We start from the raw sequence: 57,762 nt of genomic DNA on the forward strand, positions 1-57,762 counted from the left end.
GTTAGCAATTAAAATATAGGTGCAATTTTCTTTTAATGTTATACTGTCATTTAGATAATAAAAGATATTAAGTAACTGGCTTTAGATTTTGTATTTTTCCCACCTAAGTTTCTGCTAGATTTTGTATTCTAGTAGTCAATATATTTTCAGTGAAATGTAAAAATATGCCCATTCTCTTTGACCAGTATTAATTTCTATAGGCTTTATTGCTTGTCACTTGAATCCTGTAGCTGTCATACATCTGGTATAAGCAACATTTGATTATTGAAGTGTGTAGACCATCTTTGCATGTATAATTGTGTTTACTTGTAACTTTCTGGTTACATACTGCTTATATCTGTGGATTCAAGTTTCTGAAGTGAATATCAATAAAAACCTAGGTCATGTTAAAGGGAAAACAACTATGAGGTTGGCTAAAATTTCAGAGAAAGTAATTATAGAAGTGACATACAGACTGAGCCCTGGGACAGTATAACATCTGTAGGTTGGGGAGTTTAGTAGTAACCAGCTGAGTAGATGGAGGAGAAATACTTGGATGTTTGAATTACTGGACCTGTCAATTATTATTTATATCAACTTTTCATTCTTGATCTGGATTGTGTTTGGAATTGGGGCCGTTAAGTGATTAATTAAATCTGTAAGGTATATCTCATTGGGAGTGGAAATGGAGGAGGAGAGGTATACCAGTACAGCCTATAGGACAGGGGGAAAATACACATTAGCACTAGAAACTGGGGCAGTTTTGCTAGTTACATAATATAAAAATATAGACACTTCTCTTTTGTTGTAACATAAAAAACCTTAGGGAGCTTTTTCTTTGTATTTTTTTATTGTGATAAAATATACTTCATATAAAATTTACCATTTTTAAATATGCAGCTCAGTAGTATTAATTACATTTACAATATTGTACAACCATCTCCACTTTGGGGAGCTTTTGATTCTTTACATTAGACATGTAAACTATAAATAATCACATTATTGCCGAAACCAGTTTGGCTCAGTGGATAGAGCGTCGGCCTGCGGACTCAAGGGTCCCAGGTTCGATTCCGGTCAAGGGCATGTACCTTGGTTGCGGGCACATCCCCAGTAGGGGGTATGCAAGAGGCAGCTGATGGATATTTCTCTCTCATAGATGTTTCTCTCTATCCCTCTCTCTTCCTCTCTGTAAAAAAATCAATAAAATATACTTTAAAAAAATAATCACATTATTATATGGGTCTGTATTTTCTGGTAGAAATTTAAAATTGGGAACATGGGTGGAAATAAGCTTGAAGACTGGACTCATCATTAGTGATGGAATGTGGCTAGAAACATCTTGCCGAGGCATATCCATAGAAAGAGAAAGAGGAGACAAGTGCCCAGTAATTAGGAAGGCTGGAGCAATAACTATTGAGGAAAGTAATAATAGGTAATTTATGAGACTATAAAAGGTCAGAACAACTTTGGTCACAAAGACTAGGAATGAATTTTTTTTTTTAAAGGCGGCCCTTGTTTTCTGAAAGTTGTAGTTTCTTTCTGTTTTAATATATTTTTATTGATTTCAGAGAGGAAGTGAGACCGGGAGAGAGAGAGAAACAGCAATGATGAGAGAGGATCATCCATCGGCTGCCTCCTGCACGCCCCCTACTGGGGGTCAGCCTGCAACTCCTGGCATGTGTCCTTGCCCGGAATCGAACCTGGACCCTTCAGTCCGCAGGCTGACCCTCCATCCACTGAGCCAAACCAGCCAGGGCTAGGAATGAATTTTGACCAGAGTGGAACCCATGGGATGCTCAAGGTAAGAGAATTGTGCCCAAAGGGGTGGTTAAAAAAAATACAGTGGGCCAGGGAGCAGAAGCTGGGACTTCCTGAGAGTTTAGGGCAGAGACTTGGGATGGGTGGGGAGCAGAGCTCCGTGGAGTTTGAGAGCTAAGAAGGCACGGATTCAGGAAGGCCTGACAAGGCCTAAGGATTGGTGTAATTTGTAGGGCTCCAAAGAAAGAATCATCTGCCTTAGCAATATTTCTTTGCAAGAGGTGGTGGGGGTGCAGTGAATGCTGAGTGGGGGTTAGACCGGGCAGAAGGTGAGGTTTCCTGAGCTCTGAGAAGGCGGAGCTGACTTGGCGGGAGATGGCGCGACGTCAGAGGTTCCTAGAAAGAGCCCGGAAGCAAAGGCTGGCGCTGGACAGGGTCCATCGTAGGGAAGTCAGAAGACAGCCCGCCGGGCGGGTAGAGGTCCATGGTCCACACAGGTCAAAGGACGGGGGAGAAACTCCTGGGTTGGGCAGAGTGGCCCGTCCCCGCCACGCTTCTCGCCTTGCGCGCCTGAACGGAGCGGGAAGCTACGAGTCCGGGCAACTCCGCTTCCGGCCGAGGCCCCGCCCCCACCGCGCCCCTGGACGTCATCAGCCCGCGCCCCCCGGCGCCGCGGGGTGTTGTTCTGCCCCGCCCTCGCGGCGGTCGGAGCCCTGTCAGTGCCGGCCATGGCCGTGGCTCTGGCCCTCGGATTGTAAATTGGCGACTAAAGCTTCCGACGCGGCCCCAGTCCCGATGGCGGCGGCGGCGGCGGCGGCGGCCCTGGCGGCGGCCGACCCGCCTCCCGCGATCCCGCAGGCGGCCGGAGCCGCAGGGCCCACCGCCCGCCGAGACTTCTACTGGTTGCGCTCCTTCCTGGCTGGAGGTGGGTGTCCGCGGGGGGACCCGGCCGCGCTCCGCTCGGGCGGCAGGGGCAGGCCGGGGGCTCGCGGCCGCGGTGACATTCTTGGACAATGGCTGCTTCAATGCCCTGCCGGAGGCTGTCACCTTTTTCTAATCATCACTTGACTGGTGACCACAGGATCCTGGGGAGGAAGGTGTCTGGAGCTGTCGTGGAGCGGCTGGGGACGTGGGAGGGCAGACCCAGGCACCCATTCTTCAGGGCTGGGTGGCAGGGAAAGGAGGGGAGTCTCTTACAAAGACCCCAGGATTCCTGTGAAACATGCAGGGCACTGCTTCCTTGTAGAAAGACCATAGGTGGCTGAGTGTAGAGGTGAATTTTGCTGTTTTGCTTAAAAGAAAACAAGAGCTTTTTAGACGTGATTTGGGAAATTATGCAAAACTGTCTACAACCAAAACCGGTTCCAGTGATTCCGGTAAACTCTGCCACTGGTACTTGGCAGGTAGCCGGTGCAGCCCTACTGTTGGTTTGACTGTAGGGCCAGGAGGTTCATATTGTCTCTGAGAAATGTCTTCTGCCTTCCCATAAAGAGGTGTTTCAGTCCTTGCCCTTTCTTAACTGATTGTGTGGGTTGTCATCACTTACTTGTTAAGGCTAAGAATTAAAAAAAAAATTCAAATTATGATGACTTATAGGAAGATAATATCTGTCTGCTGCAGTAATTTTAAGAATTTATTCTGCTGCTGGAAAGGGCATTCACTTATTTATAAAAGGAACATTTGAGTGCCTGCTACATGCTCATTGTACATCAGGGAGCAAAACAAAATCCTGGAGTTTACATTGATTGAGGAGAAAGACAATAAACAAAATGAAAAAAGAAGTTATATAGTATGTTAGAAGGTGATGAATGCAATGGGAAGAAGTAAAAAGGAGAATGGGGCAAGGAAGTGGAGAGGCTAAGTGGGTGCATCTGTATATATAAAACCCTAATATGCAAATAGACCCAACGGTGGAACAACAGAACAACCAAACAACTGGTCACTATGACTTGTGCTGACCACCAGGGGGCGCGTGCGCGGAACATGGCAGGTGTTGGCAGCATGTGGCAGAGTGCAGAACATGGCATCAGCCGCGGTGGGATGGTGGAGCAGGTGATTGGGGGTGCCAGACCAAGGTGGGGCGCTGGTTGCTGTCATCAGGGCGAGCCTCTGGTGGTTACTGAAAATTCTTTGCTTGCGCGCCGCAGTCCTGCCCGCTGCTTCCACCTGCTGTTGGCGCTGACGCTGCTCGCACCTGCTGCTGGCACCGGAGCCACTGCTTGCACCTGCTGCCAGCACCTGGCGCCAGCCCTGATCACTTGGCACTGTCAGCGGGTGCAAGCAGTGGCTGCCGGTCCCGATCACCCCTCAGGGCTTCTTCATCTTCCCCTGCTCCTAAGGGGCCATCAGGGCTGGCAGCCACTGCTCGCACCTGCAGCCGGCACCGGAGCTGCTGCTCGCACTGCTGCGGTGCTGGCCCCGCTCGCACCCACTGCTGGGCTGGCCCCAATCACTCTGCACTGTCAGCGGGTGCGAGTAGGGCCAGCACCATCAGTGTGTGGGAGCGGAGGCGGCAGAAGTGGGGCTGACGGCAGAGAGGGGACCAGGGGCCGTGTGGCAGAAGGGGCCGGGTGGGGGTGCGGAGGATGGGCCGAAACCTGCCCCTGTGCCCACTGCAGCCTCACGGCCCACAGTTCCTTTCAAGGGGCACGAATTTGTGCACTGGGCCCCTAGTATGAAATAAGATAGTCGAAATAAGTCTCCTTTGGAGGGTAACACTTGAGCAGACTTGAAGAAGTGAGAGAGTTTAGCTAGTTGATGGCTAAGGAGGAGCATGTCCAGGAGGAGAGAAAAGCTAACGCAAAGGCTTCAAAGTGGGAGAGGGCCTCCTCTGTTCAAAGAACAAGTGGTGTTGATAGGGAAGGAGGTTAGAGACATAAAAGGGAGACAAATGGAAGGGCCTTGCATTCCATTGTAAAGATTCTGACTTTTACTTGGAATGAAGTTGGGGGCATTGTAGGCTTTTTTGTTGTTGTTGTTGTTGTTGTTTTAATGCTCTAGGAAAGGTGAGTGGTGACTGCAGGTATTATGCTAACCTGAGCTGTCAGAGTCTCTCCAGGTTGCTCTCACATGCGGTTGGAGAACCCGTGGCTACAGCCAGACACAGCCCTTGGAAACATGCTGGCCATTGCAAATCTTGAGCAGGGAAGTGACATGATATGACATATTTCACAAGGATCACGTTGGCTTCTCTGTAGGAGGAGAATAACTGTAGGAGGGTAAATATGGAAGCAAGGAGACTAGTTTGTAGGTTATTGCAGTAATTCAGATGACGGATAGTGGCTTGGATCAGGTCAGTAACAGGAGAGGCGGTGAAAAATTGTGATAATCTGGATATAAATAGAACAAATAGGATTTTCTAACAGATTAGAAATGGGATGAGGAAGATAAGTCAAGAGTGACTCTTTTGGTTTGAGCAGCTGAAAGGTTGTGCTCATTGGCTGAAATGGAAGACTGTGGTTGGAGCAACTTTAATGATGGTTGTAGCAGGGAGATGAGGAGTTCAGTTTTAGACATGTTACGTTTTGTGATTTGATTAGACTTTGAAATAGAATCACGGTGTGTATAGGTGAGGATAGCAGCCAGGATATATATATATAAAATATATTTTTATTGATTTTTAGAAAGGAAGGGAGAGGGAGAGAGAACTAGAAACATCAAAAATGAGAGGGAATCATTGATTGGCTGCCTCCTGTATGCCCCCTACCACAACCCAGGCATGTGCCCTTAATCGGAATCAAACCCAGGACCCTTCAGTCTGCAGGCCAATGAGCCAAATCAGCTAGGGTGCAACCAGGACTCTTTTATGCTACTGGTACAACCAATTTGGAGAACTAGTTGGGCAGTTACCTATGAAGCTGAGCATTTGTATGATATGATCCAGCAGTTCCACTCCTAGGTATATTTCAACATATATATTTCTGTTCATGTCTATGACATTCATGGTAGCCCAAACCCAGAAGCAATCCAGATGTCCATCAATGTTATAACATACTAGAGGCTAGTTGATGGGTGTCCCTCAGCCCGGCCTGTGCCCTCTCGCAGTCCGGGACCCCTCAGGGGATGTCCGCCTGTCTGCTTAGGCCCGATCCCTTCTGGGATCGGGCCTAAGCAGGCAGTCAGACATCCCTCTCGCAGTCTGGGGCTCTCGCAGTCCAGGACCCCCCTCGCTCCTTACCGCCTGCCTGCAGCAGAGGCTCCCGCCATTGCCGCTGTGCTCACCAGCTGTGAGCCCAGCTTTGGCTGAGCAGTGCTCCCACGCACTGACTACCAGGGGGCAGCTCCTGTGTTGAGCGTCTGCCCCCTGGTGGTCAGTGCACGTCATAGCGACAGGTCGTTCTGCCGTTCGGTCAATTTGCATATTAGGATTTTATTATATAGGATTACCAAAATATGGTATAATCATACGATGAAATATTATGTAGCACTGAAAATGAATAAATTCCTCTCACATGCAACAATCTGGATGAATCTCACAATCATAATATTGAACAGAAGAAGCCAGACACAAAGCAAGCCATACTATGTGGTTTTATTTGTATAAAGTTTGAAAACAATAAAAACTAAGTCCATGTTGTTAGAAGCCAGAAAGCTGATTGGTTATTTCTGAGAAGGAGGGACAAATAGTGATTATGGGAGTGCAGAAAGGACTTCTGGGAGTCTGGTAAAGTTTCATGACTTGAAACTTGGTTTGGGTGGTCCTTACATGATTGAATTCACCATTTGTGAAGTGGCATAATTAAGATTTGTGCACTTTTTTGTATGTATCTTACAGTTAGTTACCAATTAAAATCTACTAAAAAGAGGAAAAGAATTGGAGGCAGTAAGTATCTGAAACTGCAAAAGAACCTGTGGTCTTTTTTAATCCTCACCCGAGGATATTTTTTCCATTGATTTTTAGAGAGAGTGGGAGGGTGGGGGAGAGACAGAGAAACATCAATGTGAGAGAGACACATGGATTGGTACCTCCTGCATACCCTGACCAGGGCTGGGGATGGAACTTGCAACCAAGCTACATGCCCTTGACCAGAATCAAACCCAAGATCCTTCAGTTCATGGGCTGACATCCTAACCAATGAGCAAAAAATGATATGACATATTTCAAAAGGATCACTTTGGCTTCTCTGTTGAGAATCACTGTAGGAGGGTAAATATGGAAGCAAGGAGACTAGTTTGTTTTAAAATAAGGTTTATTAAGGTATAATTTATACACAGTAAAATTTACCCTTAATTTAGATGCATTTTCTACTCTTGATATTTTCAATTTACAATAGATTTATCAGGATGTAGCCCATTGTAAATCAAGAATCATGTGTACATGTAAGGTGTCTTAGTTCATTTGGGCTGCTCTAATAGAAATACCATAATCTGGGTGGCTTATAAACAACAACATTTATTTTTCATAGTTCTAGAGGCTGGGAAGTCCAAGATCATGGAGCCAGCAGATTGGCATTCTGGTGAAGACTAGACAGCACCTTCTTTGCTGTGTTTTCACAAGGTGGAAGGGGCTAGGGGTGCCTGGGGCCTCGTTTATAAGGGCACTAATCCCATGGTTAGTGCCCTAATAATGGTTGAAACGTATTATGTTTTATAAACATAAACATGCAGAACCCTTAGATTTTAGGACCCATTCACCTCCTAAAACCCCGCCTCTGAATGCCATCACATTGGGAATTAGTTTTCAACATATGAATTGGGGTGGGGGAGGCAGCACAAACAACAGAGCAAAAACGTCTTTATCCACTATCGCCTTAGAAGCATTCCAAGCTAGTAGGGCTGTCCTGTATGTATGTTACTATCATCCAAATGACTGCACAGTGGCATATTGTAGGGGCTAAACACATAATTGCTGAATGTATGAACGAATGATTGAATTTTATGGTAAAAGTTGTTTGTTCCAATGCAAAAGTTATACAAAAGAAGAGGAGGTTGCTTCAAATAGAGCCTTACAGTTGAGTAAATACCTTCAAGTGTCTCTATAACCACATGTAGCAAGATTCCCAGTGTTCATCAGTTATTAGGAGACAGATTTACACCCTTCAAACTTAATTTTATTTATTTATTTAAATATATTTTTATTGGTTTCAGAGAGGAAGGAAGAGGGAGATAGAAACATCAATGATGAGAGAGAATCACTGATCAGCTGCCTCCTGCACACCCCTTACTGGGGATTGAGTCCGTAACCCGGGCATGTGCTCTTGACTGGAATTGAACCTTGGACCCTTCAGTCCACAGGCCAGCGCTCTATCCACTGAGCCATACTGGCTAGGGCCAAATTTAATTTTAAGTATGACATGTTCATTTAGTAAGTTACAGAGAACGAGGGCTAATCATCTGCTCATCACTTCTACTGGGCAGTGGAAGAACAAGTGAAAGATCAGAGGGTGTATGTCGGCTGAACAAATAATGATTTCCATCTGGAAAGAAATGGTATGCAATTTCTCCCTAACCTCTTAAATTTTTTTAGGTATTGCAGGATGCTGTGCTAAAACAACAGTTGCTCCTTTGGATCGAGTAAAAGTTTTATTACAAGCTCACAATCATCATTACAAACATTTAGGTGAGTTAATAGATGCTAAAGAAAAAGATGAATGAAAACATTATCCATCTACAGGCTTGGTTTCCATTTGTGAATTATAGTAGAGGATCCAAAGGGGAATTAAAGTTTGGGGGCACATTTTACAAGGGATATCTCTTTTCCAATTTAGTCTTTTCATTTGCAGTAGTGGTTATAATCATTTTAGGGTGCTGATATCCTCTAAATCAAAATCTTTGCATCATTGAATCATTGTTTATTGGGATTAACGTGTCACATCCTTGACAGACAGGTTAACAGCATAGTCTGATAAAAAAAAACAAAATCAGTGATGGAGATATGGTTTATTCCTTTAAACACTTAGTTAAATATGCCTTCTAGAAATCTTAGTGCAAGCAGAATCCAGTGCAGTTAGTATATATGGGTAAATGTACATTACTAAAAAAATATGAAGCCCTTAGTTGTTCTTTACAAACATAAAAATCCACTTAATTAACATGGACACTAATATATCATTGCCCTGGCCAGTTTAGCTCAGTGGATAGAGCGTCGGCCTGCAGACTGAAGGGTCCTGGGTTCGATTCCTGGTCAGGGCACATACCCGGGTTGCGGGCTCCATCCCCAGTAGGGGGTGTGCAGAAGGCAGTCGGTCAATGATTCTTTCTCATCATGGATGTTTCTCTCTCCTCCTTTCCTCTCTCTGAAGTCAATAAAAATATATTTTAAAAAATAATATATCATTGATGGTAGTAATCATTTTTTGGAGCCTTGTTGGAGGACATTTTTGGTAAATGCAGCAAAAAGATACATCCTTGCCCAGCCAGTGTGGCTCAGTGGTTGAGCATTGACCCTTGAATCAAGAGGTCCCTGTTCAATTCCCAGTCAGGGCACATGCCTGGGTTGCGGGCTTGATCCCCAGTAGAGGACATGCAGAAGGCAGCCCATGGATTTTTCTCTCTCATTGATGTTTCTATCTCTCTATCCCTCTCCCTTCCTCTTTCTTTAAAAAATCCATAAAAACATATTTTTTAAAAAAACACACAGCCCTAACCAGTTTGGCTCAGTGGATAGAGCGTCGGCCTGAGGACTAAAGGGTCCCAGGATCGATTCCAGTCAAGGGCATGTACCTTGGTTGCGGGCACATCCCCAGTGGGAGGTGTGCAGGAGGCAGCTGATCAATGTTTCTCTCCCATTGATGTTTCTGACTCTCTAGCCTTTTCCCTTCCTCTCTGTAAAAAAAAAAAAAAAAAAAAAAAAAAAAAAAAAAAAAAAATCAATAAAATATATTTAAAAACAAAAACAAAAAAACAAACACATACACACACAAAAAAACAAGCCTTTATTTTTTTTAAAAAAGATTCTTCCTCTCCAGCCGTGCAGTTTTAGTTCTAGGAGGTTATTTTAAGGAAGTACTAATCAGAAATGTGCTGAAAAATGTATATATGAGAATCAAAGCATTATTTATGTTAGTAAAAAAAACAAACCGAGACAAAGCTTTAATAATAGGGAATTGGTTAAATAAGTATTATTCAGATAAATAAATAAGTCCATATTATAGACTATTTTGCAATTATAAAAATTATAAAAGTATTAATTGACTATGAACAATGTTCATAATGTATTAGTTAAATGTGGAAATATTACAACATGGTAGAATCATTGCATTTTATATAAATATAAATAAACGTGCTTAGACAAAAGGCTAGAAGGACAAACATTAACATTAGTGGTTAATATTCAGTGGTGAGATTAGAGTAAATTTTTTTCCTCTAAGCCTGCGATTTTCAAACTTTTCATCTCATGGCACACATAAGCTAATTACTAAAATTCTGCAGCACACCAAAAAAAAATATTTTGCTGATCTGATGAAAATAGTATAATTTTGATTCATTCACACTGGACAGCTATTGTTGTGTTGGTTGTTGTAATTTTAAAAAATGTTTTTATTGACTTAAGAGAGAAAGGAAGGGAGAAGAGAGAAACAGATTGGCTCCCTCCTACACGCCCCCCTACTGGGGATTGAGCCTGCAACCCCAGCGTGTTCCTTGACCAGGAATTGAACTGGCAATCTCCTGATGCATGGGGCAACATTCTAAACCACACTGACTTGATATTTTTTTATTTGACAATCTAAGGGAAAAGAGGACAGTGCCCTAACTAAATAGTCAGGTAGCTCATGTTTTAAAATTTTGGGACACACAGGTTGAACATCACTGTTCTAAGTTAATTTGTAATACATGTTGAACATACATATATTACCTTTTCAGTTAGAGGAAAAAAGATTAAAAAAAAATTAATGTGAACAGAGACCAAGAAAGAAATTAGGTTGAGGCAACTAACTCAGATCACTTCATGGCTTTACAGTTTCATGCTTCAACCGATAGGAACAATGTATGCTCTGCTGTGCAGCATCCTATATAATAAAAGCCCAATATGCAAATTGACCGAATGTCAGAACAACTGGTGGAACTACTGGTGGCTATGATGCGCACTGACCACCAGGGGGCAGATGCTCAACGCAGGAGCTGCCCCCAGCCGCAGGCCCCAGGCCAGCCAAGGGGGGTGCCAGCGGGGGCCCCCCCGATCGCCCCACTGGATGCCCCACAGATCGGCCCTGATCGCTGGCCAGGCCTAGGGACCCTATCTGTGCACAAATTTCGTGCACTGGGCCTCTAGTCAGTGTATAACAGAGTGGATAAGAATCAATTATTATTATTTTTTGAAGATGCCACATACTTTTTTTTATTATTGATTTTAGAGAGAGAGAAAGAGAAACATTTATTTGTTGCTCCACTTATTTATTCATTCATTATTTGATTCTTGGATGTGCCCCAACTAGGGATTGAACCCACAACCTTGGCTTATCGAAACGAGTGTCTCTAACCAGTTGTGCTACCCAGCAAGGGCCAATTATTTTTCCAATGGGTTTTTTTAAATGTGATTTTTCTAAAAAAGTTTTTTTGAATGGATATTTATATCTTATATTAATTGTAGCTCATTTTCTTGTCAATATTTTTAATACTAATTTTTTACTTAAAATTGAAAGAAAAAAATTGCTACCATATCTGTCCAGCAAAGCATTCTATATCTTCACAGTGTGCTGCTCATGTATAGAAAGAATGAGACCTTTGAATTTATTGAGAGATTAAATAACTGAAAAGGAAGGAAATTATTTTCTTTTGTTAACTAAATTGAAGGTGAAAAGGAGATGAATTATTTTACTCAGTATCTTGGAGTGCTTTACAATGACTCAACATAGGAATGTCTGAGCAGGGTTGTTTTATTCCTTTAATCTTCTCCCCATGCTGATCTTTATTAGTTTGTTTAATGATTTGTAATCATTAGATTATACACTGAGTGGCCAGATTATTATGATCCCTGAATGCATAATAATCTGGCCACTCAGTGTATATCCTATATAATAAAAGGCTAATGCAAATTGTCCCCTCGACCAGGAGTTCGACCAGCAGGCAGGCCGGGCAACCGCCCATGTCGTTCCACCCCCCCACCCCCGCCAGCCCCCTGCCAGGCTTGCCGGACCCCACCCATGCACGAATTCATGCACCGGGCCTCTAATATATATATATACATACACACACACACACACACACACACACACACACACACACACATACTGAGTGGCCAGATTATTATGCGTTCAGAGATCATAATAATCTGGCCACTCAGTGTATATTCACATTAGATTTCATGCTCTCTAGGACTGAATGCCATTGGTTACAGTATACTCTACAAAGTATGCAAATTTTGAAATAGAATTCTTGGGGAGATTGAGGTATCTTTAAAATATACAAGCCATTAAAAAAAGGTGTTGTTGGCTTTTTAAAATTATTATTTTTAAATATATTTTATTGATTCCAGAGAGGAAAGGAGAGGGAGGGAGAGAAAGAAACATCATTAATGAGAGAGAATCATTAACCAGCTGCCTCCTGAATGCCCCCACTGGTGATCAATCCCGAAACTCAGGCATGACCTGAATCGAACCCTGGACCCTTCAGTCCGCAGGCCAATGCTCTATCCACTGGGCTAAACCAACTACAGCAAGATGTGCTATTTAAAAAATATGTATATATATATTTATTGATTTCAGAGAGGAAGGGAGAGGGCAATAGAGATAAAAACATCAATGATGAGAAAGAATCATTGATCAGCTGCCTCCTGCACGCCCCACACTGGGGATCAAGCCTGCAACCTGGGCATGTGCCCCGATCGGGAATCGAACCTCGTTCATAGATCGATGCTCAACCACTGAGGAACACCAGCTAGGCAGAAGATGTGCTATTGAATAAAACTTCTTCTTTAGCTTCTTTTAAAAAATGTGTTAACCATTCATTTCTTGGGGTTTTGCTACTGCTCAGTGAGTGTGTAGTGAGGGCAGTACTGCCAGTGCCTAAACCAAGGGTGGGGAACGTCCGGCCATATAAGGCCTGAGAAATCACTTGGTCTGGCTCTGCCAAGGCATGAGGGGTGAGTTAATTAAATGTTTGACCAAATATAGCAGGCTAAGTTTTAAGTGGATAATCTTGTAATGGCCTGTGAATTATGTTATAAATATTCAAATGGCCCTTGGCACAAAAAGGTTCCCCACCGCTGGCCCAAACAGTACATTCATATCAACGAGAATTCTGCTTTACCATGGTGCAATTTTTGGGAAAAATAAATAAATAGCCCGCCCGGCATGGCTCAGTGGTTGATCTATGAACCAGGAGGTTACGGTTCGATTCCTGATCGGGGCACATCCCCAGTGTGATGGGCTCGATCCCCAGTGTGATACGTGCAGGAGGCGGCCAATCAATGATTCTCTCTCATCATTGATGTTTCTATCTCTCTCTGCCTCTCCCTCTCTGAAATCAATAAAAATATATTTTAAATAAATAAATAAATAAAATTCAAAACGAGCCTAGTGATTTACTTTCATATTGATCAAATTTTTGTTTCAAAAATTTGGGAAGGATCTTGAATTTAAATACTTTAATAATGTAGCCCGGGTGGTGTGGTTTGGTGGTTGAGCGTGGACACATGAACCATGAGGTCACTGATTCCTTTCCCAGTAAGGGCACATGCCCAGGTTTCAGGCTCAATCCTCAGTAGAGGTCATGCAGTAGGCAACTGATCAGTGATGTTTCTCTCTTATTGATGTTTCTCTCTCTTCTTCTCCCTTCCTCTCTCTCTAAAAATCAATAAAAGATATTTAAATACTTTAATAATGGAAGTATTCAGTAATATGTTTATTGGAAGTCTGTACTACAAATGGGATTAGTGATTAATCTTTTTCTCTTTTATTTGTTTATTAGTTTTTACCTTTTTTGCATGTATAATTATTATTATTTTTTCCTTATTGATTAAGGTATTACATATGTGTCCTTATCCCCTCTAATCTTAATAGAATAAACATATCAATATTTAGGATCAGAACTTAGGCCTTTATCAGTATTCTTAATTAAAGTGTCCTAATGAAAATTTGCCCCCAAATTTAATTGCTTTAATAGTTTTTTATTTGTTTCTCTTATTTAGCAGTATTCTTTTTTAAAAAATATTTTTTTATTGATTTCAGAGAGGGAGGAAGAGGGATAGATGGATAGAAACATCAGTGATGAGAGAGAATCATTGATTGGCTGTCTCCCGTATGCCCCCTACTGGGGATCGAGCCCACAACCTGGGCATGTGGCCTTGACCGGAATCAAACCTGCGACCCTTCAATCCACAGGCTTATGCTCTATCCACTAAGCCAAACCAGCTAGGGGTATTTAGCAGTAATCTCATGTAAACAAACCACACATGTATCTGGGCAGTCTGGGAAACCTTTTCATCCTTCCAGATAGAGTTGATCATCTGCACTGCAGTGTATAGACCTTGAATATATTTCTGTTATTAATATTCTCTAGATTGCTATAGTTGAATATAATTTGTGATAATTATAATTTGTAGCTGTTTTTGCTATTATATGTTTTATATTTCTACATGCAGTATATGTATGTAATTTGAGCAAGTGAGGTATTTTAAGTAGTATTAACTTATATAAAAATTACTATTCATATAATTCATCAAACAAAATTATATTATAAATGATGGCATTAGTGATTGTCATGAAAATTTGAATTTAGATAGTTTTCTGTTTTAATATTTTTTTTCTAAAAATAGGAGTATTTTCTACATTGCGTGCTGTTCCCCAAAAGGAGGGATACCTTGGATTGTATAAAGGGAATGGTGCAATGATGATTCGAATCTTTCCCTATGGTGCAATCCAGTTTATGGCATTTGAGCACTACAAAACGGTGAAGTTTTGTTTTCTTTTGTTTCCTTAAATATCATGCTTAGTTGAGAAGGCATTTGCTTTGGCCTATAAAGTTACTTTGGAAGAATGGCTAAATTAATGCCTTTTTGAAGGAATAAGACTTGTGATAGTTTAAAATTTTAAATATAACTTGGTTTTGAAGTTATCTATTCCAGAATTGTTAGTCATTTTTGAGAAAATTGTTTATATTCACACTTATGAAGAAGAGCTAAAGTATCCTTCAAGTAGATAATAATAAATGTTAAAAATATTAATAGCACTTTAATGTGCTTTTTGTGTCTCAACTGTAGGAGAGGAACATTGTGGCTTTTGATTTTCTTATTAAAATGGCAAAATCATATTGTAAAAGTTTGTTTATAAATAATGATTTAATAAATTAACAGCTTTTTCTGTCTACTCATTGATCAAGTTTCTTTTTTCTAGCTGACTGAAAGTTTATCTTCTCAAATATTCAAACATCTTAACACAGAAGGGGATTAAGTATGTTAAATTTCACAGTGTATCTTTTTTTTAATGACTCCATTTAAAATTTTTATTTATTTATTTATTTTTTATATAGAGAGGGAGAGAGAGAAACATCGATGGGTTGCTTGCCATAAGCATCCTTCCAAGAATGGAATGCACAACCTGGGTATGTGCCCTGAACTGGAATCAAACCTGCCACCTTCCGGTGTACAGGATAATGCTTCAACAACTGAGTCACACCTGCCAGGGCTCACAGTGTATTTTAAAATGAAAAGTAACCATTAGGGATGGGACAGCATTCTAAGCTAGTCTGTCAGATAGAATGGATGCCCTCAGTATATTAAGACTGCATTGTCTGAAGAAGCATTTTATTCCTACTGCTCCCATTCACACTTTATTTGTGGTCCTCAATGTGTAGTACATTCAGTAATTCTAAGGTAGATGCTCTGTAAAAGTACAAAATTAGAGCAGAGGCTATAGAAGAAATATCTGACCTCTTTATAATGTGATAGAACTCTGTCCCGCTTCCTGTAAGTGTGCTCATTTCACTACCATTTAATACTGATTTTCTTTTTACTAGTTCTGTAACTCTTTTGAAGTAAGTCCTCATTATTAAACAATGAAATGGGGAGCATTTTAAAAATGTCTTATTTAATTTGATGTGTTTGGTTTCTAGTTCATTACTACAAAGCTGGGAATTTCTGGTCATGTGCACAGATTAATGGCTGGATCCATGGCAGGTAAGAGGAGTGGGTATACTTTATTTCTAACAAATTTAATTTGGTTTAGCTGATATGTGTGACATTGATTAAGTAGCATACATTTGTTAGCTTTCTATATTCAATTATATAAGAAATCATTGATATTTCTACTCAAAACGAGTATTTTACATTAGGAGATGGTAAGGAATGGTCTAAACTTATAACAAAGGAAAAAACACACCATACAGTCTCTTTGACAATCTCCTTCTGAAAATGTTTTTATTTTGTTTTTCTTTTTAAAATATATTTTATTGATTTTTTACAGAGAGGAAGGGAGAGGGATAGAGAGTTAGAAACATCGATGAGAGAGAAACATCGATCAGCTGCCTCCTGCACACCTCCTACTGGGGATGTGCCCGCAACCAAGGTACATGCCCTTGACCGGAATCGAACCTGGGACCCTTCAGTCCGCAGGCCAGTGCTCTATCCACGGAGTCAAACCGGTTAGGACTTGTTTTGTTTTTCTAAAACTATTTTAAAATTATAACGACTGTAGCAATACCTACTCCTATACAATGAAAATAGTTTCACTCCCTAGAAGCAATCAGTATTAATAATTTCTTATGTATGCTTTTTTTCTAACCCTACCCTATGGGATAAGAACTTTTAGTTATCTCAAGACTCTTTCAATATCAGTACATAGATCTTATTTTTTTAAAGAATCCTACCTAATAAAATGGTAATATGTAAATTACCATCACTCCGCTATGCCCACGATTGGGCCAGCGGGAGGCGCAGGGGGCGGGACTCGGGGTGGCCGGGGTAGCCGATTGGGCCAGCGGGACGCTGAGCTCGCGTCGCCAGTGGAGGCGTGAGCTCAGTGTCTGCGCCATGGCTGTGCTGCGGCACAGAAGGGGCCTCTGGGGCAGCGAGCTCACGTCCCGCCGCGGACCATCAAAAGGGGGGGAGCTGGGTGCCTGTCTGCTCCGGCACCAGCAGACAGGCACCCAGCTCCCCCGCGATCGAAAGCGAAAGCATGTAGGGGACCCTACACGTGCATGATTCAATCATGCACTGGGCCTCTAGTTGTGTTATATCCTTTTTTTGAGAGGTCAAATTTCTTTCCTTTTATTTTTAGAACTGTGTTATATTCTAAGGTAATGTACCGTGATTTATTTAATCAGTCCCCTATTGATTGACATTTGGGATATTTTCAGTTTCTGTTTTACAAACAATACATTGTACTTGTGTGACTATCTGTAGAATAAATTTTCAGGAGGGAAATTGCTTTATCAGAGGATATGTATATTGCCGGGAGCCAATTCCAGCATGTCATAATTATAAGAGTTTTATCAAAAGGTTGATGAAACTTGGGGGCTCAACAAGGGCTGAGTCACATATGTATTTACCTGTTGGAATAGCTAAAAGGGCACTTCCCCCAAACCTGAATAGGATGATTGCTTGCTGCCAGACAGCTCAGGGCATCTTAATCCACATGTATTGCCTCCTGTTGGCCAAACACCTGAACAGCTGTAGGCTATTCCCCAATCTGACAATGCTTCTGTAAACCCTACCCTTCCTCCAGATTGCTGAACCCTTCTTAAAGCTGGGACAAGAACCCTGGCAGTATATTTAAATTTTGATAGACATTGGCAAACTGATTTCCATAATGCTGTTAATGGCCTTTTCCCCTACATACCAACACTGGGTTTTATAAAAATTTTAATACATGGAAATTAATCATGAATAAGGTTGATCAGCATTTCAAACTTTAGTGACCACTTGTATTTCTCTTAGTGACCATTTGTATTTCATTAAATATTCATTTTTATGAGTTTTGGAATTAGGACATTTGTTTTCTTTTCTGTGAAATATTGCTATTTTATTTCCCAGTTTTAGATTTGTCTTTTGACCTTACTTGTGTTTTAGAAAAGTTAATCTAGCCGAAACCGGTTTGGCTCAGTGGATAGAGCGTCAGCCTGCGGACTCAAGGGTCCCAGGTTCGATTCCGGTCAGGGGCATGTACCTTGGTTGCGGGCACATCCCCAGTAGGGGGTGTGCAGGAGGCAGCTGATCGATGTTTCTAACTGTCTATCCCTCTCTCTTCCTTTCTGTAAAAAATCAATAAAATATATTTAAAAAAAAAAGAAAAAGAAAAAAAAAGAAAAGTTAATCTAAAAGTTGTTTTTAACCCCCTCATATAGAAGTTTTACATAGCCAAATGCATTAGTCTTTTTCTCTGTGGCTTTAAAATTTTGTGTTGTGCTTATAAATGCTTTTCCCTGTCCTTTTTAAAAAATATTTTTATTGATTTCAGAGAGGAAGGGAGAGGGAGAGAGACATAGAAACATCAATGATGAGAGAGAATCACTGATCGGCTACTTCCTGTACACCCCCTACTGGGGCTCTAGCCCGCTACTCGGGCATGTGCCCTTGACCGGAATTGAACTCAAGACCCTTCAGTCTGCAGGCTGACACTCTATCCACTGAGCTAAACCAGCCAGGGCAATGCCTTTCCCTTTCTAAGAGCAACAGTTATTTGCCAGGTGGCCAGATGGTGTAGAAATATTTGAGTATTTTACATTGGCATGGTGGTGCTGGTGAGTAATATTAGCTAACATGTATTGCTCAGTTGCTATGTGCTGTTCACAGACCTGAGCCTGTGACATGTCATCTTGCCTATTGCTATGGAGATAGTCAGTTTTTCCTTCTGATATCTTACGTTGAAATAGACAAGTTATAGAATTTACAAAATACTCGTGACCCATTTACACTGTACTGGGGATCAGTATAGTGCTAACAGTATATATCTTCACAATGGGAAGAGCTTGAAAAGATTTTACAAACTGACCCTTTACTTACAAGGTTGTTTTCAGCTGATGATATTATGATAAAATTGTATCAATATCACCTTTGATTTCATTAGGTTTTCATTGCTATAATTTGAGAACACAACAAATGATAGGAAAAATGTATATATCTTTCATAAATATGACATATATGATGTGATGTAATGATAGGAGAGAGATATGTGTCAAAATTTTATTGTACATTTAAGTTTCTACTTTTTTTCAGGTATGACAGCAGTTATCTGTACTTACCCTCTTGACATGGTTAGAGTTCGCCTAGCATTCCAGGTGAAAGGGGAACACACTTACACAGGAATTATTCATGCATTCAAAACAATTTATGCAAAGGTATATATTTACTTTTCTCATCTATACCATGTCTTTTTATATTTAGGAAAATATTTTGAATATTATCTAAATAATTATTCTATTATTTATAAGTAATTGATAATAATAATATTTATGAAAACACATCTGTGTTTCAAGGTGGGTCCCAGAATAATATTTTTGTTATGATGTATGCTTTTTTCCCCCTACTAATCCTCACCTGAGGTTTTTTTTTTCTTTTTAATATATTTTTATTGGTTTCAGAGAGGAAGAGAGAGGGAGAGAGAGAGAGAAACATCCATGATGAGAGAGAATCACTGATCGGCCGCCTCCCGAAAAACTCCCACTGGGGATCGAGCCCACAACCCAGGCATGTGCCCTTGACCGGAATTGAACCCGGGACCCTTCAATCCGTGGGCTGGTGCTCTATCCACTGAGCCAAACTGGCTAGGGTTTTCCATTGATTTTTAAAGAGAGTGGAAGGGAGCGGGAGAGAGAGAGAGACATATCGACTAGTTGCTTTCCACACGCACCCGACCAGGTCCAGGGGTGGAGTCTGTAACTAGAATCAAACCCGGGACCCTTCAGTCTGAGGGCCTATACTCTATCCACTGAGCAAAACTGGCTAGGGTGATGTATGCTTTGTAAAACATTTTTACTTATTGATTTTTTTTTTTTTTTTAGAGAGAGGGAAAGAGGGAGAGGGGTGAAAGAGAAAGCAAAACATTGATTTATTGTTTCTCATTTATGTATTCATTGATCGCTTCTTGTATGTGCCCTGACTGGTGATCAAAGCCACAACCTTGGAGTATCAGGACGATGCTTTTACCAGCTGAGCTACTAGGCCAGGACTATAATGTATGCTTTTGTTCTTTGATGTGTATCATAATGAAAGAAATGTAATCTTCCGTTGTTTCTTCATTCAAAAGGAAGGCGGTTTCCTTGGATTTTACAGAGGCCTGATGCCTACTATATTAGGAATGGCTCCATATGCAGGTATGTTTCAAATTTAGCAGAATCTTGGTTTTTTATTTTCTTCTAAGAATGATTTTTTAAGCATTTTATATTTAAGCCATTAATCTGTCAGGATTATTTTTTTCCTCCTTAGGGTAACCATTTGACCAGCACCACTTATTAAGTAGTCCCTCCTTTCCCCAGTGATCTTCAGTGCTACTTCTTAAAACAATAATAGCGTGCAGTTTCATAAGTCTTTATATTTGGTAGGACAAGTCCCAGGACTTTATCCTCTCCCCCCCCCCCCCCCAGGAATGTAAGAACTGTAGATATTTTGTTATTCCATACACTTTGGAATCAGTTTTTGATGTTGCAAAGCACTCTTGTTGGGATTTTGAATGAAATTTCATACAGTTTTTGGACATTTTTGCTAGATACAGTCATAGATACCTTATAAGCTTTGTCTTTTAGAAAATTACGTTTTAAGTTTATTGCTTGATTTAATTTTTACATGATCTTATAACTTGCCATTATCCTACTTGTTGATATTATAGCCACCCACCATGTTACTTGTAGATGTTTTGGATTTTTTGTGTGGACAGTCTTATATCCTGTGCAAATAGTGTTATTTTTCTTCATCTAATTCTTATTTTTTAAAAATTTACTCCTGTTTGTCTTATCCTACTATACTAGCTAAGGACCTACAATGCAGCAGTGAATAAAAATCCTGATCCTGGGCATTTTGGCTCATTACTGATTTTAAAGGGAATATTTCTAATACTTCTTCATTTAGCATAATGTTTACTGTAGTATACCACTTACCAGGTTCAGGAAGTTTTGATAAGAACTTTTAGATGAATTGGTGTTGAACATTGGCAGATACCCTTTTCTGCATTTACTGAGGTGATAATATAGTTTTCTCCTTTAATGTGTTAATATGGTTCATGATATTAATGTCAACCCAAATTGGTTGTGATGCAATGATCTTTTTATATCCTGTTGGATTCAATTTGCTGTGTTTTTTTTTTTAAGTTTTACACTTATATTTATAAGTGAGATTACTTTGTAATATCCTCAAGATCTCATACAATAAATTAAAGAGTATTTCTTCATTTTCCATCCTCATGAAGAATCTGTATAAAATGATTAGAATTACCTTGTTTCTTGAAAGCTTTAATTGTGGGATAATTTTTAAATACTGGCTTAGTTTTTTGAATGATTATAGGGTTGTACAAGTTTTCATGTCATTTTTGGTAATTCATACCTTACCTTTACTGTTTTGTGCTAGTTTTCAAATTTTTCTTATTTTTTAAAATATATTTTTATTGATTTCAGAGAGGAAGTGAGATAGAAACATCAATGATGAGAATCATTGATAGGCTGCCGCCTGCACGCTCTCTACTGGGGACAGAGCCTGCAACTAGGCATGTGCCCTTGATTGGAATCGAACCCGGGACCTTTCAGTCCACTCTATCCAATGAGCCAAACTGCCTAGGGCTAGTTTTCAATTTTTTATTAAAAGATTTTCCTTTTTTGCCCTGCCGGTGTGGCTCAGTGGTTGAGCATTGACCTCTGAACCAGGAGGTCATGGTTGGATTCCTGGTCAGGGCAAGGGCACGTGCCTGGGTTGAGTGCTTGATCCCCAGTATGGGGCATGCAGGAGGTAGCTGAACAATGATTCTTTGTTTCTATCTTGCTCTCCCCCTTTCTTCTGCTCTGAAATCAATAAAAATAGATTAAATTTTTTTTTCATTTTCATTTTCATTTTATTTATTTATTTATTTATTTATTTATTTATTTATTTGTAGAGAGAAAGAGAGATGAAGGGAGAAAGAGACAGAGAGAAAGAGAAACATCAATTTGTTGTTACACTGGTTTAGGCATTCATTGGTTGATTCTTGTATGTGTCCTGATTAGGGATCTAACTCAAAACCTTGGTGTATCTGGACATTGCTCTAACCAACTGAGCTACCTAGCCAGGGTTTTCCATATTTTTTCATAATTTTTTCACATCTGGTCTATCTATAGTTATGTCCCACTTTTCATTTTTGTTTATATTTTTCTCTAGTCAATTTTATTAATTTTTGTTCATGTCTTAATTATCACCTTCTTTCTCTGGGTTTATTCTTCAGAGAACAAACCTTTATGTTTGTTTTCTTTCTTAATATAAGCATTTTTCTTCTAAATACTGCTTTAGCTGCATCCAATGAGTTTCCTTTAGTTATTTTTACTTAAAATTTGGACATTTTTAAACATATTCAAAAGTAGACAATAGTGTAATGAACCACCATGTACCTATCACCTAGCTTCAATAGTGATCAACTCACGGCCAGTCTTGCTTTAACTCCTAATTACTCCTTCCACCTTCATCTCAAATTGTTTTAAAGCAAATCCACTTTATTGCATCCTCAATATATCTGTATTGAGCTCTTTATGCTTTTTTAAAAAGCATGACCTCATACCATTTGAAACTTTAAAAAAAATTCTGAGTAGCATCTAGTCATTGTTCAAATTCCTACCCACCTTATAATTATTTTTTTGCCACATCCAAGTTAATGTTTGCCTGGTATATATTTTTTCATCTTTTTTATTTTCTACTTTTTCATGTCTTTATGTTTTAGGTATTTCTTTTGTAATCATTTGTAGCTGGATATTTTTATTTAATCCAGTCTGTAAAATATTTTGTCAGTTAGTCTACTTAATTGTTATTGTGATTGTTGATATATTTGGACTTGTTTCTATACCTTGCTATTTGATTTCTATGTGTCGCTTTTCTTTTTCTTTTTTAAATTCCTTTCTTACCTTGTTTGCTTATTTTTCTAAACCCTTACTCTTTTTTTTAACCTTCCTGAATGTATTTATTTAAAGGTTTTTTAAACATTGATTTTTAGAAAGAGAGAAAGGGAAAGGGAGAGAGAAAAACATCTATGTAGGAGCGAGATATAGATCAGCTGCCTCCTGCACTGCCCCCTGCTGGGGATTGAGCCCTAAACCCAGCATGTGCCCTGACCAGGACACAGGACACTGCCCAACCAACTGAGCCACACCAGCCAAAGTCTCCCTACTCTTTATAAATATACAAATTTATTTGCCTTCTCCTATATTTCATGGTCTTTAATAATGAGCTTATTACTTGATCTTAACCTCTGAGTTTCAGAATCAGTGATTCCTTCTTCCATAGGACCAATGGCAGGATCCATCTCAGTGGCCCTGCGCTATTGGCTTCAATGTGGACTTGTTATACTACCCTCATGGGCCCAGCTTATATTTTTGGAAGGTGGCGGTTCTGGGGCTTCTTGGAGACCTCATTCTTTTTGCAATCCCGGCAATGGATATAGTTGTTCTGCAATGACAAAGTCCCTCCGAATACATATATTGCCATTATGCTGGAAGCAGAGCTCTTTAATTTTTTGCTGTATTTTCTTGTCTTTATATTTTTTGTTTTTGTTTTAGTTTTCAGTTTTTAAAATATATACGTACATAGTTAATGTCTATATATATAATTTCCTTTCTTAATTCTTCCCCATTTTGCAAATATTTTTTATATTTTTGAATACTCTTTTTTTTTTTTTTAAATTTCTTTATTGATTAAGGTGTCACATATTTGTCCTCATCCCCCCATTCCCATCCCACACCCCTCCCCTTGGATGCCCCAACCCTCTGTTGAACTTAAGCATTGGTTAGGCTCATATGCATGCACACAAGACCTTTGGTTGAACTCTCCCCCCTCCCCTCACCCTCCCCTATCCTCCCTCTGAGGCCCGATAGTCCGATCGATGCCTCCTTGTTTCTGGTTCTGTTCTTGTTCATCAGTCTATGTTGTTCATCATTTCCCCTAGATGAGCGAAATCATGTGTCCCTAGAGATATACTTATAAGAATTGAATGTGCGACGAGCAATAATAGTTATGCTGACAGGCAAATGAATCAGTCTGTAGTGAGTTTCTTTCTGGACCAACAGTTCTTTTGAGACCCAATATCAATGTCCACCAGTTCCCTATGAGTACATGTCGGCACTGATTGAATACTCTTCACAAACATAGTTTTAATTTAATTTTATTTATTTAAAATATTTTTATTGATTTCAGAGAGGAAGGGAGAGGGAGAGAGAGATAGAAATATCAATGATGAGAGAGAATCATTGATTGGCTGCCTCCTGCATGCTCCCTACTGGAGATCAAGCCGCAACCCAGGCATGTGTCCTTAACCGGAATTGAATTTGGGACCCTTGAGTCCACAGGCCGATGCTCTGTCCACTGAGCCAAACCAGCTAGGGCAAACACAGTTTTTATTAATTGTGTTGTATTTCACTAAATATGATTCTACATAATTTAAGTAGTTCTAATTTTTTTACTTATGTTTATTTTGCTGGGAACTTTCTTGTTGTGAGTTTTTTCTGTATTTAGATTAAGTTCTTAGAATAGATTTCCCAAATATAAGTGTATGAATATTCCAAAATTATATATCATCATTTCAAAATACTATAAGATTATAAGAATTTTGTATAAAGAATAAATGTATATATTGAGGTATTATCCTGGACAGAATTTTTGTAAATGCTTATTTGTTCTTAAGCATCAAGTATCTCTTTAAATATGTTTTTAAAATTTAGTAGATATCAGAATGTCTTGATTAATACTTAGGAGATAGGAATGCTTGAATTCTATTCTTGATTTTATTAATGTACAACTTTAATAGGTCTATTATAAAATCATGTAAATTTTCAGCAATATCAACTTCATATTACCAATAACTTAATTCAAAATTTATCAGATTTCATGTGCCTTGGGAGTCAATATGAACATTTGTCTCATGGTCACAACTCTTCCTTGAAGACAAAACTAGATGCCAAGTTAAAATAAAAATGCTTTGTCACTTTTGAATTTTTTGCCTCTATTTTACGTTATCATCATTATTGTTATTATAAATAGAAGTTGACATATTTACTTGTAATTATTAATCATGGATTTAATATTTATTCATATAAAACCTTGGAAAATAGTTCAATTACATTTCTATATAAGGTGGCATTATACTCACCTTTGCCCTTATTCAGTGAACTGAAGTATATATTAGTGTGTGAAAATCAATGCTGTAATTTTTTATAGGTGGTAATTTTGTTGTCTTTAGATTACTTATAGATATTATTTTTTTTAATCTTAGAGAAAGCCAAATATCAGGAAACAGGAAATGCATAGTTTCCTGAGTTAATTGGTTATTTTGTAAGAATGGTGTCTTTTCACAGCTCGTGTTCTGTTAAGCATCGTGGTGAATTTATATTTTGTTTTTCAGGTGTTTCATTTTTTACTTTTGGTACCTTAAAGAGTGTTGGGCTTTCCCATGCTCCTACCCTTCTTGGCAGACCTTCATCAGACAATCCTAATGTCTTAGTTTTGAAAACTCACATAAACTTACTTTGTGGTGGTGTTGCTGGAGCAATAGCACAGACAATATCGTAAGTTTCTTCATCAACTTAATTCAGTCAAATTACAGTTACCCAATCCTGATTTTCAGCATTGGTTAATCATTTTTTTTCTAATAGATTATTAAAACACATGATTCCTTGCAAAATATGTCTTAATTTAATACGTTTCTTTTCAGACGTGCCTGCACTTTTAGCATATTATAAATAATTTAGTGCCAAATTGACCAAATTAGTTTTAACCCACCCAATTTCCTGTCGATTAATTTACAAGAAAGAAAGGTAGAAAAAAAACCACTGAGTATAGTCTTCATCCATATTTTCTCATGAATTCACCTAAATGAAGTTTCTGAATTTTGAGCCATTTATGTGTTTGTGTGTGTAAGGCACAACTTCTCTTGCACTAAAATCTCGAAGGCCTGCTTTGTCAGACAGTGTATGAGGCACTGGGAGGCTCCCTGAAGGAAAAACACAGTTATTGCCTCAGGAAACCTATACTGTTATTGAGACAGTAGCAATACAATGGAGTTATATGTTAATTTAAGTGCTGGTGGAAACATAAAGGTATTATTATAAAGTACTTGGAAAGGTGTCTTCAAAGAATTTCTCTAGACCAAGAGTGATTGTGTAGATGAGATAAAAGAGGCTGGAATACTGAGAATTAGAAACTTTTCAGGAATAGGAAGAAGAAAAGCTGTCTGTGACTAAGGAGTATCCTGTAAAACAGGAAGTAGTAGTATCAGACTCAAAACAGAGGATCCAATGGAAAAAGAAAAGTCAAAGTAAGACAAGTACTGAAAAGTAAGGTGTTTATTAGATTTTGCAGTTGTTACTTTTGTGAAAGCAAATTTGGTGTACTTGTGTGTGAGAACAGATCACACTAGATTGAAGGTAAAGAAGAAGATATGTGTGTGTGGTTTACTTTTGGAACCCTTGCTGTGGGATCTTGTTCATATGCAGAGATATGATCACCTCTGGCTGTTATGATTCTCTTCTTGGTTTTACTGCCTTTTTTCTGTATTACTCACTTCCAACTTAGATCCTTAAAATCTGTCTTCTCTTTCCCACTTCTCTTCTTAAACTATATTCTATACCAGTGGTCGGCAAACTCATTAGTCAACAGAGCCAAATATCAACAGTACAACGATTGAAATTTCTTTTGAGAGCCAAATTTTTTAAACTTAAACTATATTGGTAGGTACATTGTTATTAACTTAATTAGGGTATGTGGCATTTTATGGAAGAGCCACACTCAAGGGGCCAAAGAGCAGCATGTGGCTCGAGAGCCACAGTTTGCCGACCACTGTTCTATACCATTAATTCTTCACAGATTCAGTGGCTCCTTCTCAGGTCTTTTACTCTCCTTTCAACTATTCCAGTTCCTTGGTTTTTTAACAGTGCCCTCTCTTGTCAATCATGCTCCTTAACCTTCCCTTTTTCGGTACTTTGCTGCTCATGTCCTCCTCTTCCTACCTATTGGTGTAGACCTTTGCTCTCCCCTTAAATATCTAGAATTAGCTTATCTGTCCTTATGGTTTCAGTGGTCACTTCTCTACAGATAACCAGTTCTGTTTAAGTCTCCATTATTGACTCACTATTACTTCTCTGGCAAGCTCTTGGATATTTCTATTTGGACTTCTGCAGTCAGTGCCAACTCTGTAATTCAGGTATTCCTTTCTTTCCTCTTTGTATTGATAAACATTGACCTTCTAGTCCTAGTAATTCCTTGAAATCATTTCTCATATTTTACATATCTGTGTAGTCGTTAAGTCATAATTTTCACTTCAGAACATTGCCTACAGTGCTATTTTCTTTCTTCCCCAATGTTATTTCCCTAGTTCTGATCCTTGTACCTTGTCTTCTTACATTCTCTCCTTTATACTAATCAATTTCTTCTGCCCACATCTTTTCCTGCTTGGAAACTGAATCATTCAGGTTGAGGTTTTGGTCCCTTTACCCTCATGAAGTTTTTTCCTCTCCCCAAACCCCATTAAAAAATAATTCCTGGAAATGCTATTGAAGTACATAGGGAATTTCACCTATTAGTACTGTTATTTATTGAACTGCTTTGTTGGTGCATGTTTTTTTTTAAAAAAGTTTCATAATAAATTTAAATGTATATAAAAGTATATGATTATTTTTTGTCATATATCACTTATGTATATATTAGGTACCATGAAGAAGTTTGAGTAGGAAAGTAGAAAGCAGCTTTGTAACACTGGAAAGACTCAGTTTGTTAAAATTTTCTTACCTTAATGCTAGGATAACAGTACGTATTTCATGCAGTTGTTGTGAAGATGGAATTGTTTAGCACAGGACCTAATATAAGTAGTCAATATTAGCAAAATAAAAGTAATTTTAAAAAATCTCCTGGAATCCTACTCTGAAAAGAGATTACTTTTGTATATTTTGTTTCAAGCAATCTTTACATAGAATTTTCTCTGTCCTCTAAATGTAATTCACTATAGTGTAAATTATATTTTTGGTTGGTCTATTGTACACAGGGGATGTGGTGACTATTCTTAGAGTAAGGTTCTCAACTGGGGTGATTGTGACTCCAGTGAACATTTATTAATGTCTGGAGACATTTTTGGTTGTCACAACTGGGGGAGTGCTACTGGCATCTAGTGTGTAGAAGCCCGGGATGCACCTGAACATCCTACAATGCACAGGACAGCCCTTCACTGCGAGGCATCCAACCCCAAATGTCAGTAGTGCCAAAGATGAGAAACCCCGTCTTAGGTTACAAACGTGAAAAGCATCCTGTTTGTTTCTTCAGGAAGTGGCATTTAGTTTGGCCTTGAGGAACGAATAGAACTTGATACTGTGATGGGATAGAAGAACCATCTAACCTGAGGGAACCGCATAAGCAAAGGCCAGGAGACCTCTGTATTGTTGATTTATTTTATTTATGTGCCTGTATCCCGACTCCCAGATTAGACAAAACAATAAGAGAATAGGAGCACATTATTTCTTAGCATATATAGGGCTTTGTATTCAATAATTGTTGAGCAGAAAACTAAAAATCATTTTTAAGTCTTGCTTTTTTATTCTTTCAGCTACCCATTTGATGTAACTCGTAGGCGAATGCAATTAGGAACTGTTCTTCCAGAATTTGAAAAGTGCCTGTAAGTTTTCCATTTGTCACTGTTTCTTTTCTTTAGGAAATGTAATGTTTAAAGTAGTGAGATAGTACTGTGTCTCACCAGTAGACTAGAACTCCCATTTTGTCTCCCATAGTTTAACTTGATTACCTTGTAAAATTAAAAAAATATATATATTTTTTATTGATTTCAGAGAGGAAGGGAGAGGGAGAGAGATACAGAAATATTAATGACCAGAGAGAATCATTGATGTTATGTAATTTAAATTTTTCTGGTAGCCACATTAAAACTTGTATAAAAATAAACATGAAATTAAAAAATATTTCTATTTAATCTAAAATATAACTTCAATATTGCACTATTTTATATCCCTTTTAAAAATATGCTTTTATTGATTTTAGAGAGAGAGAGAAAGGGGGCAGGAGAGAGAGAAAAAAACATCTATATAGGAGTGAGATATAGATCAGCTTCCTCTAGTGGGGATTGAGCCCACAACTCAGGCATGCGCCCTGACTGGGAATCAAACCAGTAACCTCATGGTGCATGGGTCGACACTCAACCACTGAGCCACACTGGCTGGGCAATATATCCTTTTTTTATTCTAAGTCAGAGTGTATTTTATATTCATAGCACATCTCAATTTGGATTTGCCACATTTAAAGTCAGGTGTTGCACAGCTCAGCTCTTCATACCATTGTTGCACAGCTCAGCTCTATAATACTATCTAATAAAAGAGTAATATGCAAATTGACTGTACCTCTGCTACACCCACAAGCCATGCCTACCAGCCAATCAGGAGTGAGTATGCAAATTAACCCGACCAAAATGGCTGCGGCCACGGAGCGTGCAGGAGGCTTGGGTTTCCCCGGCAATGGAGGAAGCCAAGCTTTCCACCTGCCCTGGCCGGCCCAGGCCTCCACTCAAGGCTACAAAGTTTCAATTATAGAAGATAAATAAATCCCAACAAAAATGGCGGCAGCCACGGAGCTGGAGAGAGCAGGAGGCTTGAGTTGCCCCCGGCGATGGAGGAAGCCAAGCTTCTGCAGCCCTGGCCTGCCTTGGCCTCCGCTCAAGGCTACAAAGTTTCAATTATAGAGGATAAATAAATCCCAGATACCAGGGTCTCCGCTTGGGTTGCCGGGGGGCGTGGCCGGCCTGCAAACCACCACAGGCCCCTCACCCAGGCTGCCCCATGCCCCAAGGGAACCCCCCACCCTGATCTGGGACACCCTTCAGGGCAAACCAGCCAGCCCCCACTCATGCACCAGGCCTCTATCCTATCCTATCTAATAAAAGAATAATATGCAAATTGACCATCATTCCAACACACAAGATGGCTGCCCCCATGTGGTCAAAGATGACTGCCCCCATGTGGACACAAGATGGCCTCCACAAGATGGCCAGCAGGGGAGGGCAGTTGGGAGGGACCAGGCCTGCAAGCGAGGGCAGTTGGGGGTGATCAAGCCTGCAGGGGAGAGCAGTTAGGGGTGACCAGGTTGGCAGAGGAGGGAAGTTGGGGGCAACTGGCCTGCAGGGAAGGGCAGTTTGGGGGACCCAGGCCTGCAGGGGAGAGCAGTTGGGGGGACCAGGCCTGCAGGGGAGGGCAGTTAGGGGTGACCAGGCCTGTAGGGGAGGGCAGTTAGGGCCAATCAGGCTGGCAGGGGAGCAGTTAGGCATCAATCAGGCTGGCAGGGGAGTGGTTAGGGGGTGATCAGTCTGGCAGGCAGAGCGGTTAGGGGCAATCAGGAAGGCAGGCAGGCGAGCAGTTGATAGCCAGCAGTCCTGGATTGTGAGAGGAATGTCCGACTGCCCGTTTAGGCCCGATCCAGGTAGGATCGGGCCTAAACGGGCAGTCGGACATCCCTCGAGGGGTCCCAGATTGGAGAGGGTGCAGGCTGGGCTGAGGGACACACATCCCCTTGCACGAATTTCATGCACCGGGCCTCTAGTTTTCTATAAATATTTAGAAGCAGCCCTGACCGGTTTGGCTCAATGGATAGAGCATCGGCCTTCCAACTGAAGGGTCCCAGATTCTATTCCAGTCAAGGGCATGTACCTTGGTTGCAGGCACATCCCCAGTAGGGGGTGTGCAGGAGGCAGCTGATTGATGTTTCTAACTCTCTATTCCTCTCCCTTCCTCTCTGACATCAATAAAAATATATTTTAAAATATATATTTAAGAAATTTAAAAAGGCCCTAACCAGTTTTGCTCAGTGGATAGAGCGTTGGCCTGTGGACTCAAGGGTCCCAGGTTCGATTCTGGTCAAGGGCATGTACCTTGGTTGTGGGCACATCCCTAGTAGGAGGTGTGCAGGAGGCAGCTGATTGATGTTTCTCTCTCATCAATGTTTCTAACTCTCTATCCCTCTCCCTTCCTCTCTGTAAACAATCAATAAAATATATTTTAAAAGAAATTAAAAAAACTACATCAGTATTTCAGATATTATTATAGAATAGTGTTGCCAGTAAATGTCATAGACACAGACAAACAAAATATATGTAATTAATGAGCCCAGCAATTCTTTGCATAGTGTTTGTATGAGTTTGGGATTAATTGCAGTTTTATTGTGAATTTTTAGCTTGTTTTAGCACTTGTGTTCCAAAAACTATTAAAGATGTCATTTTCGCTTCTTTTTAAAATGCTATTATGGATCTTAAAATTGTCCCCTCATGAGTGGGCCTAAAGGTGTCATCTTTTTAACTATTGTCTTTCAGTACCATGCGGGAGACTATGAAGTATGTCTATGGACACCATGGAATTCGGAGAGGATTGTATCGTGGCTTATCTCTGAACTACATTCGCTGCATTCCCTCTCAAGCAGTGGCTTTTACAACCTATGAACTCATGAAGCAGTTTTTTCACCTCAACTGAAGAAAAAAATCGTGATTTCCTCTCCTTAGTAAATTTTCAGAGGGAGAAATAAAATGTTTCTTTAATTTGGGGGAGAACATTACTTGAAGGGGGACATTTACCCTCTCAAAGGAACTACTGGTATTTTAGTACTTGATTTTTTTATCATTACAAATCAAAAGTGCTTACTATACCTTTTGATGCCAAAAGTTACCCCACAGAACATTGAAAACATTTCCTAAACTGATGCTGGCTAATCAGTTAGGTTATTTGAAAGTGTTATTTGTAAGTAGAACTTACTTAAAATGGGACTCAAGAGGTTGTCATTAGTTTTATCATGCTGTTCCAAGCTTTTCATTGTAATCATGATTTTCAAAGACTCTAACATTGTTTACTATTATTATAACAAACAGGCTTTGCAGCAGAATAATGAAAACTGAACTTTTAAGTTATATAAGCTGTAGCTTAGAAGCCGGCATGGAAATATTATTCTTATTATTCCTTTTCTTACAATTCTCCACTGGATAAAAGGACAAATATATTTCCCTTCACTTTTTCAAGAAACAAACATTGTATTTAAAAAGTAGCCATGTAGAGACTCAACAAGTGAAGAATTTTTCAGGTATTGCTGAAATGTTATGACCAGAAACTATGACTGATTTAAATATTTTAAAAAGTCAACGTATTTCCCAAAGGTAGTAATAGTAAGTACTGACTATCTGCTCTCAAAACAGATTAATATTATAGATTTGTTTGGTTAGATGATTTAGTGTATACTAGAAAATTTATTTCAGTACACTATGAAATATCCATTAATATAGTTGTGAATGTCAAAGACTGTTTCTAAAATATTGTCATGCTACATCAACTAGTTCTTCCATGTAAAATAGTTTTAGTGTAATATAAACTTAAGTAGAAATGTAAAAATCATTTGAATTGCTATTCTTTATGTTAAAATGGTTTAAAATGTAAGAATTCCATTTATTGTGTTTAGAGTACTTTTTATGTTTTATTATAAGCATGACAGAAATGGGAGGGGAACAGTTACAGTGTTGTCCTCAGAAATAGCGAATTGTAGAATTGATGTGATTTTTTAGACATTAGAAAACTAAGTTGAAAGTGTTATTTCTGCTTCAATTTTTACTTTTGCATAAAAGATTTCTTGTCACACTTTGGTAAAATTTAGATGAACTGGTTTCATTTTCAAAGTGTTTATTTTAAAATAAATATGTATCTTTATATGATTTATAAGTGTACATGCAGGTATAAATACATATGTTCCTAAAACCATTTTGTATATTTTCATTTCTGGATTACACCGTAGCTAAATATTGTTATCAAATCTCAAGATAATTTAAATATATAAAATAAGTATCTCAGTTATGTTATCAATAAAAAGGATTGCAGGTATTTTTTAAATAAAAAATTGCATTGTATCTTTTTCCCCCAGTGATCTTAGAGAGGGAGGAAGGGAGAGAGAAAAACATTGATGTGAGAGACACCTGGATTGGCTGTCTCCCACACTCACCCCCGCCGGGGATGAAACCCTCAGCCTGGGCCTGTGCCCTAACTGGGAATTGAACCCATGACCTTCCAGTGCACTGGGAGCAGGTTGGCTTGTCTAGACAGAAGGCGGGAGCATAAAGTTTGGGCCAGATTTATGAAGCCTCCGTTTTCCAAAACCGAAGGCGAGAGAACAAAGCCGCCTTGCCCCAGGGGCTCCGGTCCAGGTGCGGTGCTCCTCGTGGAACCGCCGGCGCTGGGGGCGCTGGGGGCGCTGGGGGCGCTGGGGGCGCTGGGGGCGCTGGGGGCGCTGGGGGCGCTGGGGGCGCTGGGGGCGCTGGGGGCGCTGGGGGCGCTGGGGGCGCTGGGGGCGCTGGGGGCGCTGGGGGCGCGGTCCGCGCAGGGCACTGGGGCCTCGGCGAGTCGGCGCATGCGCGGCGCCTCGCGGGCCGGCTGTGCTTTCTCTTTTCCGTGACGGCGGGTTCCCCCGATTTTACCTGGCGACCGTTTGCGGTCTCCGTACCTGGAATGGAGCAGCTGGGCGACCTGGAGCTGCTGATGGAGGAGACTTTCGGGGAGGAGGCTGAGCCGCCGGCAGAGCTGTGAGCGGAGCGGGGGAGGGCCGGGAGCAAAGCGGGAGATTTGAAAGAAAGGGGCGGGAGCGGCGGTCGCGCGCCGCGCGTTTCCAGCGCGGGGGTCCGCGTCCCCGGCTCCTCTTGGGGGCCGCACGGACCAGAGCCTGGAGACTGTCCCTTGTCTAGCGGTTCATTATTGCCCCCGATTTCACGTCTTTCCCGAATGTGGAGAGCCCCAGCCGCTTAAATGTCTTCATGAAAGGAAACTGCGAGATGCCTGTCTCCATGTGTGGTTGGAGGACTGTGCACCCTCACCTCGGTTTATGTGGTCGGGGGGCGGGTGGGGGTGGGGGAACGACCCACAGTCGTGGGGTGGTTATTTTCACAGCAGTAACACCGGTGCTGATCATTGGTGACGGATCTTCGCGTTTGGGGTTTGGGAGATCCTGAAGGCGTCCCAGCTGCCTTGGGGAATGTGTGGGTTAGGTGAATGTGGAGGTTCCAAAATAATAGACCCTAGGGGGATGACAAAGATCATTTCAGAGTAATGTTTAAAGCATTTGGTGTTGTAATTGGAGAGATGGTGACTTCGGACTCTGTTGGAGTCTCACTGCAATCAAACAGGAAAGACTTAAGAGGAATTTAATATTTTCTAGAGGAGAGATTATTTTGCACAGTTTTCAGGCGGCTAGGATCAGTGGATAAAAGTATTGTGATATTGACTTGCCCATTATAGAAGATATTTCTGAGTAACTTTATGAAGGAACGAGCTAGGTTTGCTTTCTGTGCAATGCACGGGCTGGTTGATTCCCAAAGAGATTTCATAGAAGGATTTCCTGCATTAAATAGTACATTGGACTAGATGATTTCTATGTTTGCCCCTAATTTAAAGATTAATGCAATTCTGTGGCTCACAGTTCTATAATAAACATCTCTTAAAAAAAAAAAAAGTTTTTATTGCCCTGCCTAGCCGGTTTGGCTCAGTGGATAGAGCGTCGGCCTGAGGACTGAAGGGTCCTGGTTGGATTCTAGCCAGGGGCACAAGCCCGGATTGCATGCTCGATCCCCAGTAGGGGGCGTGCAGGAGGCAGCCAATCAGTGATTCTCCTCATTGATGTTTCTCCCCCCTCCCTTCCTCTCTGGAATAAAAAAATATATATATTTTAAAAAGTTTTTATTGATTTTTAGAGCAAGAAAGGGAGAGAGAGAAACATTGATATGAGAGAGAAACATCGGTTGCCTTCCATACACACCCCCACAGGGTTTTGGACCCAAAACCTGGTAAGTGCCCTGCCCAGGAATGGAACTGGCAACCTTTCGATGACTGAACCATCTGAACCACAGTTGGGCCAAGCATCTCTTTTTTTTTTTTTTTTTTTAATATATTTTATTGATTTTTTTGCAGAGAGGAAGGGAGAGGGATAGAGAGTTAGAAACATCGATGAGAGAGAAACATCTATCAGCTGCCTCCTGCACACCCTCTACTGGGGATGTGCCCGCAACCAAGGTACATGCCCTTGACAGGAATCGAACCCAGGACCCTTCAGTCCGCAGGCCGACGCTCTATCCACTGAGCCAAACCGGCTAGGGCCCAAGCATCTTTTTTATTTACAAAAAGGGTAGTGTCCAAAATGGTCCCTTTTATTTGTACTTGGAGACAGTTTGTACAAGTGGTGGAATGTGTTGTTTAATTTTTTCAATTTCTTTTTTTAAAAATTTTTATTTTGTTTAAAATATTACAAATAGTAGTACATATGTCTCCTTTTCCCCCCCATTGACCTTCCCCCATCAATTTCTCTTTAATCCTTATAATCATGGAGCTTATATTTGGAAATATCCATGTCATAAGTATGTTTTAAATGGCACTGATTCTGGGAAGTTGTAATAGGAGTTCTGCTATGTCTTTGCTCTCTTAATTTTTAACCATTTTAGCTAATGGTCATTGTGGTAAGCTTTCCAGAGGAGACAAACCTGAAAACTAGAAGATTGGTCTGTAGATAAAGGAGACTGATGGCTTCTTATTCCATGTTTGTGCTACACTGTGTTTGCTTTAGATTTCAGAAGGTGGAAGCTTCCTCTTCTAAAACAGTCCTGAGCCGAGGAGTGGATAACCGGTACCGGGTGCTGGCAGTCAATACTGTGCAGAATGAAGAAGGAAGCCACGAAAAGCACCTCATCATCACTGCTTCCCAGTCGCTAGACTGTCAAGAACTGTGCATCCTTAGGAATGACTGGTAATTTCGGTGTGACTTCGAGCTCTGATCTGGCAGGCTCTTAAGGGTTCCATCTTAAAGCCCATCACATGGGCTTGTGTGGATGTCACTATAATTTAGTGATTAATAGAGGGGGTAGTTTTCAACCTGAACTAATTCCACATAAAACTTGTGACTCTTACCCCAGGAGCATGTCAAGTCCCTTATTCCAAAAGTTGATTTTTATTGTCATTTGAAACGACAAAGGGGCTTATTAAATGATTACATCCTTTTCCCAGTACTTTCTGTTTTAAGATTACAGCTTAAAACTCATATTCTCACAAGGGGCAAAATGAATCACAGCATAAGAACATGCTTTGACCTTATATTTCTCTACCCAAGTAAAGTGTGGTATGCGAGGGGTGACGGGGAGATGCAGCGAAGTCAGGTCTAATTTTGCCTAGATTTTCTGTCGAGGCTGCACGTTGGGTGGTATGAACTAGATAAATATGATTTTATTCTTGCTACATTGGATTTGGCTCCATGCCTCAAGACTCATAGAAGATGTAGATACTATGTAAGTCTTAAGAATGAGATAATTTAAAAAAATGAGATAATTATTAAAACATCATCTGTAATTGGAGCTCTGTGTTACACCATTAAAGATTTGATAGCTTTGGATGATGCTAACGCAGCTTTCCTTTCTGGGATTAAAGGAAAACCCATGCGTACTCTCAGGTGTGTTTCAAAGGTGGAAAAGGGTGGTGTGACTAAGAGTTGATTCAGAAGACTGCATCCTGGTATTGAATTTTTTAAAAAGATACATAAGTTTAGAAATACTTATTTCTTCATTCAAAAGATTTGTTTATTTTTGAAGCCTCCTTAATAAGCTTAAATGTAGGACCGAAACGGTGTTGATACTTTGCTTTATGTGTAGGTGCTCTGTACCAGTAGAGCCAGGAGACATCATTCATCTGGAGGGAGACTGCACATCGGACACTTGGATAATAGATGAAGATTTTGGATATTTGATTCTGTATCCAGACATGCTGATTTCTGGCACAAGCATAGCCAGTAGTATTCGATGTCTGAGAAGAGCTGTCCTCAGTGAAACTTTCAGGGTGAATAATATAACAGCTACAATTTCTGCAGGAGTTTAGAGTTTGTAGAGCACTTTTACACTTTCTTTTTTTTCTCTTCGAGGCTGGAAGAGAGGGAGGGCAGTGTGGTGTACCTGGGGTGGGGGTTCGGAGCAAGGGAAAGTGGGGTGGGAGGAAGGGGTAAGGGGCAGGAGTCACTTTTACACTTTTGTTTTACTTAACCCTTCCAATAATGCTGTGAGGAGATGGTATTAACCAGCTGCATTTTACAGATGAGGAAAATCAGGCTCAGAGACTTTAAGTGACTTGCTAAAGTCATGTAGCTAATAAGTGGCAGTGCTGGGACTCAAGGCCATGTGCCTGACTCTTTTGAATCTTGTTCAACACTAATACAAATTCTAATGATAAGAAAATTAATTTAGTGATAAAAATTTAATACATCTAGATATTTCCAAACATCGCTTCATGTGATTCCATTGCTTTTCAGAGAGAGTGGAAGGGAGGTTGGAGGGGTGGGGGAGAGAAAGAAAGAGAAACATCCATGTGAGAGATACACATTGACCGGTTGCCTCCCACACGTTCCCCAACTGGGGCGGGGAGTGAACTTGCAATCCAGGTATGTGCCCTTGACCAGGAATTGAACCCTCAAACCTTTGGTTCTCCGGTCAACACTATAACCACTGAGCAGCACCAGCCCTGGCAGAACCTGAGTGTTTATTTGTTAAACATTTACTCCTTGCTCTGGCCGGATGGTTCAGTTGGTTGGAGCGTTGTCCCGTACATGGAAAGGTTGCAGGTTCAATTCCATGTCAGGGCACATACCTAGGTTGTGGGTTCAGTCCCTGGTTGGGCTTGTATAGGAGGCAGCTGATTAATTGCATTGATGTTTCTCTCTAAAAAAATAGTATATTCAGGTGAGGATTAAAAAAAGTTTCTTCCTCCCAGGGTATTGTTTTAATTATACAATTAATCTACATGTATGTAGAAAACCAAAATTACAGCTGAGCAAGAAGAGCTAAAGAAGGCAAAATACTTAGGTAGATTTTTTTCTAATAGTGTTAGTTGCTACTTATTTGTAGTTTAGTTTATCCACTTTTTTTCTTCAGTTGTGGGAGAGTATCAACTTCTCTCTTAATCATGTATTAAAAGGTAGACCTAAATATTACTCTATTAAAAACTTTTATTTTGAAATAATTCAGACTCAACATCAAATTTACAAAAATAGTACAAAGAGTTCCTCTGTAAGTTTTTAAAATTCCTGATGGACCGTTTGGTGGACTTTATCTAGTTTTTGGTTAATAAAAGAGTTACTTGAAAAACACTTCCTTTTTGAGTAGAGAGAACTTTCTTGCCAAAAATCTCTACTGTAAGTTAACATTTTATGTTTCAATAATACCTTTTGCTTTCAAGAATTTGTGAGCTATGCCTTTATTGACCTTTTCTATTTGGATAAATTATAAAGTGAAATTAGAAATGAATATATTAAATATTTGAGAATATGTTGAACTTTTTCATATTGGTTAATTTTAAAAATAGAAATATAATGATTTTTTTTAAAAAACAAAAAACCTCTCATTCTTGTAAAATAACTCGGGTCATTCTGAATAGAAGAAAGGGAAATTTGCACTGGCTGGTTTGGCTCAGTCTGTAGAGCGTGGGCCTGAGGGCTGAAGGGTCTTGGGTTCAATTCCTGTTAAGGGCATGTACCTTGACCTTGGTTCCAGGCTGGTGTGTGCGGGTCTGGGTGCGTGTGGGAGGCAACCAATCAATGTGCTCTCTCAAATCAATGTTTCTCTCTCTTTGTCTCTCCCTGTCCCTTCCACTCTTTCTAAAAATCAATGGAAAATATCCTCTCGTGAGAATTAACAAAAAAAGAAAGAAAGGGGAAGTCACTTATAATTCCTCCCACCAGAAAAATACATTGGTTGATATTTTGATATTTGTCTTACTAGTACACTTTGGCTATGGTTGTTTAATAGGTTAGGTAATAAGTATACATTCACATCTGTTAATATGTTGTAAAAGAAAAATTTTTTGTGTGTTTTTTCTTAATAGAGCTCTGATCCAGCCACACGCCAAATGCTGATTGGTACGGTTCTCCATGAAGTATTTCAGAAAGCAATAAGTGATAGCTTTGCCCCAGAAAAGCTACAAGAACTTGCTTTACAAACTGTTCAAGAGATAAGGCATCTGAAAGAAATGTAAGTCGTTACAAGAGGTACAATTATATAACTTCTCCTAGAATCTATTAGGTACTTGGCCATTTTACTATTCAGTGTAAATTAGTGTAATGCTAAAATGCAGATTCCAAAGTTGCAGTCCCCCCTTCCAGTTCTGTGAAGAGCTTCTAAAATTGCACAACAGGAACTCTTTGGCTAAAAATAACTGAATTTTCTGTACAGCAGACTCAGAGAGTGTGGAAAACGTTTTGCCTTACCTTTAGAAACAGTGTGACAATTGTATGGGTTTGGAAGTCAGACCTCGTTTGAAATTCTAGCTTTGCCACTTTGATGGCCGCAGAAGTCACTTAAACATTCTGAAAACGGCGATAACACCTAGTTTGCATTTTGTGACAATGGAAATAATGTGTGTAAACCCACAGGGGGTTCCTCACTGGCGTTTTATGAGTGACTGACGGCCTTCAGAGGGTTTGGCATGTTCTGCCGTCTGTTTCTTCCTTGACCCCTGCAGTCCATCTTTTCTCACAGGCATGTTTTCATTAGTGATGATTTTGGTTCTGACATCCATCTATTTTCCCAGATAGTAATTCTGTGTTTCACTGTTTATGTGGGAAAAAAATGTTTCCAAAATTTCACACAATGATTTGGCAATGACGTGTAATCTAGTGTCGTAAAACATTTCGGGCCGCTGCCGTGTGCCCGGCACTGTGCTGTGCTTTGACGCGTATCTTGAGTAGTCTGATAGCAGCTCGTTATAAATGAAGAAACGGAAACACAGAGAAGTTGTCACTTGTTCATGACCACAAAGCACAGCATTCAGAATACAAATAGATTTAATAAAGGTTTTGCTTTAAGAGTTCCGTTTATTGCCTATTTGCCACTTTTCGTTTCAAATTTTGAATTTTTTTGTCACACCCTAATCAGCAAATGATTACCTTATCTGTTGTATATTGGATTGATTATTGCCCTGAAGCCAGTCACATCAAAACTTAGTGGCTTAGCCCTGGATGGTTTGGCTCAGTGGATAGAGCATCAGCCTGGGGACTGAAGGGTCCCGGGTTCGATTCCAGTCAAGGGCACATGGCCAGGTTGTGGGCTTGATCCCCAGTAGGGGGCGTGCAGGAGGCAGCCAATCAATGATTCTCATCATTGATGTTTCTCTCTCCCTCCCTCTCCCTTCCTCTCTGATATCAATAAAAATATTTAAAAAGAACACACACACAAAAAAACTTAGTGGCTTAAATGGCAAACGTCTAACCTGTTACCTCATAGTTTCTGGAGGTCAGAAACTCGGAGGTGGCTCAGTGGGCTGTTCTGGCTCCGGGTCTCCCACGTGGGGCTGCAGTCATCTAGGCTTGCCCAGTGCAGGAGGATGACTCACATGGCTCTTTTTTATTTTTATTTTTTATTTTATTGATTTTTTACAGAGAGGAAGGGAGAGGAATAGAGAGTTAGAAACATCGATGAGAGAGAGACATCGAGCCCTAACTGGTTTGGCTCAGTGGATAGAGCGTCGGCCTGCGGACTGAAGGGTCCCGGGTTCGATTCCAGTCAAGGGCACGTACCTTGGTTGCGGGCACATCCCCAGTCGGAGGTGTGCAGGAGGCAGCTGATCGATATTTCTCTCTCATCACTGATGTTTCTAGCTCTCTATCCCTCTCCCTTCCTCTCTGTAAAAAAGCAATAAAATATATAAAAAAAAAAAAAAAGCCCTAGCCAGTTTGGCTCAGTGGATAGAGCGTCGGCCTGCGGACTGAAGGGTCCCAGGTTCGATTCCGGTCAAGGGCATGTACCTTGGTTGCGGGCACATCCCCAGTAGGGGGTGTGCAGGAGGCAGCTGATAGATGTTTCTCTCTCATCAATGTTTCTAACTCTCTATCCCTCTCCTTTCCTCTCTGCAAAAAAATCAATAAAATATTAAAAAAAAAAAAGAGAGAGACATCGATCAGCTGCCTCCTGCACACCCCCTACTGGGGATGTGCCTGCAACCAAGGTACATACATGCTTTTGACCGGAATCGAACTTGGGACCCTTCAGTCCGCAGGCCGACGCTCTATCCCCTGAGCCAAACCGGTCAGGGCTCACATGGCTCTTGTGTTGAGCCTCAGTACCTGGTTGACTGTGGGCAGGAGGTCTCGTTCTTCGCCACGCGGGTCTTCCATAAGGCTGCATGTCCTCATGCCATGGCGGCTGCTGCTTGGAGGGGAGGGCCCAAGAAAGAGCAAGCAGGAAGCACAGTGCCTTTCTAACCTAGTGTTTGAATTGTCTCGGCTGCTTTTTTTATTCATTAGATGCAAGTCACGAAGTGCAGCTCTCCCTTAAACGTGGGGGACTGGGGTGCCATTTTTGAAAGGTGTGTCAAAGAACTTGCAGACGTCTTTTAAACCACCTCGGGTGTTTAGGTATCAGGCAATCTGACTCATCCAGAACCTAACTTGTATACAGGGATGAAAGAAAACAGGGTTTCTGAGCAGCCTTGCTTAGAATTCATATTGTTTATGTATCAAAAAAAACCCTTGTTCACTTCATGTCGTGAATATCTCTCTGATACCCTTAGCATCTGTTATTTTTCACTGATAGCTAACATTCTTACTTATCTGGTTTCTGAGATGCGGGAGAGGCACCTTCATAGTCATATAACATGTGAGCTGATAGCTTCATTGCAGGAAACTTTTAAAAATATAAGAACTGCATATATGTTGGCTCAATACTTAGAATTGTTGGGCTAGAACCGTGGTCGGCAAACTGCGGCTTGCAAGCCACATGCGGCTCTTTGGCCCCTTGAGTGTGGCTCTTCCACAAAATACAACGGCCTGGGCGAGTCTATTTTGAAGAAGTGGCGTTAGAAGAAGTTTAAGTTTAAAAAATTTGGCTCTCAAAAGAAATTTCAATCATTGTACTGTTGATATTTGGCTCTGTTAACTAATGAGTTTGCCGACCACTGGGCTAGAGGATATACACATTTACAAATTTAAAAATATTTTTATTTGGGAATAATTTTAAATTTAGAGAATAGCTGCAAGAGTAGTACAGAAAACATCCATATACTCTTCACTCGTATTCACCTGTTGTGTGTATGTGTGTGTATCCTTTTTCTAAGATTAAGTGGTATTCATCATGGAATACATAATGGGCTGTAAACCATGAAGACATCAGCCATAGAGCAGGCTGAGCAGGTCCCTGGACATCCTGGGGCCCCCACTGCAGTGGCAAAGCTGGCCTTGCTCACTCTTCCTTCAGGCCTCTTCTCCCCTAACCCCTCTGTGGTGACTGGGGCCAGGCCTGTGGTGACAGCTGGGCGTGGGGCCTCAGTGCCTGGCGTGGCAGCCTGTTGCTGGCCGAGGACTTTGCTCATGACACGTTCTTGCTGATGCTGAGCCAGGTGGGCTCAGGGTTCATGTCCCAGAGGTAAAAAAAACCATGATGCATATTTACGTGTGTATTTCCTAAGAATAAGGATTTTCTTATATGTAACCACAGCACAGTTATCAACCTCAGGAAATTTAACATTGATAGAATACTTTGTCTGATCTGTCCACATTTTCAGTTTTGCCCAATAATGTCCTTTATAGCATCTTGCCCCCTCCTGCACGGGACCCAGTCTGGGTACACTTAAAGTTTTGATACGTATTGCCAAATTGCTCTGGGTAGGCATTGCCTCAATTTACATTTCTGCCAGCAATACCTGAGTCCTTGCTTCCCCACATTCTCACCTGCATCCTCTGTTAGCGACTGGAAGTTGCCAGAGTTCAAACAGTCTTTTGCAAGGATAACCGTTGCCTCTGTCAGACAGAATGTGGGATCGTTTGGGACACTGGTGTCAGCAGTCACTCCCTGGCTTGAGGGATTTCAGCTTGTCTCTCAAGCTGAGGTTCCTAGCCTGCTCAGGAGATGCTCTCGGCAGAGCTGGGCTGCTCATTTTGTCTTCCGTGCTGACCCAGCTCTTTCAGAGGACTGACAGGGCTCTGCTCTCTCCCTTTTTAAGGCTGAATAATAACGCTTTGTACGTATAGTCTACATTTTGTTTATCTATTAGTCCATAGGTACTTGGGTTGCTTATTTGGATGTTTTTGTCCTTTCTTACTATTTTCATATTTACGCTTTAACATGTATTCTTTTACTTTACAGGTACCGCTTAAATTTGAATCAAGATGAAGTAAAACAAGAAGTAGAAGAGTATCTTCCTTCATTTTCTAAGTGGGCTGGAGATTTCATGCATAAGCATACTTCAGCTGACTTCCCGCAGATGCAGCTCTCTTTGTAAGAAACCACTTTGTTTATGTGGTTCATATGGTTAGACCAGGATTCTGTTCTGTATTTTGAATTAAAGCTTTTTAAAGATTGAGTGATTGCAACTAGCCTTTTTGTTTGCTTATTTTACAAATTACAGTCCTGAGTATCTTTCCACTCTGGCCAGGGCTCTTATACTTTTTAAATATCAATTTTATATGATATAAACTTAAACTTCTTCTAACGCCACTTTTTCAAAATAGAAAATGTATTATTACTAGAAAATGTATCCTTTTCATGTAAGATTTCTATTTCTAGTTTTTTATATGGCGTTGAGTCTAAAATAGGATTAATAAAAGTTAGCTCTTATCTGAATTTTCTTCTGCAGAATGACTTACTGTTCTAAAAATAAGTAAATCTTAGATAGGAGAAGTGTAAAAGGCTTTAAAAGTTATTTTCGTCTCTCCAGGATTGTCCTAGGGTGTAAGTGTTGGATGATCAAACTCATTCTTACCCAGGTTAATATGGTGTTACATGAAGGAACACATCCGTTGCTACCTAGGGTGCAACCACATGCAAGCAATTATATATCAATTTGTAATAATTGTATATCAGAATATTCAGATGGGTATTGTGGCTCCAGCAGTTCAAGTAGCAAGACTTGCAGTAATCTAGGCCTGAGGAAGTAAGGGCCGGGGTGGGAAGATTGCAATAGCAATGAACTGAAAGGGACAGATGACAAATACAAGACAATGTATATTACATGAGTTGGAGCCTATAGGACTGGTTCCTGAACTTGAGTGTGCATCAGAATTGCTTGGAGAGTTTGTTAAACAAATTGCTGGGCCTCACCCGTTAATATTTCTGATTGAGTAAGTCTAGAGGGGCTTGAGAATTTGCATTGATCACAAGTTCCCAGATGATGTCAGTGCTAGACACTTTGAGAACCGCTGCTGTTAAGGTATATAGACCCTTTCCCATCCCCACATTCTCTGAGTGTAGTGAAAAGTCAATGGTAGCAGATGAGAAGTGAGCTAAGTGTTCTAATTAAGTGTTTTTGTGTTTTGTTTTTAGGCCCAGTGATGGTGGTAACAATAATGCAACATGTAATATTGAAGTCATAAAGTCATTGGATATTGAAGAAAGCATTTGGTCCCCTAGGTTTGGATTAAAGGGCAAGATAGATGTTACAGTTGGTGTGAAAATTCATCGAGGATGTAAAACCAAATATAAAATAATGCCATTGGAACTTAAAACTGGCAAAGAATCAAATTCTATTGAACACCGTAGTCAGGTATATAAATCTTAATAAGAAAATGAGTATTTAATAGATTTAAAAATGTAGTCTGCTTTATATATTTTGGCTCAATTTAGGTAATGTTTGAGTTTCATATAGTACTTTTCAATTTGTGATACATTCAGAGTACTCAAATTGTCTTATACATGTATATACATGGCTATAGCAGAAAGTTTTCTCCAGCAAAAAATACATCAGCTTAACTTGTCAGACAATATTGGCAAGTTTATGTTGCCAAACTACCAGTCTAAACAGATGCTCCTAAAAAAAAAAAAGAATGTAAGTTGGGGAAACCAAGTATATTTGTAGATATAATGATGCACATTAGCCTATTAAAGTTTCTGAGGAGTCTTAAAGTAATATGGTTTAAAGTTTCAGCTATGTTTAACCTAATATTTCCTAAACCTAATTTACCATGGAGGCATTGTTTTCATGTAACATCAACACAGGACACTCTTTAGAAAACATCAGTGTAGCCTAGCTGGCATGGCACAATGATTGAGCATCGACCTATGAACCAGGAGGTCAGGGTTCGATTCCTGGTCAGGGCACATGCCCAGGATGCAGGCTTGATCCCCAATGTGGGATGTGCAGGAGGCAGCCCATCAGTGATTCTCTCTCATCATTGATGTTTCTGTCTCTCTTTCCTTCTCTCTTCCCCTCTGAAATCAATGTAATTTTAAAAATGGAAATAGCTTAATTGACCTTTTGATTTTAAAATTATAGTATTGATTGCAAACCACATATGGAAAAGCAGAAAGTTAAAGTTTTATTTGACAAAAAGTACACTGTTTTCACAGCTGGTTCTGTATACACTGCTGTGTCAAGAGAGAAGGGCTGATCCGGAGGCTGGCCTGCTCCTCTACCTCAAGACTGGCCAGATGTACCCTGTGCCTGCCAAACACCTTGATAAAAGAGGTTGAGCTGTTTCCTCTCATTTTTACTTCTCTGGGTTTTGTTTGTTTTCTCCTTCAACTGTTAGTGATGCATACAGCATACCTGTGGGTACTGCAGGTTTGGTTCCAGATCATCGCAATAAAGTGAATATCGCAGTAAAGCGAGTAACATAAATTTTTTGGTTTCTTAATGCATATAAAGGTTATGTTTACATGATCCTGTAGTCTATTAAGTGTGCAGTAGCATTATCCTCCTATATAATAAAGAGGTAATATGCAAATTAGCCCTCACACCCTCACAAGATGGCTGCCTACGACCAGGCTGGCATGGGGGTTAGTGAGGGACGACTGAACAAGCAGGCTGTGTGGGGCAACCAGGTCGGCAGGGGGTTTAGTGAGGGACGACCAAACAACTGAACAGCAGGCTGCGTGGGGCATTGAGGGGTGACCAGGCCGGCAGTTGGGGGTGACCAGGCTGGCAGGGGGGTCAGTAAGGGGTGACCCAGCTGGCGGAGGGGGGGGGCAGTTGGGGGCAACCAGGTCGGCAGGGGCAGTTAGGAGCAGCCAGCCGGCAGGGAGGGGGCAGTTAGGGGTGACCAGACCAGCAGGGGGGGCAGTTAGGGGCTATCAGGCCGGCATGCAGAGGCAGTGAGGGGTGATCAGGCTGGCAGGTGGGGGGCAGTTAGGGGCAACCAGGCAGGCAGGTGAGCAATTAGGAGCCAGCAGTCCAGGATTGTGAGAGGGATGTTCGACTGCTGGTTTAGGCCCAATCCCGGGGATCGGGCCTAAACCGGCAATCGGACATCCCCCAAGGGGTCCCGGATTGGAGGGGTGCAGGCTGTGCTGAGAGGACCCCTCTCCCCCTGCGTGAATTTTGAGCAAATCTGGGAAGTGGAATAAAGTGAAGCACAATGAGACAAGGTGTGCTGGTATTTATACCTGACAGTAGCTCACTGTACTTGCTAGGCCTAATACAGGTTTTTATAGTTATGGTATTTTTTAAAAAATAATTTTAACAATATACAGTATAGTTGAAAACATTAACTTTTTAAAATTTTATCATATAAAACTTTAATTTCCTACCCTATACTCTAGATAGTTGTATTTATCCTTAGCATTCAGCAAATAAAGCACCAACTTCAAAATTTGTACTAGTTATGAGATTGTTGAAAGAATTTATCAAGTGAACAAAAATTGGAGGAATTATACCAAAGTGTTAACAGTGGTTATTCTAGAGTAGTGGGGAAAATGAATGTTGTTCTTTACTTTTTTTAATGTTTTTAAATCTGAAAGTTTTATTTATGCAATGGAAAGATATATAATAAACTTAAAAGACACCTGTCCTTCCCCCCACCTTAGAATTAATTAATTCTTCCTTTTTCGTCCTCTCCCCCCATAGAATTATTAAAACTAAGAAACCAGATGGCATTCTCTTTGTTTCACCGTATTAGCAAACCTGCTACTGGAAAGGAGAAGACAGAGCTTAATCCTTTACCACAAATAATTGAGGAACAGCAAACCTGTAAATATTGTTCACAAGTGGGTAACTGTGCTCTTTATAGCAGGTAAACACTGTCTTCCAAAAATACTAATTTCATTTAAGTATGCACCCAACTTAAAATGATTTAACATTGCTGGCTGGTCTGGCATTGATGATTTCATTTTAGCCATTTTTTTCTGTGTGTATTTGTAAAATGAAGGGACTAGAAAAAAAAGCACAGTTCTTATTTTTTTAAATCCTCACTCAAGGATATTTTTTCCATTGATTTTTATTGAGAGTGGAAGGGAGAGGAAGAGACAGAGAGAAACACCGATGTGAGAGAGATGTATCGATTGGTTGTCTCCCACATGCTGCCGACCAGGGCCAAGAGCCTGCAACCGAGGTACATGCCCTTGACTGGGATCAAACCTCGGACCCTTCAGTCTGCATGCCGACACTCTATCCACTGAGCCAAACTGGCTAGGGCCACAGTACATCATATATATATATATATGGCTAATATGCAAAGTATCCCCTTGGGAGTTTGATCGCTCACTATGACATGCTCTGACCATCAGGGGGTGGCACGGAACGAAGGAAGACCCCCACCAGCAGCTGGCAGCCGGAAGACCCTGATCGGCCCCGATTGCTGGCCAGACCTAGGGACCACTGGGCCTCTAGTATTTTATAACAAGCCTATTTCCTTGGGGAACAATAGAATGCTTTTTGAACTTTGGTTCAGAAAGATGTAGTATGTAGTATAGGCATTTTGAATACAACTTAAATGGTGTTTTAAGAAGTTTTTCGCTTCTTAGTTGCTATTTTAATTTCAGGCCTTTTGTAGTTTAAAAAAACAGGGAAATTGTTTCTTCTAGACACAAAGTTTGGTATGATCCAGTGGCCTTGAATTTTATGTCTATTTTATTACATGTGGGAAGTTTTTAGCTCTTATAAACAGTCGTTTGTATTTATACCTTCATAGGCCAGCAAAAGGACATAAAAAAGTAGTTAGATGTAAATACAGACTAGACAAGATCAAATCAGAACCAGAATTCTAATTCAGCCTGAAAATTCACAGAAAGAACTTTTAAAACTATTATATCAAAGGCTCTCTTAATGGCAGAAGACTGAACCATGGGAAGCTGGGGCCTTTACTATAAGCACGTTGTTTTGAAATCTTGTGTTTTATTCTCAATGTCTTGTAGGCGGTCCTATGAGATATTTGTTTCTATATAAAAATTTAGAAATTAGCATTAAGCAAAATGAAATTCCAGATAATTCTCCTAGTTTTTATGTTGACTTTCTTGTGGCACAGAGCTGGCTGTACAAATATTTTGACTTTGAGAAATGCAGTTGTACAAAAAGCCAAAACTTGCTACCAATAGGAATGAAGACTAGAGTATACCAAGTAGTTGTTAGGGGCACAGTCATTGAAGGCAAAATAATGCAGTATTGAGTTTCTTAAGCATTTCGTTTTGTAAAAAGCCATTTGGCTTGTAGAACATTGAAATTACTTTTAAAGAAAATTAGGGGCTGTGGTTATACGTTAGGATGATCATCATTATATGTACTTACTTTAGAAGTATCTCATTTCATAGCCACCAAAATATTTTATACACATGTCTGACTTGGAGCTTTATCTTTAGAGCAGTCGAACAACAGATGGATGACAGTTCAGTCCCCAGTGGCATGCTGCCCAGAATAAAAGAGGAAACCCAGCATCTCAAGGTCACACACTTAGAGTATTTCAGCCTGTGGTGTCTAATGTTAACTCTGGAGTCAAAATCAAAGGATAATAAAAAAAATAACCAAAATATATGGTTGATGCCTTCATCAGAAATGTAAGTACTACATTTAATACAATAAAACTTCAATAATTTGGATTAGTTAGTGGGATGGCATTTGGAATTCGTGACAAATACTGGTTATATTGTGTGTTAAAGACATGCAGTTTCATATATTCATGCTAACTCCGGATGGCTGTCAGTGAATTGTTTCCGAGTAGAGCACCATTGTTAGCTATTTTCAGTAGGAAAAATATGCCTCAGGAAGTCTAATTTTAAATATATTTTTATTGATTTCAGAGAGGGAAGGAGAGGGGGAGAGTGATAGAAGCATCAGTGATGAGAGAGAATCATTGATTGGCTGCATCCTGCACGCCTTCTACTGGGGATCGGGCCAAACCCAGGCTTGTGTCCTGACCTCTTGGTTCATGGGTGGGCCCTCAACCACTGAACCACCCCGGCCGGGCAAAAATGTAAACGTATTTAAATAAATTATTTGATACAGACTTAAATTTTCTGCAGTTGGTCAATCTTATATTTTGTGAGATCCATTTTTTTTACAAGTTACTTGTAAAGTTGCAGTTTTGTATATCTTTGCACTATATTTTTCTTTATGTAATATTTAGTTGCTTTTCATCTATTTGTTTCTTTCCAGAATGAATATTGATAATAATGCGACTTTAGAAATAATTGGATCACTATTTTCTTAGTACTAGACTTTAACACAGAAAACATCACAGTGGAGAATGTTTGAGTAGTTACACATAGACGACATAAGTACAGTGACTGTCAAGTGCCCGTGCCAGAAAGCTTCTGAAGTTGCTTAGTGTTTAATAGTAGTGCCCGTGAGATTGTAAATGCTCAATATTTATTTCCTAGGAGCAGTGGAATTATCAGCTTGCTTGCTATTATTTTAATAACAGCAATCATAAATGCTCATGTAAAACTGAAGAAGTGGGATTTAGGAATGGGTTATCACTGTGGTCTTTTGTGATGTTATGCACGGGGGTGGGGGTGTCCTTTCAGGATCGAAGTGCTGACACACCGGTTGCTCAGAGATCCCAGCCTGTGCGTGCAACACGGGAGGTGCTCCCTAGCGCTTGTCTAGCGGCCTATTGGTGGGAGATTGTTTCCAAGCTAATAGAATGTTCCCTTCGCATTTCTTAAATTTTATTTTTAAAAAAAATATTTTTATTGATTTCAGAGAGGAAAAGAGAGAGGGAGAGAGAGATAGAAACATCAGTGATGAGAGAGAATCATTGGTCAGCTGCCTCCTGCACACACTGGGGATCCAGCCCGCAACCCAGGCATGTGCCCTGACTGGGATTGAACTGTGACTTCCTGGTTCATAGGTCGACGCTCGACCACTGAGCCACGCCAGCCAGGAGCATTTCTAAAATTTTAGTGTGGATTGTGGAATATGTAAAAATGACAGGCTCAATATTAGCATTAGAGTTTTTGGGGGCCAGACAAACAAGAAAATTGGGGAAACGGCCAATACAGTATTTATATATGTGATATAAATGGAAGCTTTCTCTTTCTACTCCGTAGGGAGCAAAGTGGCAACTGCATTGGAAACCTGATTAGGACAGAACACGTAAAGACAGTTTGTGACGGACAATATTTACATAATTTCCAACGTAAAAACGGCGCCATGCCTGTCACAAACCTAATGGCAGGTGACAGAATTATTTTAAGTGGAGAAGAGAGAACACTGTTTGCTTTGTCTAGGGGATACGTGAAAGAGATTAACGTGACAACGGTAACCTGTTTATTAGACAGGTAATGAAATGCTCCCTTTTTTGGGGGGAGGGAGAACAGCTCTACTGCGATGTAATTCACATGCCATACAGGCTCATCCATTTTACATGTATAATTCAATGGTTTTTAGTATATTCAGAGTTACACCCATCACCAGAATCAATTTTAGAACATTTTCATCTCCCCCTGAAGAAACCCTGTGCCCTGTAGCAGTCACTCCTCCAGCCTTAGACTACCACAGCCACCAGTTTCCTTTCTGTCTCTAAAGCTTCACCTGTTCTGAACATTTCATGTGACGGGAGCGTACAATATGTGGTCTTTTGTGATTGGCTTTTTTCATTTACCCTAGTGTTTGTGTTTGTTTTAGCCGACTATTTTGAGATTCATTTTCATGTACCAGTATATATCAGTACTGCCCTTCTTTATTTAAAAATTTGAGGTAAAATTCACATAACATAAAATTGACCATTAATTATTTTAAAATGCACAGTTCCGTGGCATGTAGCACAGTCACAGTATTGTGCAGCCAGCACCTCTGTCTGGTTACAAGACACTTTCATCACCCTGAAAGGAAACGTGCCCATTAAGCAATCGCTTTCTACTCTCCCTCCCTCCAGCCCCTGGCAACAGCTACTCTGCTTTCTGTCTCTATGGATGGACCTCTTCTGGATATTTCTGTAAATAGAACCACATAACATGTGGTGGTGGGTTTTTTTTTTTTTTTTTATTGGTCTGGCTTCTTTTAGCATGTTTATGAGGTTCCTCCATGTTTTAGCATTTATTAGTACCCTCGTTTCTTTTTTTTTTTTCCCTTGAGTACCTTATTTCTTTTTATGCCTGAATAATATTCTGTTACATCGATAGACTACATTTGTTCATTTATTCACCAGCTGATAGACATTTGAATTGTTTTCACTTTTGGGTGTTATGGCTAGTGTTACTATAAATATTCACCTGCAAATTTTTATGTGAACATATTTTTATTGCCCTTGTAGATAAGTCATAGTGGAATTGCTGGGTCATCTGCTAATTTCGTGTTTGACATTTGAGGGCTTTCCAAACGGCTGAACTTTTCTTTAGTGCATCACGACCCATAGTGCTAATGTGGACATAGTCTTATCTAATTCTCACAACCACATGTCCGGTGGGCAGGATAGATAGCCTGTGTTAAATATGTAGCTTATTTCTCCTTCTTAGCATTCTGGCATTCACCATTTTGTTCTTTCCCTTAAAAAAAAAAAATATTCATTAATAGTTGTGATATAAAGCATATTTATCTCAGTTCAAACAAACAGGTTGATTTAAAGAAAAATATTAAGTAAATAGTAGAATAGGTGCTGTAAAATTTTGGGGCAGAGTCTAATATCCATGTTCATCAATATTCATATCTTCTAAAAAAAATATTCATATCTTCTGCTTCCTATACTGCCTGCTTTCCCTGCTTTGAAGTGCAGGCATGTGTCACCATTTCTTAATGGATAGAGATGCAATGACTTCTGGGTAACTCAATGGAAATGGTATCCATTTTAATAGCTATTTTGGCCCATTTGCTCTTTTAGCAGATAGTAATATCTGCTAAAACTTACTATGTTAAGTGAAAAACATTCGTGTACATCTGTTTTGCTGTTTTAGGAACTTGTCAGTACTCCCAGAATCAACGTTGTTCAGATTGGACCAGGAAGAAAAAAATTGTGATATAGATACCCCATTAGGAAATCTTTCTAAATTGATGAAGAATACTGATGCCAGGTTTGTAACAGTGAATGAATCTGAATTTTACCCCACTTTCCTAAGAAATATTACTAAAAGCATTTTTTCTTTTCAGCCAAAAACTCCGAGATTTAATCATTGACTTTCGTGAGCCTCAGTTTATACCCTTCCTCAGTTCCATCCTTCCGCATGATGCGAAGGACACAGTCGCCTCTATTCTAAAAGGTATGCTGTAATCAGCATGTCTGCTCCCGATGTTTTTTGTTCTGTTTATAATTTAACCTACAGTCTAGTATTGTAATGATGTACATGCAGTTACAATTATTACACAAAGTCTGGAAGTAGTTTACATATATTTTATAACATCACCATATTTTCTTGCTTTGCAAAGATGTATTGGAGAAACTTGAATAGAGGCTGCTTTTCTTATAAAAATAGTGAATTTGTTCATTGAAATTCAATACACTTTTTTCTGTTATTTTTACATTTAAATGTAGGTTTGAATAAACCTCAGAGGCAAGCCATGAAAAAGGTACTTCTTTCCAAAGACTACACACTCATCGTGGGCATGCCTGGGACAGGAAAGACCACTACAATATGTGCTCTCGTAAGCTCATTGTTCTTTTGCTTAGAAACTAAATACGGAAATCAGCTTCTCCTTTGTTCAGAGATTGTGATGTTCGAGATCAAAAGAGTTAAATATTGCCCGATGGGTGTGGCTCAGTGGTTGAGCTTTAACCTGTGAACCAGGAGGTCACAGTTCAATTTCCAGTCAGGGCACATGCCTGGGTTGCAGGCTCAATTCCCAGTGGAATCAATAAAGTATATATTTTAAAAAAGAGCTGAATATTAACTCAAAATGCCTTTATTTCAAATTACCTTTTTAGAATGACATGAGAAATAGAAAAGCTAAATGACCAATAGTTGTAATCATGTTGCAGATTCCTTGCATTTTGGATTGTCTAAGGTCTCTCTATGTTGGTGGCATATGTATCATTGTATGTTTTCCTTCCTTTTAAAAAGTGATAAATTATATAGAGGTGGTTGAAATAGATTTTTCTTGTTTTTTTTCATATTGGCAAATTTCTGAGTAGTAATTTACTGATTAATGATAATGATGGTAGCAAATATTTATTGATTGATACTGTGTTCCAGGCACTATTGGAAGTTCATAAGTATTCAGTTTCATTACTTTCCATAATACTTTCATAACACATTTTGGCCTTATAATTTTTAAAGAAGTTATTTGGTTCAACTCTTAGATATGCTTCCTATTACGTTTTCTAATTCTATTAGAAAAACATAAGCATGTTAAAAATGGTCTGGAATTAAAAGTAATGCTCTTTTCCTTTCTCCTATTCATTCTTAGGTAAGAATTCTATATGCCTGTGGTTTCAGTGTTTTGTTGACCAGTTATACACATTCTGCTGTTGACAATATTCTTTTGAAGTTAGCGAAGTTTAAAATAGGATTTTTGCGCTTGGGTCAGACTCAGAAGGTACATCCAGATATCCAGAAATTCACAGAGGAGGAAATTTGCAGATCAAAGTCCATTAAATCCTTAGCGCTTCTAGAAGAACTCTACAATAGTCATGTAAGTACAGCGTGGTATATGAATGCTGATACTAATTTCTGTAGCCAGAATGGGGAGAAACAGCACTCTGGGAAATTCAGTCACACTGACCACATTTTACATGATTAATTCAGGTAAACTACAGGACCAGTTTACTAATTTACAGTTTGCTGGCTTGCTTCTGAACTGAAATGAGGTTTTTGGTTTATTATTCAGGGATCTCATCTAGTTTAAAATATCCTAGTAAAGGAGAACTCTGCATCTCTCACAACACTTCTGACACTTACCTACCTGGAGTTAGTGTAGACCCCTCAGCTTCAGGGCTTAGTCCCACAAGACGGCCCCCCACTTCAGTTCTAAACTGCAAGTCAGGGCCTCTTGTGCTTCTGAACAACTAGCTATAAATCGGGGCTCCCGTGACCCCCTCCTTGGGTTCGATAATTTGCTAGAATGGCTCATAGAACTGAGGAAGGTGCTTTTCTTACTGCTACTGAACACATCTTATAGGATGCAATTCAGGAACAGCCAAATGGAAGCGATGCCTGGGGGAAGGTATGTGGGAAGGCACATGCAGCTTCTGTGTCCTCTCCAGGTGAACCACCCTCCCAGCTCCATGACGTGTTCACCAAACCCTGTGGTTGGGGTTTGTGGCGATTCCATCATGCAGGTGTGATTAATCATTGGCCGTTGGTGGTTAGCTCAGTCCTCAGCCCCTCTCCCCTTCGTGGAGATGGAGGGATGGGGGAAAGTCCTCACTCTATAATCACCTGGTTGGTTCCTCTGGCAACCAGCTCCAATCCCAGTGTCAAACCTTGCAATAAATGCTGGTTTGGTTGCAAGGGGCTTATCATGAATAACAAAAGTTGTTCTTCTCACCCCTATCAGGAAATTCCAAGGGGTTTAGGAGCTCTGTGCCAAGAACCAGGAGGAAGACCAAGTATATATTTCTTATTATATCACATTGTCACACCTAGAAAACTATTAATTGGGATTTTTTAGTGAGTTTGAATTTAGAGGCAATGGCACATGAACAGTCTTGTGATTTTTCTTTTCTATATAGAACCTAATTTACATTTTATTATTTAATGTCTGTGTATTTTTACTGGGAAGTCTTAACTGGTATTTTTGTCTTTTAAGAAAATCATCTAGCCCTAGCCGGTTTGGCTCAGTGGATAGAGCGTCAGCCTGTGGACTGAAGGGTCCCAGGTTCGATTCTGATCAAGGGCACATGCTTGGGTTGCAGGCTCAGTCTCCAATAGGGGGCATGTAGGAGGCAGCCGATCAATAATTCCCTCTCATCATTGATGTTTCTATCTCTCTCTTCCTTTCCCTTCCTCTCTGAAATCAATAAAAATAGATTTTAAAAAAATCATCTAGCCCTGGCCCATGTGGCTCCGTTTGTTGAGCATCGTCCCACAAAAAGGTTGCCAAGGTCACCTGTTTGATTCCTGATCAGGGCACATGCCAGCATTGCAGACTCAATCCCCAGTAGGAGGCTGCAGGAGGCAGCCAAATAATGTTTCTTTCTCACATTGTTCTCTCTTTCTCTTTCTCTCTCCCTTCCTCTCTCTCTTAAATCAATAAAAACATTAAGAAAAAGAAAAGAAACAGCTCTAGCCAATTCGGCTCAGTTGGTTGGGCATTGTTCTGTGCAGCAAGAGATTGTGGGTTCGATTCCCAGTCAAGGGCATATGCCCGTGTTGCAGGCTTGGTCTGGCAGGGGATGTGCAGGAGGCAGCTGATCGATGTTGAGCTCTTACATCAATGTTTCTCTCCTCTCCTCTCTCTCTCTCTCTCTCTCTCTCTCTCTCTCTCTCTCTCTCTCCCCTTTCTCTCTAAAAATCAATAAACTATATATATAAAAAGAAACATTATTAAAAATAAAATTAAAAATAAATTAGATTTAATAGGTTTTTTCTTCAACTCCTTTGTCTAATATCTATGCCAGTTATTTTAAAGTTTTTGAAAATTAACCTTTTTATTTTGAGATAATTATAGATTCACATGCAGCTGTAAGAAATAATACAGAGATCATGTATATATCCTTTGCCCATTGTTTTTTTAAAAAAATATATTTTATTGATTTTTCACAGAGAGGAAGGGAGAGGGATAGAGAGTTAGAAACATCGATGAGAGAGAAACATCGACCAGCTGCCTCCTGCACACCCCCCACTGGGGATGCGCCTGCAACCAAGGTACATGCCCTTGACCGGAATCGAACCTGGGACCCTTCAGTCAGCAGGCTGACGCTCTATCCACTGAGCCAAACTGGTCCCGGCGCTTTGCCCATTGTTTACCATTTTACAAATTGATTTCAGAGAGGAAGGGAGTGGGAGAGAGAGAGAGAAACATCAATGATGAGAGAATATCATTGATCGGCTGCTTCCTGCCCGTGCCCTACTGGGGATTGAGCCTGAAACTGAGCATGTGCCCTTGACCGGAATTGAACCTGGGACCTTCCAGTCTATAGTCCAGTATTCTAGCCACTGAGCCAAACCAGCTAGAGCCACAGTTTTTTCTGTGGTGTTTGGCTAGAGTAGAGTGGTTATTGTATAAAAGCTTTCTATCTACTTGGCTTCCCTTTCCTGTTCCTTTGGCTTTTGTTGGAGCTGTTTTTGATCAGTAAATTTGAGAATTGTTATAATGTACGGAAAGTTTACTTGATTTTTTTCAATTTGTAGTAAAAAATTAAATATTTTTGCATTCTATGTCTCAGAATTAAATAATATTGGGGTGTTCCTGTTATTGGGGAGGGCAAAATCTCTTTAATATATTTAAATTTCAAAAATGGGAAAAAAAAAGAAATTACATTTCTTGGACATTAAATAACTGATCGGTTTTCTTTGTTTTTTAGCTTATAGTGGCAACAACATGTATGGGAATAAACCATCCGATATTTTCTCGTAAAGTTTTTGATTTTTGTATTGTGGATGAAGCCTCTCAGATTAGCCAGCCAGTTTGCCTAGGGCCCCTTTTCTTCTCACGGAGATTTGTGTTGGTGGGGGATCACCAGCAGCTTCCTCCCCTGGTGCTCAATCGTGAAGCAAGGTAAGCAGACACTGCAGTTTTGGTGTTAAACTGGATTCTTTGGGAGGGACAGTCACAGCACACTGATACGCCCGGATTTATGTCGGCAGGGCTCTTGGCATGAGTGAAAGCTTGTTCAAGAGGCTGGAGCAGAATGAAGATGCTGTCGTGCAGTTAACTGTGCAGTACAGAATGAACAGGTATCTGTAACAGTGTCAGCTTCGAGTGATGTGCATGTTCGTCTTCACCTGCCGAGACTAAAATTATTTTTGTAACCCCTTAGTAAAATTATGTCCTTAAGTAACAAACTGACATATGAAGGAAAGCTGGAATGTGGGTCCGACAAAGTGGCCAGTGCAGTGATAAACCTGCCGAACTTTAAAGACGTGAAGCTGGAGCTGGAATTTTATGCTGATTATTCTGAAAATCCTTGGCTGATTGGAGCATTTGAACCAAACAATCCTGTTTGTTTTCTTAATACAGACCAGGTAAGAAACCAAACTTTTTTTTTCTTCCTTTCAATCTTTCTCCTTTTATCCTACTATTTAAATTCCTGTTTTCAGTATCAAATGCTTCATAAAAAAAAAAAAAAGCTTCATTAGCGCTTATCCGTTAAAACTAGTATACTCTTACACACGTTTGCAACACACACAATATTTTTTTGTAGATCCGGTATCGTTGGGGGAGGTTTTTCTGAGGATCAATAGATGTCAAAATTGACTTTTGAAGCAGGAAAGCCTGAGAATGAACTCAAGTGTATAATTACATTTTCTAGAAAAGAAATTGGCATTAATACTATCAAAGGCTAGGTTTACCAATAAAGAGAAGATAGGATAAATTTTTGTCCTTTTAAAGACTTTGAAGAAAATAGACTTTGTTTTTCTAGAATAGTTTTAGTTTCTCGGCACAATTGAGCTGAAAGTGAGGAGGTTTCTTATGTACTTCCTGACCTCACATATGCACACAAAAACCTCTTTACAAACTTGGCATTAAACAAAAATCTTCACAAGGTCTTAAATGACTTAATATTTCTAGTTCTTAGTTAGAACAAAGTTTTGACCCTATATCCCTTATAATTTGTTTTATATAGTGCTTCTCAGCATTGATTTGGAAATCTTTACATAAGTTCAAATAAAAATATAGTGGCTACTTATATGTATGCATATTACTGTAAAATATATCACTTGTTATTAAGAT

The 57,762-nt window shown here is 40.1% G+C and overlaps 2 protein-coding genes across 3 annotated transcripts in view; both read left to right on the top strand.

The window, feature by feature from the left end:
* Window positions 1-1,977: 1,977 nt before the first annotated feature.
* On the top strand, window positions 1,978-32,659 carry SLC25A16 (solute carrier family 25 member 16). 2 transcript variants are annotated; one of them, XM_079794244.1, is made up of 9 exons: window positions 1,978-2,662; window positions 8,204-8,296; window positions 14,432-14,565; window positions 15,727-15,790; window positions 18,827-18,948; window positions 19,857-19,923; window positions 25,173-25,335; window positions 28,362-28,430; window positions 31,082-32,659. In XM_079794244.1, exons 1-9 carry the CDS (start codon window positions 2,113-2,115, stop codon window positions 31,245-31,247), a joined length of 1,428 nt encoding a protein of 475 aa, XP_079650370.1. In that variant the 5' UTR covers window positions 1,978-2,112; the 3' UTR covers window positions 31,248-32,659. The 2 variants fall into 2 exon arrangements, with proteins under 2 accessions (XP_079650370.1, XP_079650369.1); XM_079794243.1 differs by having other exon boundaries at window positions 1,989-2,662; window positions 31,122-32,656.
* Window positions 32,660-33,207: 548 nt separating this feature from the next.
* The window catches only part of DNA2 (DNA replication helicase/nuclease 2), a 29,736-nt gene continuing 5,181 nt past the window's right edge, over window positions 33,208-57,762 (top strand). The window contains 18 exon segments of the mRNA XM_079793323.1: window positions 33,208-33,362; window positions 35,390-35,569; window positions 36,465-36,648; window positions 38,683-38,828; window positions 42,936-43,067; window positions 44,112-44,331; window positions 45,135-45,252; window positions 46,630-46,795; window positions 48,357-48,551; window positions 50,046-50,276; window positions 51,888-52,004; window positions 52,081-52,190; window positions 52,463-52,572; window positions 53,335-53,559; window positions 56,393-56,586; window positions 56,676-56,765; window positions 56,849-57,098; window positions 57,101-57,127. Coding sequence (XP_079649449.1) covers window positions 33,289-33,362; window positions 35,390-35,569; window positions 36,465-36,648; window positions 38,683-38,828; window positions 42,936-43,067; window positions 44,112-44,331; window positions 45,135-45,252; window positions 46,630-46,795; window positions 48,357-48,551; window positions 50,046-50,276; window positions 51,888-52,004; window positions 52,081-52,190; window positions 52,463-52,572; window positions 53,335-53,559; window positions 56,393-56,586; window positions 56,676-56,765; window positions 56,849-57,098; window positions 57,101-57,127 — 2,769 coding nt within the window. The 5' untranslated portion in view covers window positions 33,208-33,288.

Source organism: Cnephaeus nilssonii (genome assembly GCF_951640355.1).
Source record: "Cnephaeus nilssonii genome assembly, chromosome: 16".
NCBI classification, from domain to species: domain Eukaryota; kingdom Metazoa; phylum Chordata; class Mammalia; order Chiroptera; family Vespertilionidae; genus Cnephaeus; species Cnephaeus nilssonii.

What these genes read in the sequence shown, in the direction of transcription:
- SLC25A16 (XM_079794244.1), top strand. Translation starts at nt 2,113, where the DNA reads ATGGCGCGACGTCAGAGGTTCCTAGAAAGAGCCCGGAAGCAAAGGCTG. An exon ending in GCGCTCCTTCCTGGCTGGAG is followed by an intron (nt 2,663 to 8,203) that starts GTGGGTGTCCGC and finishes AAATTTTTTTAG; the next exon opens with GTATTGCAGGATGCTGTGCT. An exon ending in CCAGAATTTGAAAAGTGCCT is followed by an intron (nt 28,431 to 31,081) that starts GTAAGTTTTCCA and finishes TCCCCTCATGAG; the next exon opens with TGGGCCTAAAGGTGTCATCT.